The sequence below is a fragment of the Aegilops tauschii genome, chromosome 5 (genome assembly GCF_002575655.3).
Source record: "Aegilops tauschii subsp. strangulata cultivar AL8/78 chromosome 5, Aet v6.0, whole genome shotgun sequence".
Taxonomy (NCBI): Eukaryota; Viridiplantae; Streptophyta; class Magnoliopsida; order Poales; family Poaceae; genus Aegilops; species Aegilops tauschii.
In genome coordinates, this window is record NC_053039.3 from 516,154,039 (window position 1) to 516,225,128 (window position 71,090).

At 45.0% G+C, this 71,090-nt stretch overlaps 4 protein-coding genes and 1 pseudogene across 7 annotated transcripts; 1 reads left to right on the forward strand and 4 right to left on the reverse strand.

Moving 5' to 3' along the window:
- Positions 1 to 695: 695 nt before the first annotated feature.
- LOC109781299 (uncharacterized) lies at positions 696 to 3,579 on the reverse strand. Its single transcript, XM_020339902.4, has 6 exons — positions 3,383 to 3,579; positions 2,634 to 2,674; positions 2,334 to 2,549; positions 2,179 to 2,250; positions 2,020 to 2,070; positions 696 to 1,909 (listed from the first exon to the last, which is right to left on the reverse strand). Exons 1-6 carry the CDS (start codon positions 3,489 to 3,491, stop codon positions 1,073 to 1,075), a joined length of 1,326 nt encoding a protein of 441 aa, XP_020195491.1. The 5' UTR covers positions 3,492 to 3,579; the 3' UTR covers positions 696 to 1,072.
- A 20,326-nt stretch (positions 3,580 to 23,905) lies between these two features.
- On the forward strand, positions 23,906 to 26,025 carry LOC109781293 (putative cyclin-dependent kinase F-2). The gene has a single exon (XM_020339895.2). It carries the CDS (start codon positions 24,055 to 24,057, stop codon positions 25,174 to 25,176), a length of 1,122 nt encoding a protein of 373 aa, XP_020195484.1. The 5' UTR covers positions 23,906 to 24,054; the 3' UTR covers positions 25,177 to 26,025.
- Positions 26,026 to 30,833: 4,808 nt separating this feature from the next.
- Positions 30,834 to 32,239, reverse strand: LOC109781292 (transcription termination factor MTERF8, chloroplastic-like; annotated as a pseudogene).
- A 2,770-nt stretch (positions 32,240 to 35,009) lies between these two features.
- Positions 35,010 to 38,252, reverse strand: LOC109781298 (probable myosin-binding protein 6). Of its 4 annotated transcripts, none has more exons than XM_073498334.1 (4): positions 37,787 to 38,154; positions 36,850 to 37,568; positions 35,481 to 36,756; positions 35,010 to 35,294 (listed from the first exon to the last, which is right to left on the reverse strand). In XM_073498334.1, exons 2-3 carry the CDS (start codon positions 37,556 to 37,558, stop codon positions 35,528 to 35,530), a joined length of 1,938 nt encoding a protein of 645 aa, XP_073354435.1. In that variant the 5' UTR covers positions 37,559 to 37,568; positions 37,787 to 38,154; the 3' UTR covers positions 35,010 to 35,294; positions 35,481 to 35,527. The 4 variants fall into 4 exon arrangements, with proteins under 4 accessions (XP_073354435.1, XP_020195489.1, XP_020195488.1 ...); XM_020339900.4 differs by having other exon boundaries at positions 36,850 to 37,623; positions 37,787 to 38,065; XM_020339899.4 differs by having other exon boundaries at positions 35,010 to 36,756; positions 36,850 to 37,623; positions 37,787 to 38,252.
- A 476-nt stretch (positions 38,253 to 38,728) lies between these two features.
- Positions 38,729 to 43,589, reverse strand: LOC109781296 (protein WVD2-like 3). The gene is made up of 7 exons (XM_020339898.4): positions 43,194 to 43,589; positions 41,463 to 41,889; positions 40,771 to 40,856; positions 40,406 to 40,499; positions 40,223 to 40,294; positions 39,637 to 39,747; positions 38,729 to 39,166 (listed from the first exon to the last, which is right to left on the reverse strand). The coding sequence occupies exons 1-7, from the start codon at positions 43,277 to 43,279 to the stop codon at positions 38,954 to 38,956; spliced, it is 1,089 nt and encodes a 362-aa protein (XP_020195487.1). The 5' UTR covers positions 43,280 to 43,589; the 3' UTR covers positions 38,729 to 38,953.
- Between the last annotated feature and the right edge of the window lie 27,501 nt (positions 43,590 to 71,090).

The following is a 71,090-nucleotide window of genomic DNA, read 5'->3' on the forward strand; positions in this document are numbered from 1 at the left end:
TAGTATGGCTCTGGGATTGCTTTCTTGTAGGGAGTCGAGAAAGGATCTCTGGCCGAGGTTGATAACACTTCTACTACTTTACTTTATGCTACTCTACTCCCTCCTGTTGCTGCAAGATGGTGGTTTCCAGAAGATGCTAGTCTTCGATAGGCTAGGCTTTCCCCTTCTCTTCTGGCATTCTGCAGTCCAGTCCACAGATACAACCCTTTTCATTGATACCGATGCATATGTAGTATAGATCCTTGCTTGCGAGTACTTTGGATGAGTACTCACGGTTGCTTTGCTTCCCATTTCCCCCTTTCTTCTTCTTTCTGGTTGATGCAACCAGATGTCGGAGCCCGGGAGCCAGATGCCACCACCGAGGGTGCCTACTACTACGTGGAGACCGCCGACGACCAGGAGTAGTTAGGAGGCTCCCAGGCAGGAGGCCTTGCCTTTTCAATCGATGTTGCTTTTGTGCTAGCCTTCTTAAGGCAATCTTGTCTAACTTATGTCTGTACTCAGATATTGTTGCTTCCGCCGACCCTTGTGTATTCAAGCTTATGTATTCGAGCCTCGAGGCCCCTGGCTTGTAATATAAAGCTTGTATTATTTTAATTTGTGTCTAGAGTTGTGTTGTGATATCTTCCCGTGATTCCCTGATCTTGATCGTACACATTTGCATGTATGATTAGTGTACGATTGAGTCGGGGGCGTCACAAAACTTAGGCTCTCTCCATACAGATCATACATTTTCCTTGAGTAGCCACCAACTCAGAGAATGCACAACACTTTGCTTGGTTTTTGCAGATGAACCTTAAACTTGTAGTAGTATCTTGGATCTTCTGCTTGCTTGGTCCTGAAGTAGTTGAGCAGCTGCATCATATCATTGCCATCATTCTCTTTCCTGATCGATGCCCTCACATTCGTCACATATTTTTCGTGTATGGAAGAGGGCCATGCCTTAAAAATGATAGTATGTCCATTATTTTTCTTGTTGGCAGTTTTGCTGAGTTCAGTGTTCTCACTAACAACTTTTCTTCATCTGTCATTTGCTTATGCGACCTCAGAAACTTTGATTCATCCGGTGGACTCAAGTCATGGTTGTGCTCGAGGTTGATGTCTGTGATAAACCATCTGTCATTTTTTTGGTGAAAACCAGTTTAGCCTGACACCCTGTGACATCAATGACATTCCTTTTTCTCTTCCTTGTCTCTGGTGCTAGCTTTCTAGTTCGTTGTTGCCACCTTTCCTTTCTTTGTTGCCTCTTAGCCTTCTTCTGTTCCTCATCAAGCACCTTTCTAGCCCTGTTGCATCTGAAAATACATCGGGACTCGCCACCCCCTGCGCTAGTTTGCCCACAATAGTTTGATGCTTTTCGCACAGCAAATCCACACAAGCAAGAATAGTTGTTGTAGAATGCTTGTGCTCCTTTCGATGTCTCGAAATCCATACCCATTTGCGGGACATGGCGGCTGCGAACCTCTTGGCTACAAGTCTGAGCAGCGAGAACCGAATCATTCTCGAGGAAATTGTCAATGTCATCTGGCGAGAATTGGTTAACGTCATCGTCCACAACTTCGTTATCACCATGTCCAGCAACTACCTGATTAGCATCTTCTTCACCAACAACTAGCACTTTGTTAAATGCACTTGGATCGGTGTCTGAATCTTCACTGCATGTATCGTCTTCATTTTGATTGTCTCCAGGACAAATCCCTAGAGCCTGCAAGAGCTCTGCACCATGAGCTGGGACGCCATCATCCCATGTGACAGTTTGCAATGCTAAATCAGCCTCCTGGAAATCTGTCTGGTTGTTGTTCCAATTGCTAGGATCATCTTGTTCAATGTACTTGCTTGATTTTGGATTGTCCATGTCAACTAGCTCGCTCAACCTTGTGTTTCGTCCAGTTATCATAAATGTCTCATTCTGCATTTTTCGTTGAGAAAAAACATGTATAAGACTTCTCCCTCTTATTCAACATATATGTGTCTGTGCATGTTTTTCATGTTTTTATAAAATTCAGTTTGGGATCGTACCTCAGCCCCAACAGGATAGTACTTTGTGTGTGGTGAACCAAATAGAGGATCCTGCAAAATAAAAAACAAAGTTCAAGCCAAATATTCTGAAACCAACCATGATACTCTTTTTTTTATGAACAACAGAGCAGTTTATTTTTTTCCCAGGACAGTTCAAACCTCTGATTCAGCCGCAAGCAACATTTGTGTGTATGACATGTTCATGCCAAAGCCTGGACTCAACACTAATGCCTGCATATTATTGTTTTGCCCAGTTAAATTTTTCATGCACATACAGTTTTTTGTATCAATTTGGATACTCACAAGATACTCACATTTTCTTTATGTTTGACAACTGGGGTAGCCTGTTGTCCAGTCACCGGAACGGAATTGTTACTCACAACAGCCAGAGGATGTGTCGATGTTCCAATCTGATGGACCGGATAGGCCAATGAGTAAGGCGGAATCATCTGTAGAAAATTAACCCCGTCGCATTGCTTTTGAGAAATCCTTGGGTCAAACCACATTCCCGGGTACTGGGAGCGCACAGGCTGCAATCAAAGTATACAAGTAAGCTTATAACTTCTTTTTTTGTTTTCTGTCCTGAATCAGATTTCTTAGAAGCACAATTGTACCTGAGTACCAATGTAGTCGCCTCCATAGAACACTTCATTTGCTGCAAAAATTCAATGTTAGAATGAATCAAAACTTCTTTTGTTCCAATAGATGATTCAAAACTTGATGCTTATGAATTTTTTGCATGTGTAGACTGAAAGTCTATAGGTGTCATGTCTTTCTGTATGATCAACACAATATACTTTGATTTTCTTCTCGATTTTTTCTGTAAACACGAAAACTACAACATGCTCTGCTCTTTTTTTGTCCTACATGAAACATGCAAATTTTTTGTCAATATGTATGATCTACATCAAACATGCTCCGCTCATTCTTTTTATGTATGATCTACTAAGAATGTGGCTGCTTCCTCCCTACATCAAACATTACACACACTACAAAGACACTGACTTGAACTTATTAATCAACACACACCAATTTTTTGTGTGAATGTCATACACATGCTCTGCTCCTTGTCACCCATGTTTCTTGATTCAGAGAACAACACAACACATTTTGAACTGTTTTTTACAGCCATTTTGATGATGTGATCTAATTTACTACAGACCAGCCTCTGTTTGTTTTCTCCAATCAACACACGGAAAAAGAGAGAGACTACAAGGTTATACAAGAACAACGTCTGCTTGTTTGTTTTCTGGAGCAGAATTTCAGATCTGGCATTCAGAGAAGTATCCACGAGGTTCAACAAGGACGCGGGGGGGGGGGGGGGGGGGGGGGGGGGGGGGGAGGTGGCAAACTACGAACTCACCCTGGTAAGAGCCTTCCATGCCCGTCATGTTTTCTTCTGTAATTGACTTCTCCCTCTGCTTTTTTCTCCAGTTGTGGCTTGGGTTTCTATTTTGTTCAGTCTTGTTCATCCATGGCGGCTGTGAGGGAAGGGGAAGAGGGGTGGGGAAATAGATTGGATGGATTAGGGTAGTGATCTGCGGGGTGGAGGACGAAGGGAAGAGGAGGGTGGGGTGGGGTGGCCAGCTGTAAAGTAGGCACAAAGCGTCTGGGTTTAGCTTCTTCTTCAAGCTAGCACCTTTTTCTGCCGTCAAACAAACCCAGTTCTTTTCTCTATCTAAGAGACAAACAGAAAAAAAAGACAAACAAACAAGGCCCAGGAGGTGGGGTAGATGGGCTGGGTGTGTTGGCAGAAAAAAAGACAGACAAACAAGGCCCAGAACAAACAAAGGCCACAAACAAGGCCCAGCAGACGTGTAGCTTGACTGGGTGGGTTGTTGGGTGGGAGGAACAAAACAAACAGGCCGAGAACAAAACAAACAGTCACATGGTTGGGGGGATCGGGAGCCTTTTGTTTTGTAGATGACGTCACACCTAGATGTGAGATACTATCTCACATCAAGATGACTAAACACGTCTATGGGGTGGGTTCAGAATTCAGATGTTACCCTCGGATCGGATGGGAAAATTTCTAGGGCCTCCGGCTGCGTGCATTGTACTGTATTAGACTTTTACTTTTGATGACCATGCTGCCTTGTTGCAAGGCAAGAAAGCTATGATGGCCTTGGTCTGATGGGGTTTCCAAATGCGTGCAAGGTGCAGTTTCGTGGGTGTTGCCTGCAAGCGAGATAATTAAGCCACTCACTTGAAGCTACCATGGATCGATCTGTTTTGACCTTTTCTTTTGCAGGAGTAACACACGTAGGACCTCTTCGTTCACGAATCCTTGCAGGATGGAGCAACCAAGGGAAGGAATGACGCGTATGATGAGCAGGTGTAGCTCATGTGGTGAATTGGTTCACGTACCCAGCTGCTTGTATATGGTGCGTGCGTGTGTGTCTCTCTCGTCTCGACTGATGTTCTAGCTAGCACATGGCACGAGTTCATGGCCCCAACGCTCCCCCGATGCTGCATATGCATGTGTGTGTGCGCGCTGTGCATTGCCAAATAAGGTATGCACCACGCTCTCCCCAGCCCAGCCCCAGCTGCAGCGCAACTTCTTCTTTGCCATCGCTCATCGGCGCGCGCCATCCATCATATACCCTATTCCAAGACCTCGCTCCCACCCTGCCTTGACCCGTGACCGTGAGAGCCTGAGAGAGTGAGAGCTAGCTAGCTCACTGTGGTTTTTCCAAGATCCATTGCCGCCCTTGCCGGTGCCGCTGCCGGGCGTCCGTCCGTCCGTCGACACGATGCTTCCCGGTGCAGTTGTTGTTGGAGCAGCAGGCGGTGGTGGTGGTGCGCCGGGGCACGTGCGCGCGGCGGCCAGGGCTACCCTCATCCTCGGCTTGGCGGTGGCCGCCATGGGCCTCTTCTTCGCCGCCACCGTCAACCCCGGCGACTTCCACGCCCAGGTACGTACCAACGCCTCAAAACTCCACTTCTCGCCCACCTCCCTCTGTCAGCACGTACGGCACGTACTAATCAATTTTCTCGCTACGCGGTCGCAGGTCGAGCACGCGGCGGCGCCGGCCGCGTACGGCGGGCAGCCCCAGCAGCGCTGCGAGGCCACGGAGGCGGAGGCCCTGGACCTGCGCGCGACGGCGCTGGTGCTGGTACTCACGGGCGCGGCGCAGGCGATGCTGGCCGCGGCGGCCGGCGTGGCCTTGGCGGCGGGGTCCCTGTCCCTCCAGTGTGTAGGCCGGTTCCTCGCCCTCATCGCGCACTTCTTCGCCCCCGCGAACGCCTGCTTCCTCTACTCTGTCCTCCAGGGGGTGGCGGTCGCCGTCGTCGGGCACTGCGCCGACGGATACAACCTCAACTTCACCATTGTCTGCGTCCTCGCCGGCGTGTCATACGGCGTGCTGTTCGTGGTGAGCTTCTTAGTCACCGTCTGCGGAGGGATCTGCCAGTCTGCCACAGTGCCACTGATCCCCTCTAGCTTAGTTTATCTTAGCTTAGCTTTGCTAGCTTGCAGCATCTATCTTCTTCTACCTAGCACTGCCGGCCACTACTACACTTAGCGAGCTCGCAGCATCTATACGTACTACTACCTCGCAGTACTAAACCATCCATGGATCTTAATTGGTGATTAATTTGTATGCTTACTACTATTAGTGCGATGATCGAGATGGGATCAATTATTAACGCGCGCGCGCGTGTGTGTGTGTGTGTGTGTCTGTATTCTGTAATGTAATGTAAGATGATGCTAGCTACCCACTTGTTCTGTATGAAATATATGTGTTAGACATTTTATTGTGTGTTCTTCTTGCCTCTCCCCAACTACCTCCTCACTATCATGTCGACTGAATCTGTGCTACTGCTGCGGTTTATTACTGCTTCCCCTTTTTAGTAATACTGCTGCATCAGTAGTGCTCCTACTGTTTTTCTTGTGTGCCTGCCTTGGTATTCTAATTCTTCCTCTCATAGTAATGATTCAGTCTCAAACTCAAAATTAGGTAATGCTCCAAACACAAGAGATACATCTAACTCATCGATCATGAGTAGTATTTACTTAAACGTGAAGGTTTATTCCACCAATCCACCATTTTTGACAAACTATTATTACTAATTACCTGGGTGCTGCATGCAAAAGAAAAGGTGGTGATCGGTTCATGAAGGGTAGCAAGACCCCTTCTCTGTCTCAGAAAAAAGGCAACCAAGCCAGACCCATATATCCTTTAGTAGTAGAGCATTCTGCAGCAAGGGCATCACGAGGACCTGTAACTGTCAGTGAAGTTACCCAAGGTACCGAACCCATCATAACTATTTTACACTGAAAAGGTAGAGTATACATCTCAAAAAATGACCCTCAAACTCAATGGCACCGGGATCAATTGGTTGCCACGCTGTTTGAAATCGGGAAAAGTCTAAAATAAACCTTGAACTTGTACACGAAAGTTAAATCAAACCTTGAACTTTGAATCCCTGAAATCAACACACCAAACTATTTAATCTCGGTCTATTTTGAACCTTGAGCATGTTTTGAAGGGGATTGCCGAAGTGGCAGCTAAGACTATGGCCAGACACGACTGGGCCGGTCCACCAGACACGAAGCATGTTTTTTTTATTGTAACGCACAACTAAAAATACCCAAAAGAAAATTAAACCTCACAAGTATTCGAACTTGAGACATGAGCTGCTGAGATCATACCACCAGCCACTCCATCAAATGATTTTGGGTGATTAAAGTCGAGCGCGAAACTATTCAACAACACACGGCACCGTTGAGATTTGATTTTTAAAAAAAAATTGAAACATTTTCTTGAAAATTGTCAACAATTCTGAGATGCAAATATTATTAAAAGGAAAAAACAATCTGAAAATTCCAAACCTTCTTTTGGAGAAAAGTGAACAAATTTTGGAATAACAAACATTTTGCGAAAAACACAAAGAAATTTTGAAAACATGAACATTTTTAAAGTGCGAACACTTTTTGAAAATACCAACAAATATTTTGAAACACTAACAATTTTTTAAACCTGAACAAAACTTTAATGTGCGGAAAATTCTAATTTTTAAAAATGGGAACAAATTTTCAATATTTGTTCGCACTTTAAAATTTTGTTCAAGTTTCAAAATTGTTTGTTTTTATTAAAGTGTCTGCACTTAAAAAAAATCTTTGGAGATTTAAAAAATGGTTCACGTTTTCATATTTGTTGGTATTTTTCAAAAAGGTTCATAGTTCCAAAATATCCATAAAATGTACGGAGTTCAAAGTTGTTGATAATTTTCAAGAAAATGTATCAAAAAATTCGGAAAATAACCCTCAAATATCATCATTTATGAAGGGGAAAATCGATCGTTCCAATTACTCCCTATAATACGTGTGCACAAGACACTTATATAAGCAACCAGGACGAGCAGTTTATTGCTGCAAGTTTGCAAATAACCCTCAAATCAAAAAATAGTACTCCCTCCGTCTCAAATTTCTTGTCTTAGATTTGTCTAGATACGGATGTATCTAATACTACATATGCTCTCAACAATTATTTCCCTTAAATTGACGGTGTCGGGTAAAGCCTACACGACCGACAATGATGATGAGACTTCCAACGTGAGGCTCTGTGGCGCTCCCGCGGAGATGAGGTGCCCAACAACAGCTTGACAGTGGGTGGTTGTCCGGTCTTGGGTTGGGGCCTCCCTTTAGATCCGGTGTACCATTTGCGTGGATGGTTGCTAAGTGACTGTGAGCGCAAGGAAGAAAATGACGGGAAAGGGTGAAAGCGCATATCGTCCCTCCGAGGCTTCACTTCAATTTATAGGCCAAACCTAATCGAAACGGCACCCGTAAATCATGTTACGCATGGCCACGGCTCCTATTTCAGTATCCACGACACACACATCCATCACGAAAAGCGAGCCAATATGACGAAGCCCCCCTCCCTCCCGCGTTGTTGCTTATCTGTCTGCTTGCATTTACGGCGGCAGGTGATTGGACATGACCTAGCTGAGGCACACATCAGTACATCACCTTGTGCTCCCATTTGACCGGATCCGACTCGTTGGATTCGCCGGACCTCCCTAGGAAACGGGTCAGTCTAGCACTCACCCTTGTCAACCGTGACGTCTCGGATGTCATCAAAGATCCGGGGGGGCTTATCGATCTTTCGATCCAGCTTAGACTAAGCTTGAACGGAACATATTCGGGTCGCGTAGTATAGAGAAATATTGTCATGTTGAAGTTTCAAAAGTCGTATGCACGTTGTATCCGTTGCTACATTCTGTGTTTTTTAGACTTATTAAAGGTGTATTATCATTTCTGACTAAAAACACGTCTATAGGATGAGAAAGTTGAAGTCCGGCTCTGGCTACCTGCATCGTATGTGAATATGGTGGGTTCAACTTGTACTCTTGAGTTTTGACCGTGCCGTGCATGTTGCAAGGCAAGAAAGTTACTACGTGCTCACGCAGAGTCACGGAGATGGAAATATTCTGCGTACGTCTATGGCACATGGCGACACGAGTCCATGGCCTCACGCTGGGCGGAGATGCATGTGTGTATGCGTTGTGCCTCAGCTCCACTCTGCATTTCTGAGCATCCGATTGCAATTGCAAACAAGTCGAGCATTGCCAAAGATGGCATGCGCGCAACTTCGCCGTGCCTTCCTTTTTGACCATCGCCGATCGTCATCCCTACGCGTCTCGCCATCCATCCATCCATCCTGTTCCGCACTTCATGTGCTTGTATAGCCGGCCAGCCAAATCTTCACTCCCTCCCTCCCTGCCTTCACCTCAGTAGCTCACCGTGTTTCTTTTGCCTCCATCCATTGCCGGCTGCCAGTGCCATCTGCCATCCTACCCACCGTGAGAGCATCTCCAACCGTTGGCCCCCGAGGAGGCATAAAAATCGCCGTTTGGGGGCGAGCCGGCGGTAGAATTGGCGCTTGGGGCGGTTGGGCATTCAGCCGTCGCCCCTAGGCGCCGATATCGGCCCATTTGCGGCCTGTTTTCGGCCTAGATAAATTGAAAAATGGCCTGATATCGGCGAGAAACGGCCCATATTCGACGTGGTTCGGCGTGTTTCGGCGTTGATTTCTCAACATAAATATTTTTTTCGCATAATTCATCATTGAAAATCAAATAATTCAAAAAAAATAGTGCAACAACAAATAGTTCAATACAAATTATATAGTTCAACAAATAAAAACTCATATTTCATCACACGTCGAGCCCGGCGTCGCCCTTGAGCCTCCATAGGTGCTCCACCAGATCCTGCTGCAGTTGATGATGCACCTGTGTGAAAGAACATGTGGTGCCCCCATGTTTGGTTTTGGTAATTGACGACAATCTCTATGGACTAATGGTTGTCTTGAGTTATATTTGAAGGTTTTGTCCATAGGCTTTTCTTGGAGTACATGTGTTGGTTTCAAGGAGAGTTTGTGTTGACCAAGGTGCTATTAAGGAATTATCCAAAGATTGGTCATGTGAGAGTTGAGCTTATTGCAAGCATGTCTTGAAGCAGAAGATTGTGTGATCATTCATGTTTACCTTCAAGACATCATCCAAATAAAGAGAGTTGGAAAGATTCTAGGTTGATCAAGACTAAGTCAAGAGTGAATCAAGTTGATCAACTCACAAAGCGTAGAAGATGTACCGAGAGGGATCAAGTGATCCCATGGTATGGTAAGCATTGTCCATTGTGCTTTGTGTACTAACCCATGGTCTATGTGAGAGTTCTATGTGGGGTTAGGTACGTGTTCATGGGCTTGCGTCAAGAGGAAGATATCACTCAACCCATGGAGAGGATGACATCAAGTGGTGATCGTCATCAAGATTGCCGTGTGCAAGTTCAAGTGGAGCATCACGAAGAGATCAAGTGCTTGAAGCTTGCCGTCCATTGTGGTGACAATGGACTTTTGAAGATGTGCCGAAGAGTGGCTCACCCATAGTGGACTATGGGGGAGTAATCATCTAGTCTTCATCGAGCCAATGCAATCAAGAAAGGTGGTCCAACTTGAGGGAGTCAAGATCGTCATCATCTAGCTCAAGTGGACCATGTGCAAGGCAAAGGTTTGCCCTTGATAGGTTTTCTATTTTACCGGTCTCATGGTGGTAGTTGGGAGACCGGGTTATAGGATCGATAGCCGTACTATCAAGGGGGGCTCTCAAGTGAGTAGCTTGATCGTATCGTTCGTCGAGGGCTCAAACCATTGCATCCTTGCATCATGTTTCTTGGTTCTTGTTTGGTTCTCTTTATGAGTCTTAGAGCTTATGGTCATCTTGATGACAAGCTTGAGTTCATCGAAAACGGAGTTTGCATGCGTCTTCTATGATGTTTTCGATGTTGGAGATTTTACCGGTCTTATCCGAGGAAGGGTTCTCACCATTTTTTTGAGCCTTTTCTCATTTGCTTCTTATTGGTATTTCTATCAAGATTGTGTTAGCCCTTGTCGCTAGCTTTCCAACAAACTTGGTTTCGTCGAATTCGGAGTCCGTTTGCAGAAGTTGTGTCAATTTTGGTGTTCTGAAAAGGCTACAGCGGTACTACCGCGGACAGGAGCGGATGTAATTTTTTACTACCGCTCTCGGGAGCGGTACTACCGCTTGGAGCAGTACTACCGCGGCTACTTCCATGGCTACTTCCGCTCGGGACCAAAAACTCGTCACAAGTCCAGCGGTGGTAGGCACGGATGTAATTTTTTAGTACCGCTTGCAAGCAGTAGTGCCGCTACCCTTAGCAGTAGTACCGCTACCCCTAGCGGTAGTACCATGAGGTCAAGCGGTACTACCGCTCTGACGGTTCTTCTGGCTTTTTTGCCTCCTCGCTGTTGTGTTTCAAAGGGCTACTACCGCCCTAGCGGTAGTACCGCTCCTTGGAACGGTAGTACCGCTCGGTGCGGGCTGTGACCATAACGGTTGGATTTTTCCCCACCTATAAAAGGGGGTCTTCTTCCCCAATGAACCTTATCCTTTGAGCTCGTGTTCTTCCCCCATTGTTGACCTTCTTCGAGCTTGCTAACTCTCAATCCCTCCATGGATTCTTACTAGTTTTGGAGGGAAAAGAGAGGAGATCTAGATCCACATTTCCACCAATCATTTTCTCCTCTATGTGAGGGGAACCCCTTGGATCTAGATCTTGTAGTTCTTGGTGTTCTCCTTCTTGTTCTTCCTCTCATTTTCCTCCCTAGCATTAGTTGCTTCGGTGGGATTTGAGAGAGAAGGACTTGGGCACTCCGTGTGCCCTTGCCATTGCATTTGGTGCATCGGTTTGAGTTCTCCACGATGATACGTGAAAGTTACAAGTTGAGAAGCTTATTACTCTTGGGTGCTTGGTACCCTTGAGCTTGTTCCTCTTGGGTGCTTGGGCGCCCTAGACGGTTGGTGGTGTTCGGAGCTCAATCATTGTGGTGTAAAGCTCCGGGCAAGCGTCGGGGTCTCCAATTAGGTTGTGGAGATCGCCCCGAGCAATTTGACGGGTTCCGGTGACCGCCCCCAAGGGTTGCCATTTGTACGGGTTCGGTGACCGCCCTCAAGGGTCCCTTAGTGGAATCATGGCATCTTGCATTGTGCGAGGGCGTGAGGAGATTATACGGTGGCCCTAGTGGCTTCTTGGTGAGCATTGTGCCTCCACAGCGCTCCAAACGGAGATTAGCATCCGCAAGGGTGTGAACTTCGGGATACATCGTCGTCTCCGCGTGCCTCGGTTATCTCTTACCCAAGCCCTTTACTTATGCACTTTACTTTGTGATAGCCATATTGTTTCTTGTCATATATCTTGCTATCACCTAAGTAGTTTTTCTTGCTTAGCATAAGTTGTTGGTGCACATAGGTGAGCCTAGTTGTTGTAGGTTTTGTGCTTGACAAATTAACCGCTAGGTTTATTTCGCATTTGTTCAAGCCTCAACCGTAATTATTTTAAAGCGCCTATTCACCCCCCCCCCCCCTCTAGGCGACATCCACGATCTTTCAATTGGTATCAGAGCCTCGTCTCTCTTTGTTAGGCTTAACCGCCTAGAGAGTAAAGATGTCGACTAGGGGATTAGGATTCTATGACACACTTAGTTTCGATGGCACAAATTTTGATGTTTGGGTAATTCGCATGCTTAATCTCTTTAGGGTCATGGACCCAAATTTAGAGCGAATTGTAGATATGGGTTTTTCTCCTCCAAAAGATCCCCAAAGATTATCTTTAGAGGATGAGAAAAACTCTTATCTCAATGCTCAAGCTTCTAATGTGCTTTTCGATGCTTTGAGCAATGTAGTTATATTTCAACTCATGCCTTTCCGGGATGCTCATGAGTTGTGGACAAAGCTTCAAGATAAATATGGCGTGTCCAAGTTTTGTGGGGATGATTGTTCTCCCTCCACCTCCGGTCGTGTTGTGTTCTCAACTTCTTCTACTTCACCTACATGTGGTTTGCCACAAGGTAATGGCATGGTGAGTAGTGGTGTTCATTGCAATGATGATAGTGGGCTTAGTTTTGATAATCCTTCATCACTTTCTTGTTGTGATGCTTCGTCTTTGGACTCTAGCACTTTGAGCACTCCAAATGTTTCACATGCTTGTGTTGATAGTCCTTGCATATCATGTACAAATTGCTTGACTAAATCTCATGATGATATGCTTGCTATGTCTTGTTGGCATGATAAAAATGCATGTATTTCCTCGAGTTGTTGTGCTAACAATGTAGAGGAAACCCAACACTCCATGGAACAAGATGTGGTCTTGAATGGTGCTTCAAGGGATCCCACATCATCATCTATTGCTTTTTGCCTTATGGCCAAGGCTTCAAAGGTATCTCCCACTTTGAATCCCAATATATCTTGTGATAATATTGATGATGGCAAGAGTGATGATGATGTCGATTATGATGAAGATAATGATGATGTTGCCTCCTTAAAAGTTAAGGGGGAAATAATTTTTAAAGCTCTTCTTAAGAATAAAATTGCTCGTTCCAACTTCATGGAAATCATGTCTATTGCTATTGAGGGCAAGAAATATATTGATGAGTTGGAATCTCGTCTTGAGGAGCATGAGGTCACCATTGATAAAATGGAAGGTCATGAGCGTGATTACGCTAATGAGATTGCGGACCTCTCTCAAGCTCTTGAACTTGAACAAACCACCAAGGAATCTCTTGAGGAGACTTTTGCTCTAGAGTTATCTAGAGTGAAGGAATCTCATGATAGAGCTCTTGAGGTGGCCAATGTTTTTGAAACTAAAAATGCTAAGCTTGAAGTTGCTCATGCTAGACTCCTTGAGGATTTTGAGCACCTCGAAAATGGCTCAAGGGTCATCAAGGGTGAGCTCATCAAACTCACCTAGTCTCATGCTCAACTTGAAGCTTCTTATTTAAAAGAGCTTGCCAAGTTGCCTTCTCCTCTTGTTGTTAATGATGATGCTTGTGCTACTAACTCTATTTCTTGTGAAGCATCCATTTTAAAGGACAACGTTAGCTACGAGCTCAACTTGAGTTGCTATCTAGCAATTATGGGAAATTGGAAGAAAGCCATGAAAAGCTCTCAAGCTCTCACGATGATCTTCTAGTATCCCATAATGTGCTAAAGATAGCTCATGAGGCCATGATTGCTAAGGTAACATCTAGTGAGCCTCATGTGGACACTAGCACTACTTTTAGTCAAAATGCTATATTGTCTTGTGCTAGTCCTCGCGATTCATCCATGCATAACGTTGGTACATCTTGTGATGAATTGCTTTCCTTGCCTTGTTGCTCTAACGATGAAGCTTATACTTCCTCTAGTGCTTGTGTTGAGACTAACCATGTAGAGGAAATCAAAGAGCTCAAGGCCCAAGTCACTTCTTTGAAGAAAGACTTGGAAAAGAGTCATGAAGGGAAATTTACACTCAACAACATCTTGAGAGTGCAAAAATCCCCCAATGACAAAGGTGGACTTGGATTCAACTCCAACAAGAAGAAGAAGTCCAAGATGAACAAAAAGAAGGGCCAAGAACAAGTCAAGAATTCGACCAAGATTGTTTGCTTCAAGTGCAAAGTAGAAGGGCATCATGTTAGATCTTGCCCATTGAAGAAGAAGGCCATTAGTGATAAGCAACAAGGGAAGCGGCCACAAGTTCGATCTCATGCTCAACCACAAGTTGAAGAAAGTCCTCTTCCCAAGAATCCTCAAGCTAATGCTTCTCAAGTTGAGAAATCAAGTGAGAAGAAAGTGAAGAGTAGACGTTGCTACTTATGTAGTGAGAAAGGTCACCTCGCCTCTTCATGCACTAGTGGTAACTTATACAAGCCAATTATTATTGATGATATCTATTCTCTTGGGAAGGATAATGTTGGCCATGTGTTTGCCAAATTTGTTGGTGCTCAAAGTGGTGTCAAGAAAAGAACCATTTGGGTAGCCAAGCCTATTGTGACTAACCTCTTAGGACCCAACTTGGTTGGGGACCAACTAGCTCAAACTTGATCAATAGGTGTTGTTGGAGGGCATTGGAGACTTGGCTACATTATGAAGATTTAAGGGGACTTCATCATTCTTATTGTCTCAAGCCAAGTCAATTGGGTTATCAAGTTTCTATTCTAGATCCAATGTGCCTCCTTCCGGTAACTTGTACTTAAATTGTTTACATCGAAAGTTACTTGCCCCTTTGCATGTTTTGGTTTTGTTCCTTGCATGTGGTTGTATATGTTGTGCCTCCAATTTGCTTATCTTGAGTAATCAAGTATGTGTGTGTTGGTTTGCACATCATGTACGTATGTGTAGTGCGTTGAGCCTTTGCGCATCTTGTTTGTATGTTAGTTGGCTCTTGTGAGAGATTAATGGAACATCCCATTTTGGGGGAGTGATGTGCTTTGTGCACCTCACGGTCCCATAAATGTGTTTACATGAGGAATACCACCTAGTATTGATATTGCAAGCTTATCTAGTCACTATGTGGTATGCCTTCTCATGAGAAATTCAAATTCTAGATAGTCCATTAATTATCTCTTGTTGGATCCTCTTTTTGCCTCTTGTTAAGTTTTCTTTAATTGGTATCACATTATGGGGGAGTAATATGCTATGTATATTACTAGCCTAGAAAATGTGTACATTTGAGATATTGTCACCTAGAATTGATATTGTAAATTATCTTGTTCCTACGTGGCATGTTAGCTCTACAAGTTGCAATTTGCTTGTGTTTGGTGTGAAGATGATGTCGGATATCCTTGCTATCTACCACCGGGAATTATTTCCAAATACTTCTTGTCTTTTGACAATTGGTACTCACTTATGTGTGGTAGAAATTATTGATCATCTTCACGTTGGCGTTTGCTTTTTATTTGCATTATCTCTTGCCAAGTTTGTGTCAACTCCCATTGCCTTCCGTGCCACTTGAGGATCTTGTTGTTTTCTTGATCTTGTCTAGTGTTTTCCTTGATATAGTGAACGTGGTGATCCTACCTTGTGCATTTTGTATTCAAATGCAAATTCTCTATAATGCACAACTCGTGGGGGAGCTATCCTATTTTCTATAAAACACTGAACTTGTGATCCATTTTAAGTGTGTGTTGGTGGACGGCAAGCCGTTTCTTTTTGGTACTTGTGCCATCATGAAACTTTGTAGAGAGCTTGGTTTGTTTGGAACCATCCTCTCTTTTGGGAGTTTGATATCATTTTGTGGGTTCCAATGGATATCTCATTCCTTGATGTATCTTTTAATGATATCTTCCAAGTGATGATTTCTCCATTTGGTATTCTTTTCACTTGGTATTTCCTTGTATTTTGGTATCGGTTCTTGAAAGTCTTGAGCATGCATATTAACTTCATGTAGTTTCCGTGGCATGCTTTCTCTCTTTGACCCAATATATAGGGGAAACTCCACCAAGTCTCAAATTGGATGAGATGTGCATGAATTTCATTTCCATATCTATATGCACATATTTATGTGGAGTTTGTCCTATGTATTGTTGGTGTTTCTAACTCTTTGGTCCCAATGAGTTTGGGTACCATTTTGTTTGTGTTGTTGTTCTAGGAACAAATGGAGATGCATTGGATGCTCGGCTCACTCACAAGGAAGGTGTTGTCACCATGTGCTTTTTGGAGTCAAGCTAGGATGATCAATGAACTACTTTGTACCTTCAATTGGTATCTACTACATCCTTCCAATGTTAACTCGGTAACAAGTATCTTCATATACTTCATGCACACATTTCTTGCATCAACCTTGTGTAGGTTGTATCATGGCATGTTATTCATTCTCTCTTGTGATACTTGTTTCCTTTCTCAAAGCATCCCAACAATGATCTCTTGTTGCTAGTTGTGATGTCTTTGATGGTTGTGTGGTAGGAATTCATTTATGTACAATAAGACCATATCTAGCCATGTGCTATGCTTCCAAGCAAATATCTTATTGGTATATCTATGACTTTCTTTTGGATATCTTGTTCCTTCGTGTTGTAACTATTTCGGGTGTACATCCTTCTTTGTAGATATATATCATCATGATCTCGTCTACCTAGAACCTTATACACTTGAGAGAAATTACATCTCTAGATGATATCCTTTCTTTCACGTCCACCTTGTCTTTCTTGTTATTTCTTTGGTGGCTCCGTGAAAGCTTTTGCCTTGAGTGCATGTCTTATCTCGTTGCATCTTGATGCACTCCTATGTGGTGAAGATTATTTTCCTCATGCTTATCTCTACGAGGCTTTTGCCATCTTAATTGGTATCCCTCGTCTTGATGAGGCTTTCATCTTCTATCTTGATGTAATTTTTTACTACCGCTCTTGGGAGCGGTACTACCGCTTGGAGCAGTACTAGCGCGGCTACTTCTGTGGCTACTTCCGCTCGGGACCAAAAACTCGTCACAAGTCCAGCGGTGGTAGGCACGGATGTAATTTTTTAGTACCGCTCGCAAGCAGTAGTGCCGCTACCCCTAGCGGTAGTACCGTGAGGTCAAGCGGTACTACCGCTCCGACGGTTCTTCTGGCTTTTTTGCCTCCTCGCTGTTGTGTTTCAAAGGGCTACTACCGCCCTAGCGGTAGTACCGCTCGGTGCGGGCTGTGACCATAACGGTTGGATTTTTCCCCACCTATAAAAGGGGGTCTTCTTCCCCAATGAACCTTATCCTTTGAGCTTGTGTTCTTCCCCCATTGTTGACCTTCTTCGAGCTTGCTAACTCTCAATCCCTCCATGGATTCTTGCTAGTTTTTGAGGGAAAAGAGAGAGGAGATCTAGATCCACATTTCCACCAATCACTTTCTCCTCTATGTGAGGGGAACCCCTTGGATCTAGATCTTGGAGTTCTTGGTGTTCTCCTTCTTGTTCTTCCTCTCATTTTCCTCCCTAGCATTAGTTGCTTCGGTGGGATTTGAGAGAGAAGGACTTGGGCACTCCGTGTGCCCTTGCCATTGCATTTGGTGCATCGGTTTGAGTTCTCCACGGTGATACGTGGAAGTTACAAGTTGAGAAGCTTATTACTCTTGGGTGCTTGGTACCCTTGAGCTTGTTCCTCTTGGGTGCTTGGGCGCCCTAGACGGTTGGTGGTGTTCGGAGCTCAATCATTGTGGTGTAAAGCTCCGGCAAGCGACGGGGTCTCCAAGTAGGTTGTGGAGATCGCCCCGAGCAATTTGACGGGTTACGGTGACCGCCCCCAAGGGTTGCCAAAGTGTACGGGTTCGGTGACCGCCCCCAAGGGTTACCATTTGTACGGGTTCGGTGACCGCCCTCAAGGGTCCCTTAGTGGAATCACGGCATCTTGCATTGTGCGAGGGCGTGAGGAGATTACGGTGGCCCTAGTGGCTTCTTGGGGAGCATTGTGCCTCCACACCGCTCCAAACGGAGATTAGCATCCGCAAGGGTGTGAACTTCGAGATACATCGTCGTCTCCGCGTGCCTCGGTTATCTCTTACCCGAGCCCTTTACTTATGCACTTTACTTTGTGATAGCCATATTGTTTCTTGTCATATATCTTGCTATCACCTAAGTAGTTTTTCTTGCTTAGCATAAGTTGTTGGTGCACATAGGTGAGCCTAGTTGTTGTAGGTTTTGTGCTTGACAAATTAACCGCTAGGTTTATTCCGCATTTGTTCAAGCCTCGACCGTAATTATTTTAAAGCGCCTATTCACCCCCCCCCCCCTCTAGGCTACATCCACGATCTTTCACTGTGGGTCTCGGATCTCCTGACGCATACTGAGGTAGGCAGTCCAGGTTGCCGGTAGCTGGTGATCAACTTCGGCTAGAGGACCCTGCCTGTAGTATGGTTCAGTATCAAACACTGGCTCTTCTTGCTCGCTCTCGATGATCATGTTGTGCAAGATGACACAGCAAGTCATGATCTCCCACATGATCTTTCGACCAGGTCTGAGCAGGGTACCGGACAACAGCAAATCGAGATTGGAGCACACCAAATGCCCACTCGACATCCTTCCTGCAAGCCTCCTACACCTTGGCAAAGTGGGACTTCTTGCCTCGTGGCACAGCGTTTGAGATAGTCTTCACAAATGTAGACCATCTCGGATAGATGCCATCAGCTAGGTAGTACCCCTTGTTGTAGTGCCGTCCATTGACCTCGAAGTTCACCGGAGGAGAATGACCTTCAACAAGCTTGGCAAAGACAGGGGAGCACTGCAGCACGTTGATGTCATTGTGAGTTCCTGGCATATCAAAGAAGGAGTACCAAATCCAGAGGTCCTGTGTTGCCACCGCCTCAAGTACCACACTGCAACCGCCTTTGGCGCCTTTGTACATCCCCTGCCAAGCAAATAGGCAGTTCTTTCATTTCCAATGCATGCAGTCGATGCTTCCAAGCATCCCAGGAAATCCTATTGCTGCGTTCTGTGCTAGGATCTGAGCAGTGTCTTCCGCATTGGGTGCTCGCAAGTATTGCAGTCCAAACACTACCACCACGGGCCCGCCAGAACTTGTAGAAACACTCAATGGTGGTGGACTCGGCCATGCACCCATAGTCGTCGAGTGAATCATCGGGAGCTCCATATGCAAGCATCCTCATCGCTGTCGTGCACTTCTGGATTGAGGTGAATCCAAGTTTGCCTGTGCAATCCATCTTGCACTTGAATTAGCTGTCGAACTCCCGGATGGAATTCACAATCCTGAGGAAAAGCTTTCGGCTCATCCGATAACGGCACCGAAATGTTTTCTTGCCGTGCAGTGGAGCGTCGGTGAAGTAGTCGCAGTAGATCATGCAGTAGCCTTCGAGACGATGCCGGTTCTTTGCTTTGATCCGCCCCGGCGCCGAGCCACCTCGCCGCGGCTTTTCACTGCTCGCCAACAGGGCGGCGAGGACCATGAGATGTTCCTCTTCCTGGACGTCGGCCTCGGCTTCCTCCTCCAGCAGTGCGGCGAGTGCTTCCTCATCGTCCGAGTCCATTGTCGAGGCAGGCAAATCGCCGAACACCTTGCGGGCGCGGTGGGCACGTACCCGCCGCTACAACGCCCCTCCGCGGCCGAAGACGCCGGAAAAATCGCCTAGCCGGTGGTGGAGAGGCTGCCTCGGTGAAACCTCTGCTCTTTTTCCGGCGAGGACGGGCTATCTAGCGGTGGCGGGCGGCGGACGGCGCCGGGATCAGTCGGTTGGCGGCCGAGCGCGCGGGGGGTGGGAGGCGAATCTGGGAGAAAGACTTGACTTTTCGCCTGATGGTGTGGGCCAGACGTGCTTTTCCCTTGCGTCGGAGCCCCCGAGCGCCCCCCAGCGCGTCGGGTTCGGCCTGCGATAGCCGGGCCCAAAAACGGGCCGAGACGGCGGATTTCGGCGTCCTGGGGGCGCGACTGGGGCGTTTTTTTGGCGCCGGCGCCGAAAAAGTCGCCTGGGGGGCCTGTTGGGGACGCGGCTGGATATGCTCTGAGCCTCTCGTCTTTTGTCTATTCAGTGGTAGTTAAGAGTAACTCCAACGGACCGACCCAAATGGACGGTGATTTTGTCCGCTTTTTGTCCGTTTGGGTCGGCAGGCGGGCACGAACGTCCGCTTCCGCGTTTCGGTCGGCGCGTGCGCCCAACGCTGGCGCGACCCATTTTGACGGCGCTAGAAAAAAAGGAATGCATGCATATTTAAAATAAAAAATTAATTAAACATTAAAGCCCGCCACGAAGGCCGCCGGGAGTCCACGCGTCCACATTTGCATTTAAGAAAAATAAAAATAAACTAAACTACGAGGCGGTACGCTGCCCTAGGCGTCGTCGTCGTTGTCCTCGGGGTCCGTGAGGTCGATGAGCGTCGGCGCCAGGCCGGCCCAGGAGAACGCCGTGTTCCAGAGCGCGTTCATGTCGGGCGCAGGCTGTGCCGCCGCCTGGGCCGCCGCGGCCTGGCGCGCCTCCTCCTCGGCCTCACGCTACTCGTCCTCGGCGTCGTGCTCGAGCATCTCGAGGTACTCGCCGTCGCGGCGCTCCTCGGCCAACCGGATCTAGCGCCAGTGCTCGAGGTACGCCGCCTCCTGCACCGGCGTCGCCCCCATCCAGACCGGCGGCGCACTAACCCACTCGGGCACTACTCCCGTCCAGGAGTAGCGCTCGATGGGGGACGGCTCCGGCTCCGGCTCGGCTTTCCCAGGGGACAGCGCGGTCACCGGCGGCAGGACGCAGTCGCCCGCCGCGAAGAGGGCCATGGCCGCCTCGTACGCCGCCTCCTCTTCCTCGGCCGCCACCGCCCTGTGCCGCTCGTCCTCCTCGCTCTCCCGGCAGACCGCCGCAAGGGCATCCTGGTAGGCGGCCTCCGCCGCCAGGTCCTCCTCGTGGACGACGAGCGGGGGCGATGGCACGGTGCGGTCAACTTCGCGGACGCCGCGTCGCCTCGCCTCCTCATGCTCGAAGGCGAACCAACGCGCCCAGTCGGGCGAGTCGGAGGCGTAGGCGCGTCGCGACACTGCTCCGGCATCAGGAGCGCCCGCCGGCGCCGCACCTCCTCCGCGTGCGCCCTGGCCGACCGCGGGGCCGCCGGCACCGGGATCCTCTCCGGATCCAAGTGCCAGTCGTGCGGCAGGGTGGCATCGGGGTACGGGAGAGGCACGCGGTGCTGCCAGTGCCACTCCGCATGGTGCACCTGCACGTTGACGCAATGCCTCGGCCGGTGAGCTGGCGCCAGCGGAGGCGGGAAAAACTCTGGGGGGAAAGGGGATGGCGGGCGACTTGCCCTTAGCCTTGCTGCTGCTGCCAGAGCTGGAGAAGAGCCCCATTTGGCACGGCTGGGGTGGCTAGGGTTTGCCGGCGACGGGGGAGCGAGTGTGGCTAGATGGGGACGGGGGCTGGCTGGATGAGGACGGCCCCGCCGCACGGTCGGCTTAAAAAAGGACGACCGCCGACGCTGACGCATGGGCCCGAGGTCATAAATTAAGCTGACCAGGTGGGTGGCGGGCAGTTGGATGACCGCCAGGTGGGGCCATGGCGGACACCGAGAAGGCGCGCGTGGCGTCCGTTCCGCGTCCGCGCCGACGCATTTGGAGTGCAAATTTGGGCCGCAAATGCGTCGGCGCGGACGCGAAGCGGACTCGATTTGGGTTTGGGTCGGCGTGTTGGCCTCCTTTTTTGTCCGCGTCGACACAAACAGACGGCGGCGGACGAAATGGGTCGCCCCGTTGGAGTTGCTCTAAGTATTTATCAAATCTCTCCTACTTAAAAAGGAATAGGCAATCGGCGGTGAATCGCTGAAAATTGTAAATGTATATATAGACATGATTGACGTCGAACCACTGTCGCAGCTGGACCCGGCAAATCCCTCGGTAGGATATCGTAACTAGCCGATTGGACTGGATTGTAACAGAAGCAGGGATTACCCAGGTTCGGGCTCTCATGGTGAAGATAATATGCTATTCTTGCTCGTGTATATTGTGTTGGTGTGTGTACTAAGTACGAAAGTATCAAGGGATTGTTAGCTATCTATCGACGAGCCCGACCCCCCGCCCATATAGTGTATATATACCGGGGTCCTACGATACAGATCCTAGTCGACTACGTCGGTGGAGATAGAGTTCTCCACAGCTTCGGTATCTCCAGCTTGTACGTCAAGTCTTCCAGAGTCTTTGTATAATCTGCCATGGGCCACCCAATGTGGCCTACGACGAAACCAACATAGGGGTCCTCAGCCCAGCCCATCAGGTTGGGAACCGACGTGGTGAGAGACCCCACAGCCGGTGTCAGTGTCAAAACCGGTAGACCTCGGGGTAGGGGGTCCCGAGCTGTGGATCTCAGGCAGATGGTAACAAGAAAAGTGAGACGATGTTTTAACCAGTTTCGGGCCCTCTTGATGGAGGTAAAACCCTACGTCCTGCTCTTGTTTATATTGATATATAGATGTATCGAGTAAGAGTTGATCTACCTCGAGATCGTAAGATGTGGTCTAACTCTAGGGCTAGGTGAATGATATTGCGTTGATGTCCCCTCTGCGGGCTAAACCCTACGGCTTATATACACGCCAGGTAGGGTATCTAGATATAAGGCGGCAGGAGAAGTTTTGGCGTATACAACAAGTCTTTGGTGGATGTAGTCTTGATCATGCCTCCTGCGTACAGCCTCCGGAGTCCATCTTGATAAGAGTAAGGGTCGACTAGCCCAATCCGAGAAGCATGGGCTGACTACGTTGGTACCCCCTAGTCCAGGACACCGTCAGCCGGGACACCATACATAGACCCTAAACCGGTCTTCGAGCTTGGCTACACCTTGTCAACTCCGAGCTACAAGCAATCTTCTTTTGTTGGTTTTAAACGGGTTCAAAGAAACGTCCCCCAACAATGTCTTTACGTAGCTGGCCTCCAGATATCGAGCTGCCTCCGAAGTGTCTCAAACCACCTCGGCTTTGAATTTGTTGAAGAAGATAATCGACCAACACAGAAGAAATGTTTCCCACACAGCTGGCCATTGACGGGTCGAATTCCCGCGATGCGTCTCCAAAAGTCATTATGTCCGGTCATGTTAGACCACACCGCTCTTATCGAGTAGCGATGGGACATGTCAACACTGAAGTGACAATCAACCTAACATGAGGGAGTGGGCAAGGGGCCCACCCAGGCCACGTCCCGTGCTAGTGGGTGTGCGCCTTGATCCCCGCATGGGCGTTAACGGGGCCCTTGATCCCCACGCGTAATTTAACGTCGTAAGGAGGGATTCAAGGGGATTTGGTGCCACGCGGCAGAATTACACTGCCAGCATTTCACATTTTCCCCCCTATGTACGGGAGGCGGCAGGTAAGAAAGAACTTTACACTCATTTTCCTCTTACCCTTCCTTCTTCCTCGCGCCCTGCTCTGCTGCTCTTGCGCTCCATCGTTGCTTCGCTGCTCTCCACGTGTGCCATCATAACCAAGCTCCACCGTTGTGCCTCCGCATTGTCATGGAAAGACGCCGCCGCTTGGCGAAGAACGGTCAGCCGATCAACGCCGGCAAGGGGCCCGCCGCCCAAGGAGAAGGTGGCCTCGCCAACGAAGGGCAAGTGGATGTCCTCCACGACCTCCCACGGCCTGCTGGACCGACTTGCCGACTTCGGCTACCTACCTCCGCCACCCACGCTCTTCTTCCCCTTGATAGAAAGGCTCTTCAACGTGACCTACACAAAAATACACCAAAATTTCATAAGTTTTACACAAAGGACAAATGCTTTTGTTCAACGACACACTCTTGGTATATCAACAATCAATTAGAATGTGCTAATATATTTTTCCAAGTAAATCATGTAAAGTACTCCATCTGTAAAGAAATATAAGAGCGTTTAGATCACTACTTATATTCCGATACGGATGGAGTACTAATTTACAGAAACATGTACTTCATTTGGCCGAAATTTTTGAAAGTTTTCTCCGAAATTTCGCCAATTCCACAAAATTTGCGATTCGGGGAGAGGAGCGGAAGACGCGTGCGTATGGGCGTGCGATTGAACCTACAACTGCCCAATCGAAAACTCGAGCAGCAAGGAAACGAAACCGATAGCATTACAAACCTGGTGAGGCAAACAGCGAGATCTGTTTGTGTGTAACCTAGCCGTGCTCTCGCACTCGGCGTCGATATACCTAGGGATGGCGCCGATCCACGCGGAAGTGCGCGCCCCCATCGATCGGCCGCTCCCGCCGTCCCCTCCGCCTGCGCCACGCGCTCCCGCAGCCCACCAGAAGCACCAGTAGCAGCCAAGCGCCGCCATGGCCGTCCGCAAGCGACCTGCCGCCGTCCACGCCCGCGCGACGACCACCAAAGGCTGCAAGAGGAGGCGCATCCGGATCGGTAGCACCGAGGACTACGAGTTCGACGACACGCCCTGCCTCGGCAAGGGCAGCTTCGGCACCGTCATCAGGGCGCGCCACCGCGCCACCGGCAGGACCGTCGCGATCAAGTTCCCCTGCGGCTCCCAGGACCCCGCCGACGCCGCAGCCGAGCTCCGGCAAGAGGCCGGCTTCCTCGCGGCCTGCGCCGGGAACCCTTACGTCGTCGGCTCCCACGGCCTCGTCTGCGACCCGGCCACCCCAAGGCTCGGGCTCGCCATGGAGTACGTCGCCGGGCCGAGCCTCCACGCTTTCTTGCGGGAGAGGGCGCCGCTCCCGGAGCCCATCGTGTGCGCCTACATGTGGCGGCTGCTCACCGGCGCCGAGAAGATGCACAGGCTCGGCATCGTCCACCGCGACCTCAAGCCATCCAACGTCCTCGTCGGGAAAGGGGGAAAGATCCTCAAGATTTGCGACCTGGGACTCGCCATGTCCCTGCGCACGGCCGACCGGACGCGGTGCAGCGACGCTGGCACGCTGCCGTACATGGCGCCCGAGGTGCTCCTGGGGAAGCCGGACTACGACGCGGGGGCGGACACGTGGTCGCTCGGGTGCGTCATGGCCGAGATGCTCACCGGCAGGCCGCTGTTCAAGGGCGACGTGAGAAGGGACGATGCGGTACGTCAGCTCCGCACTATCTTCCGCGTCCTCGGCTCGCCGGACGACAGGACGTGGCCAGAGTTCACGTCGCTGCCGCTCGCCGGCGCGGTGCATAGATCGGTCCAGTTCCGGGAGCAGCAGCGCAGCACGCTGGGAGACCTCTTCCCCGCGGAGATGCTGTCCGAGGACGGCTACCAGGTCCTCAAAGGGCTTCTTGAGTGCAACCCCGGCAAGCGGCTGACGGCGGCCGCCGCGCTCCAGCTCCCGTGGTTCATGCCTGAGATCGACGTCGGCACCAACACGGACGACGCGTTCATCCCGCCGGCAACGCCCAAGGAGGAGAATCTGCTAAGGATCCCACTTGAGATGTGGAAGAATGCGCAACGGCCTGAGTGTGCTTGAAGCAATGGAGCCATGTAGATGCTCAAAGAATACGCACTTGTTTTTGTAACTTCGATCGTATGTATATGTGTATGTCACCATGTCTGGGAGTAGAAGTTGTATCTCTATCTCCCAATGAAACATTCTCTGGTATCCTCTATTAGCATATGCACTCAAATTCCTTTCTTAATTTAGATCATAGGAGGGTTCAAGCCCAACCCACTATATAGCTGAGGATGAACTGAAGAAACCTTGTAGAATTGTAAAAACTTTGAAAAGTGCAAAGAAGATACCGAATCATTTTGAATTTATGTCAAGTTACAGATTACAACACGTCACTGAGAAATAAACTTCCTTTAAAGAGCATAGCCTGAAGTTCATCCCTCCCCTGTTGCTCCAGGAATTTCTTAAAAAGAATTCTGAATTTCTGATGCATAAGAAGCCACATTTTTCAAAGTGAGGCATCCTTAGAATACTATGTAGTTCTGACGCTTGATAAAATAGTGTAATTCTAATCGGGGCAGCAGGGAAGTATGCACATTTTGGAAAGAATGAACAGAGCCAACTAAAATCTGTGAGCATTAAACCTTCTGAAAAATTGGGTCAAGCGCATGAACAGGGCCTGCATGCACATTTAGCTATACCACTACCAGTAGAAAAGAGTGTTGAGGATAATTTTAATGTCAGAAACTTGAATAAACTTTCAACTGATTCGTCAGTATTGGCTAAGGTTCAGCAGGCCCACTTCTACAAAGGGCTCGGCAACCTATCCTAGCCAATAGTTCGGAAAAAAAAAATCTAGCAAGAAAGTAAATTAGTCGCAACCCGCAAGACCATACAGTATGCTAACATGGTGGTTCCAGGTGTAAACTTTTGAATGCATTTTGACAGGTAATGGGAGATCTAACCTGGTGCGAGGCTATGTTCATATCTCTGAAACAAAATATTGCATGTAGCTGAATTATAAGACTACCTAATCTGGTTATCGGTAGGAGGATCCGCACATGAAAATGCATGCATCCAGCCTCGGAGACAACATGCTTATGTCGCTTAACCAAAAATACAAAAAGAGGACTAAGAAGCAGACCCAAGAAAACATGCATAGCACTTTTAGAGGGCCCCATCTGTTTTAGTGATTAAGCCGCTGTCTATTTACATCAAGAGCAATGTGGCTTGGAGATAGAAATAACTAAGCTACTGTGCCCAGATTAGGTAGCTCATACAGTTCAGCTACAGGCACATAAATCATGAGAAATGACACAAGCTACCAAATATTAAGAAATCATGTGAGGTGAGGTGCATCAACGGGCAGATACCAGGTGCACGTCTTTCAACCAACATGAGGTTATTCCCTGACTAATATTCATAGAGCTTGTTGAAGACATGACAAATAAGTAGCACTGTTTTCCCATCGTTACCAGGATACCAGTTCAGACTGCAGAGTTGAGCCTATTAGCCTAGCAAAAGGAGTCATCAGTCATTACCCTTCCATGTAAAGTTTAGCAGAAGGCCTGGAGAGGCAACAGCAAGATACATAACCACAGCAAAATCTAGTAGCAAGAAGCATATAACCAGGCACAGTAACACTGCTATATACCTTGCCAAGTGCTTGGTCTTCTTTGCGCGCAGTCTTCTTGTTTGGTTTTGGCTTGAATGCTTTAGGTTTAGTATTCTAAGCGGGCCTGGAAGTGTTGATGAACTCAATTTCAAACAAAAGAAAATGCATCTTGTCAGCAACCATATCAAGTATCCTCTTTTCTGGTCGTTCTTGTGCCTCGACTTCTTTGCAGTACCTTTCCTTCCATCTAGGTCCTGCAGTTTTACCGAAGTAAGGAAAAAAGAAGGAAGGATAGGTCGGAGTTCTTCACATAATACTAGAAGGTTTACTTAACTTGCAAAATTAAAAAAAAAGTTGGAGCTTCCCTGAATAAAACTTACGCCAGCGTCAGGCCGTACATGTCACTGAATCTTCAGGGCATCATCCACTAACAGGGCCTTCAGAATCATGAATAGTACAGCAAAGTCATTGCCACCATTTTTTGTCTCGTTTCCTGGAAGAAGAAACAAGCACCATCAACATCCAGTTTCAACACATCTTCACCTGGAAGAAAAAAAGCACCATCCACATTCAGTAAATCAGTATGCTCCTATTGCCCAGCCCAATTTTCGCTCGAGGAAGAACTCCACATCTTCTGACCTGGTGGTAAATCACTCCATCGATCGATCCATTCACCTCGTCTACATATAACAAGTACCATAGAAGGGACACACAACTGATCTATAAATCACATCTCTTCGCCGGTAATAGCATGGACCATCACCGTCGTCTTACTGCGAGCACACACCTGAGATCTCATTCCTTCCAACTTCTACAGCCTCACATCAGGAACAAACAAATGTGCACCATCAGTAATTCCTATGTTTGAAATTCTGCAAGATTCCATACTACATGGCATCCAATCCAGCTTTTTTCCTTTTCCAATTCCGACTTTCCAGATAGAAATTTGCAAAAAAAGATGGTACATAAGACCCCACTATACTACACAAATATGCTAAGGGATAAAGATGCCCTCACTATCTATATAGATAGTGCTATTATGGAATAAAATTAGCTAAAAGATATAGCAGAACATGGTAATGCCATAATCCTTTTTAAGGTTACCATAACATAACTTCCCCTATTGTATGAAATGCCCTCTGTTTTTCAGCACCATACCATACAAGCGTCAATTTGCTTCTCCACCAAAAATACCAGGGTATTAGAAATATCTGTTTACGTGGTAGTAATATACAAGTAGGCAGTCAACAGAAATGCCACTAGCCTACTACTCAACTATTCAATTTCGAGATCAGATGCCCTAGAAAAGTATCACCCAGAAGGTCATCCAAAACTACAGGAGACAAATAAACGAAAAAACTGATATATAAACTACTAGTCAACACTCAACAATGGCCTCCCTTCACAACAGTTAATATCTTACAAACAAAGCTACTGCAGGAAGAAGAAACATTTCAGCTTATATAGAACTAAAGGAAGCAACCAACAAACCAGATTAACTGCATCCTCAGCAATGGTCAGCACATTGTGGTTAACTGGCCATCAGCAATTCCAGAAGTATTTCCCACAGAAGAAGAGGTCCAAAATTTTCATCCATGCCAAAGTTTGAGACTTCATATCATCTTCATGGCCAAAATGAGAACATTCTTTCATGGAAAGATAGATTGAGGATTGCACTGAAAACTGCAATGGCCATTTCAGAACATAAAGATACAGAGTGTGCAGAAATACTACTCGTTGATACCTCAAAGCATCTGTGGGATGCCCTGATCTCACACTCTCTTAATTCCAATATATGTGTCAATATGACACAAGGAAGGACAAGTTCATAGTAGTGTGACGCTTTCTTTTCGACTGAATGACATAATGACCATACCAATTTTCATACCGGTCTTGGTTCATGTAAAACTGAATCTAGCAGGCACTTGTCCTCTGCAAGCGGCTGCATAATCTTCAGCGAGGTAAGGTGCAACTTCCTTGTGGGGGCATATTATTTCAGCATGAAATCATCCTCGTTCATCTTGACAAGTGTAACTGTAAAGTAGCTCAGGTCACGCTTGAGCAATCCATTTTCCTTGGGAAACTTTACAGCCTAGTATCAGGGCCTGAGCCAGCCCTCTAGGCTGTGACCGATATTGCTGGTCGATGAGCAATGTACGCTGGTTCCATGCCCACCTTGGAGATGAGGAACTCAGACCTGAGCTGCAGCGATTCCTTGGACCTCATCAGCATCAATGGAGCTTTAGAAACAGCAATGCCCACCTGAGCATCCTACCATCTGAACGTACTCTTCAAGTACTCAACTTTGGCTGTGATCTTCTCCTCACTGAGGAATGCGACAGCATGCAGAGCGTGCCTGAACATCCGAGAGCAGCTGGGCACACCTATGTTTTTGGCGCATGTCACCATAGCCTGGACTCATTCCGGGTTGGCGGGGAGCAGCCATGGCTGATTAATGCATAGCTTGGCAATAACACAAGCACCTAGCCCACACCCCCGCAGCAACGTGACATTTGGTTTGATCACACCCTCGAGGTCAGACATGAGAAGGTTGAAGCTCTTCTTGAGGGCCCAGAGGAGGTTGTTGGAGGACCCAAATGCATAAGTGGATGTATGAAAGGTTTAAGTACAGTCAGCTTGAAATGCTTACTTGTTCAGAAAAAACAGACCATGACAACTACTACCTCTGTACCCAAATATAAAACGTTTTTGCAGTTCAATTTGAACTGCAAAAACGGCTTATATTTTGGTATGGAAGGGGTACAACCCATCTTCTTGAAAAATAGAAGTTAAAAAAATTCTAGCATGCTTTGGTAGTTACTTCGGGAGTTAAAGAAAGTACTGGAGTTATTTGCCTTTCCAGATCAAACATTGTTCGAGTCCTTAATTTTACCTTGGCAAAAATCATGCAGACACAGGTATCAAATTTTACTCTGCGTCCCTGAATTTCAATGATATCTTCATCCAGATGAACACCCAAGATGGCGGAAACTAATTCAAGTACAGATTATGTGGCCAGTTGGAAGAAATGTGCCCCAAAAGGTTAGCAGATTATGTGCAGCATTTCAAACAAACAAGAATACTAGGGGCGAGTAATTAAGAACCTGCAGTCTCTGCAGATATTCAGACCATGTATTCAGAGTATGGATGTACATGATACCAACTGTTTGCTGACACTAATCACAATCACACTGACAAAAGCAACAAGTTAAGCACTCAGTTTTAGCCAAACTAAAGAAGAGGTACCTCGGATATAGAAAGCAAGAAAAAAATTTGCTAGTGAACCACCTGGTGGTGCTTGGCACCAAGAATTACCCACAGGACCAGAACACAATAATGAACTAAAAATCTTAAGCTGCCATCCACAGTAAACACATGATTTATGGCCATGGTGCAGAGCATAAAAATCCACAACACACAAAAAAAAATAGTGCTTCTTTGTCTCAATTACATCACTAGCAGCAAGTGCTTCTCCATTGTCTCAATAACAATACTAGCATAAAAATGAACAGAGGCACGTAAGTTTACTTACTTAAACTTAAATGATGCCAACCCTCCTCCATGAGAGTTCGATGTTTAGTCAAGTGGGCATCTCTCTTTAGCAGATAACATGTATGTGTGAGCCCTGCACATTTCATCCTGCAGCCCAGTAGGTATTTCCAATATGACCAATGGTTCCAAATCGTTGCTTCTGATCTAACTAAAGGAGAACTCATCTGTGTACACTTCCCACGGTTGAATTTTTTCACTAAAGTTTCCACGGTTGAATGAACGCCTCCATCTTTACTTACTTAGTTAAAGCAAAAAAAATGGCCCAAAATAGGAAACGCCAACACCAGGAGGCAACATGCTCTCCAGCTGCTTCCAAAAAGACTACAGTATTTACCTAAATTTGGGATGGGCATCAGATTGATCCTCCAATTATCCACTATGAATTGCAAAAACATTTATAGAACATTAGGAGTGCATTACTGACATGAAGGAGACCTTGCCTTGGCTAATTATCTCAATACACCAGCAACGAACTTGAAAACTGAAATTTTAATGCATGGCAGAATGGCCTCACCTCACACTTAGTCCCAATACGTGTGTTTAAAAACATGAATGGGGACGAAAAAGTTCATAATTGATCCATGGTTTCTTCTCTGCTGAGTGATGACATTACATATCAGTATTCAGGGATCAAATTATCAGTTTCATAACAATTAACAACAACCGACCCAGCATCTAGCAGACATACAGCAGCAGACAACCAGCAAACAGTTACATCAGAGCCCGTTCTCGGCTTATGTGAATCTGAAATTAGTGGGCTCTTCCCCCTTGCAAGCAGCATCATAGTCTTTTTCCAGGTACGGTGCAGCTTCCTTATGAGGGTGTATGAACTTCTTCTTGAATGTCTTCTCGGACTCCTTGAAAACAGTATAGTAGCTTGGGTCACACTTGAGCAATCCATTTTCCTTGAGAAACTTTACAACGTAGTGTAGTGTCGGGGTCTGATCCGGCCCTCCAAGCTGTACATGAGCATTGCCGGACGATAGGCAATGTATGCCGGTTCCAACCCCAGCTCGGAGATGAGGAACTCGGATCTGCGCTGCAGAGATTCCTTAGCCCTCGTCAGCACCGCTGGAGCCTTAGAAACAGCAATGGCCACCTCAGCATCCGTCCACCTGAACGTGTTCCTCAAGTACTCCACTCTGGCTGAACATCCCAGCAAGATCTCCTCCTTGCCGACAGATGAAACAGCAAGCAGCGCGTGCCTGAACATCACAGAGCCACGGGGCACACCTATGTCTTGAGCGCATGTCACCATCGCCTGGACAAGCTCCGGGTTGGTGGTGATCATCCTGGGCCTTGAGATGCACAGCTTGGCAATGTCGCAATCACCTAACCCGCACTCGCGCAGCAACGCGACATTGGGCTTGACCACCCTCTCGAGGCTGTGCGAGATGAGATCGCAGAACTTGATGGCCCGGAGGAGGTTCTCGAAGGAGCGGAAGAGGCGCAGGTGGTACTCGAGCTTGGAGACGGTGTCTTTTCTGCGGAATCTGTGGGCGGCGAGCGAGGCGAGGTGTGCGATTTCGGAACGCGATAGGCCGAGGCCAGAGAGCCCGGCGACGATGGGCGCCAGGGTTCTGTCCCACGCTGGCGCGGAGGAGCTGCGGGTCCCTGGCGACGACCGCGGCGACATCGGCGCCGGAGAGGAAGGCGAGTACGGCGTCGGGATTGGCGGGGGACTTGAGGCGGGAGAGCTTGGGGGAGGCCTTGGCGGCCTGTGCCCGCGTGAGGCCGCAGGTGGAGAAGAGGTAGTTCTCCACAGCGGATCCGGTGCTTGGGGAAATGGCGACCGAGAGGAGGCGGTGGAGAGGGGATGCGGGAGAGGTGGCTGGAGAAGAAGAGAGGAGATGGGTGAGGATGGAGCTTCGCAGCCGGAGCATGGCGCCGCGGCGGTACGGTGGTGGTGCCAGCGGCGAGGGGATGGGGAACCACGGACGGCTGGTGCGAGGGCCAGAGGATTTGCGTGGTATGGTCTGGTCTTGTTCGACCTTGATGCTCACAAGGTGACCCTACACGCCAGTATCTCTGATAATGGGCTGGGCTGGTCTGGACTGACACAGTGCAATGATTTTATTTTTTTGGTTCTCCTATAAAATATATGCCCACAATAATAAGAACATACACTATCTTTGTACCAAAATATACGACGTTTTTACACTGCAAAAAGAATTGCCCATGCCCGCAATAATAACATTCTATCTCTGTATCAAAATATAAGACATTTCTGCAGTGCCAAAAAAGTCTTATATTTTGATACGAAGGGAGTACAAAACTAATTTGAGTATGGCAATTTAAAATATTACTTCTTTGATTTTGAACTTAAAAATATTACTATCATGATTTCTTATGGATCCACATGCATGCTATGTTAAAGCTGATGGTATTTGGTTACCCTGCACATTATTTAGATAAACATGTATTATATTTTTATATACTGATTCATTCATAAAATGGAAGGAACATGATTTGTCTTCCTTAGGCCCTGTACAATGCAAGGTGCTTGGGATAGGTGCTTAGAGAAATAAACCAGTTTTTTTCTAAGCACCGGTGCTTATTTGTGGAGGGTAGACGCTTAATTAAGCGTCTGTCCTATAGAAATAAGCACCGGTGCTTAAGAAGAACTCGATTTATTTTACTAAGCATCTCCCTAAGCACCATCCATTATACAAGGCCTTAGTGTCGACACTGATATATATCAAGGCACATGTACTGATTCATTTTCTTTTATGTTCTTTTTTCTTTCCCTGCAGGAAGGTGTCAGAGAGGTAAAAACAAATCAAGAAGATTTATTGTGGGACAAAAACATCAGAACAAAAACGGAAACAAAACTGGTGGGGATCTCGTGATTGTAGTTGAGTTTGGTGGGTTTTTGACCCGCAAAAAAAAAGAGTGATGGATTTTTTTCTAGTTTTCTTTTGTGTTTTTTATTCTTTTCACACGGGGAGGTGCGAGGGAGGTACAAACAAGGACCCCGATAACCACCAACTGTTCGGTCTGGGGGCATCCCATACCGAACCTTTTGTTCGGTAAATCAACTCCCTCCCGACGAACGTTCTCTGTTCGGTCGAAAGAGCCCTCCCTCCCGAACGATCTCCTCCCTCCCCTCCAGCGGACCAGCCCAAAAGGACTAGCCCAGCCCGTAAACACAATTGCCTTCAAGAATATAAAAAATATAATATTATAGGCCCAAAAACAGCTTTTTTCCAATAAATAGAGAAAACACAAAAGACCTAAAAATGCACTGGATCAAGAAAAAGACTCACTGGAAAAAATCTAGGGACAAAGTTGCCATGGTCTAATAAACAAAACTACCATATAATCATGAAAAAAGGTATAATACAGAAATTTACGTGATATGCCAGTATAGATAATTTTGCCATGGTAATAAAACAAAATTTGCCATGGCATTAAGACTAAATTTGCCATTGCAATAAAAAAACGTTAAAATTGACATGGTGTACAGAGGGTGATTACAATCTGTGAACCAAGCCTCAACCAAGCCTGAAACAACTTTCAAAATTTGACATACAATCGAGAAACTGTTGAACCAAGCCTGACCAACTTTATTTTATTATACAAATTTCCTGTGATTTTCTTAAATTTGTCGTCTCACTGTAAATTTTTTTCTTAAATTTTCCTGGAAGATGGCAAATATAGTTATCAAATCATGGCAAATTTAGTTCTTGGTTTATGGAAAATTCATTGCTTTCTTGCCCTGGCAACTTTCGATTTTGGATCATGGCGCAAATTTACCGTTTTCTACCATGGAAACTAATCTTATACTTTTTGCCATGTAAACATCAAAATTTTAGTTGATTGATCATGGCAAAATTTAGTTTATGCATCATAGCAAACTTGTTTCCTAGAAGATGGCAAACATAGTTATCGAATCATGGCAAATTTAGTTCTCGGAACATGGAAAATTCATTGCTTTCTTGCCATGGCAACTTTTGATTTTTAAAATTGTTGCGGTAATTCTTTAAATTCTCCAAAACAACACAAAATGATTTGGCTAATTTTCGTACATCCCCATGGCAATTTTTAACATTTTATTGCCATGGCAAGTTTTACTATTTATTTGCTATGGGAAATTTACCTTTTATTAACATGGCAAATTTACCTAAATCCCCATGGTAATATTTAACTTTTATTACCATGGCAATTTTTTCTTTTTATTTGACTTTTATTAACAATGGCAAATTTACTTAAATCCCTATGGCAAATTGAACTTTTATTACCATGGCAAGTTTTAATATTTATTTGCCATGGCTAATTGACCCTTATTACAAGGCAAATTTACCTAAATCCCCATGGCAATATTCAACTTTTATTACCATGGCAAGTTTTAATATTTATTTGCCATGGCTAATTGACCCTTATTAACAAGGCGAATTTAACTAAATCCCCATGGCAATATTTAACTTTTATTGCCATGGCAATTTTTACTTTTTATTTGCCATGGCTAATTTACCCTTATTAACATTGTAAATTTACCTAAATTCCCATGGCAATTTTTAACTTTTATTGCCATGGTTAATTGGAGTGTGAATAAAACTCCAAACTTGCCATGGCAAAACATTTTAAATTTGCCATGGTAAAACGTCTTAATTTGCCATGGCAAAACAAGAATTAGTTTCACAGGTGCATTGTCTTATTGGGAGAGCCCTAACCTATACTATGGAAAATTGGTTGAATTAAAGGCCCGGTTCACAATAGCTACTATTCACACCGTCACCTGTGATTTTTGTTTCTAGATATGCACTTCGAATTTTGATCTGAAATTTTACACCATGGTAGTTATGCATCATACTTACATCCTCACAATATTTCAAACCCGTCAAGATAAAAATTTGTACTACATGAAACGGGTGCAAATTCCATGACACTCTACTTCTGTAATGCATTGCACAACAAACACTCGACGCAAAAAATCCTGGTCCACTTGCAAACCAACCAGCACCAGTCCACCACCATATATGCACACATGCTTATTGTACGGTCAACGAGCCTCATCACTATTTACAACCTACATCATGCACAACCTTCGATCAGCTCCAACTCCAGCCGATCAAATCACAAGGATCAAAGTGAGATTAGCAGCGGTGATGATCACTGGATCGATCGGAGGTGTAGTTCATATAAAAAGTTCAGATGAACTTCCAGCAGATTGATCACGAAGCATTTTCAGTGCGAAGGTTGAAGAATTGGTCACCTCTGTGTGTGTATGCTGCATGAGCATGACCCCGGCCGCTGAAACTTTCAGCTAGCCATGGTATCTTCTCCAAGCGTCTTCCGGAGCTCTCTGAGGCTGCGAGCGATGTCGTGGATCACCGCCTCGCCGTCCCTCCCGTTCCTCAGCGAGTTCACGCTGTGCTCCAGGAAGCTCCGGTCCGCTTCCAGCGCCTGCAGCCGCCGGCTGAGCTCACCGATCTCCTCCTCCAACGCGGCCGTGTCGTCGCCCTCGCCGCCGCCGTCGTCTCCTCGGTGGCCGTGGCCGTGAGTGGAGCCCTTGCTCGTCGTCTCGATGGACTGAAGATGCTGCCATTTCGTGAAGTTGTCGCCGTTCCTCACGCGCTTGCCGACCACCGAAGCTTCCGTCGTGTCCTCCTCCTTGCCGCCGCCGCCCTCTTCTTCTTGTTCGACGTCGGTGGGCTCCGGTTCTTGGACGCTCCCGCTGCTGTTGTTCGAGAGCCGGTGGAGCCTGTCCGTCAGCCCCCTCAGCTGCTTCCAGGCGCGCGCGTTCTCGTCGTCCTCGGAGCCGCCGCCGGAGAATTCCTCTCCGGCCGCTCCGGGCACGCCGCCGGTTTCGCCTTCTCTCTGGCACGGAAGGAGCCGCATATGGTCGCGGATCTCGCCGACGATCTCGTGGTCCCTGAGCCTGGCCTTGTATCCCTCGACCTCGGCCTCGAGCTCCCGCACGACGCCGGCCAGCCGCTCGGCGTCATCCCGGTCGTACGCGCTCTGCTCCTCCATGACCCTGCGGTACTGCGCGGCCTCCGTCCGCATGGCCGCCTTCTCCTCCTGCAGCCTGGTGATCATGGCCATGGCCTGGCTGGTCGCCACCGCCGACGCGCTCCGCTCCTCCTCCAGCTCCTTCCAGAGGAGCGCCATGGACCTGCGGTCCAGCTCCACCCGCCGCTTCAGCTCATCAACCGTGCCGCACTCTTCAGCCTCACCTTCAGCGCCGGCCACGCTGCCGTCGGAGACGCCCGAGTAGTTCCGCTGCAGGGAGAGCGCCCTGGTGATGTTGCGCAGCACGGCCTGCTCGTGCTGCTGCTCCTGCACGCTCGGGCTGTCGGGCGCCCGGAAAGAAGACGAAGTGGAGAGCTGCGAGAGCAGCAGCTTCAGGTGCTGGTGGACTCTCAAGGAATCCTGCCGTGTGGTGGCTCTGTCGGAAAATTCAGGGTCCGGCTCATCCGCTGCAGCTTCGGTTTCAGATGGTTCGCCATCATCAGCGTCGTGCCACACATCTTCTTCTGGGTTATGATCTACAGGAAAAAAAGATAGCATTGTCAGAAATTCAGATTGGCAGGACAAAATTTAACAGATGGTATGGTTGTCAATGGTAATGCTGCACACACCTCCTGTATCTGTATGGGGTTCTTCATCTTTTGTTGAAACATCACTTGTCTGAATGTTGTCTGGATCTTCAGAGTGTAATTTGCCACTCTGAACTTGCATCAGCTCGGATTGAAGAACGCCATTTGCAACCTTCGTATGAGGTTCTTCATCTTTTGTGGGAAGATCAGTTGACTGAATGTCGGCCTCGATGCTGCCCGGCTCCCTTGAATCTTCAGCAGCGTGTGTTCTGTCCGGGACGCCACTCTGAACTTGCGTCAAAGTAAGCTGCTTCTTTAACCGATCGATGGCGGCGGCGTCCTCCGGCGATCTTCTTCTCAGCTCGGACTCGGAGTCGGAGGCCCTCAGCTCACTGTACCCGGCGCGATCGATCTCGTCGTCGACGGCAAGCCGATCTCGCAAAACGTCCCCAATGCCCATGCCACCGTCATGGCAGAACGCCCGGGAAGACGACGCTTCGGCCCTGTGGGAGCTGCAGAGGAGGTCGCGGTAGGAGGATCCCGGGCGCGCCCCGCCGAGGACGGCGTCGAGCCGCGCGCACGCCGGGCAGGGCGGCGGGAGGTTGCAGAGGCGCGCGAACGCCGTGGCCAGGCGGGACAGCAGGCCCTCCAGCAGCATCAGCAGGATCAGCACCCATTCCAGGACCGCCGAGGATAGCAGGGCCGAGAACTGCCGGTGAGATCCCCAGGCCGTACTACTAGTAGTAGCCATTGATCTTCACCTGGGAATGGGATGGAAGGACCGAGCTGTCACTGAGCGTAGAAGCTGCTTCTTGCCTGGGGAAATGGCGAGTTGCAGATCATGGTGATTGACTGAATCTCAGATTCTCAGTAGAGAATTTGAGCAAATTTCTTCACGGAGAAGGGCTAAGATGGACCAGGAGATGTGCAAATTGGGCCGATGATCGAAGAAGGCGAGAGGAGATGCATACATACATACCTTCATCTCATGTGTCGAAGTGATCGTCGATGAAATCTTAGGTGGACTTGAGCAAATTTCCTTCCTCACGGAGGAGGCTCAGATCTCCTCCAGACCCACGTTCGTGGCCCCTGGATGGAGCTGGAGCACTGCTCGCCAACTACCAAGAAACCGTCCAATAAACAAAGAAAGAAAATTGAAGGCTGAGAGAGATTTCTACGCGTATCAATAATTCCAGTCAGTCAAAGGGACAGCGAGAGGGATATGAACTCTGTCATGGCAAGGTTGGAAATGTACACCAGATTAGACGAAATAAACAACAAGATAAAGAAGAAGAGGCGACAGGTGAATGCTCATGATCTTTTCTTTTGGAAATAAAGATAACAGGGTGGTGGCTTTCTCAATTACTAGTTGCCAATTTAAATATGTCATTGTGTCCCATCTAAACCTTTTCCTCTCTCATTTTCTTATCATTTCTGACACCGGGGTCAGGAAATGGAGCTTGGAAAAGTCAGTTTTATCTGCTAATAATTGAGATCCTTCACGTTGGAGTAATAATGCTCCATTCTGTTCTAATGAATGAATGAGAAAGTAAATGTGAATGCTCCTTCTCTGACTTTTAATATGGCGTTCAAATTTACTACTCCCTCCGTCCCATAATATAAGAGCATTGACAGTCAATGCTCTTATATTATGGGACGGAGGGAGTACTAAATTTAGTGTAAAAAATGCTCTTATATTATTATTATGGGATGGAGGGGGTATTATTTCCCAGGGGTGGCCATGTCATGGAGATGCTTATGCTTTCATGTTTATAGATGTAAAGCTGGGCCATCCATTATCATGGTGGCCACGTCTGGAACCCACAGATACTCCGAGCAAATTTGCAAACTTCAAACCATGACAATAATACAAACATGAGCACAACACCAGACAAGATGGGGTCATGGAACATGGGACAAATCAGCAAACCACCCAGGCAAGCAAACATCCAGCGGGGCAATGCAATAAGTTCAGCTCTCAAATTGTTCGTCGAGGGCATCAAACGACCGAGTGACTGACATCCACCTTACATGAATCAACTTAACCGCGAAACACAACGACAGCGGAGACAACGTTGAGTTAGGGTTTGTACAGCGACATTCGAGCTTGTCTGGCTGCTCCATGGTCCTCCTTCTCAGAGGGCCTTCAGCTCACGGGTTTCACAGCTCTGGCTTTGGCGCCTACGCCGCTCTTCGGCGAGCACTGCGCTTTCTTGGCGTCTTTAGGGTTCCCCATGCTGTGACGATGCGCCCTGTGAGATGCAGCGCTGGTGTTTGCCGCCTCCGGGGTCGCCGGTGAGCCGTCGCCGGTGCTCTTTCTCCTTGTAAACTTTGGTGACTTGGCACGGGTTGGAGGCACCTTCACAGAACAAAACCACAAATGTAAATCCGTGACTGAGCATAGTATAAAGTTAGTCCATCGGGTGTGTTATATTTCTTGCCAGTAGTCAGTAAACTAAAAAAATTATGGGAAATTAGTTAAATGTTCTGCTTGTCATAAAACTATGCATCAACATCTACTCTCTATAACACAAATGGAAAGCCTTATAGATGTAACTTTATGAAGCAAATTACACCTATGATATCTATCAATGCCTTATAGATACACCTATGATATCACTCCATGGGTTGCTTTTGTATTAGGGGCAACATGTGTTGTTCAGTGAAAAAACAGCACATTAACTAATTAAGGTTTATGCCTCATTTCGGTGACATATACAGAATTATCCTGGAAAGCACCATCCATTAAATGTAGATAGTGATTTATGAAACATGTATAAGCAACTGCAAGTATAATTTTTATGAGGAAATACAAGATATCCGAACTACCTTCTTAAGCTCAACCTTTGGAGGGGGCCCTTCTTGGTAGAAGTTTGGCATGGGTTTTGCTCTGATGACCAAGGACTTCCTTAGTTGTTTTAAAGCCGCTTCTTGCTCATCCTACAGGAAGCATGAACATCAGAAATGTTAGTAACAATATTAACAACAAAAGGTTCAAGGATATCTTAGTCAAAAAATTGGCAGTAGCAAGCTGTTATGAATCTAGGGCTCGAATTCAGAAGAGTCTAACCTAGGCTTGAACACTATGTTATTCAATAAGCTTGATAGACATACACTGCTATGGCCAAATGGGAATGTACAAATAAACCTCCAATGTATAGGAGATGCAAATCCTCACACAACTACATTTTCATCATAGGGATTATAGTTCTATATCAATTCCAATTCTATTTCTGACATAAACATATGCAATCAAGCATCTAATCGCCTAGTAATGCTGGAAAATCCATTTGTTTAAGTGTCGTACAGAACAAAGGATACCCGTGTTAAATCAAGACATTTTTCCTTTACCAGGGTGAAACAGAGCACAAATAACTCAAATGTTCCATCATACGAAATAAAAGTACATTCTTACCTTTTTCCTTGTTTCAGCCTCATTCTTCTCAGCTTCCAAAGCTTTGTGCTTCTCTTCTAATTTCGTGTAGAACTGAAGAATTAGTAATACTGTGAGTATCAGATTTTAAAAAAAAATCGCTACTGGCTGTTAATGGTTATGATCATCTTGTCTTGGCACAATGCAATCAGATTGCATACACACCTCTTTCCTCTTGTCAGCACGGTCGTCACATACAAATGTAGGAGCAAAGGCAACGGTTGTCTTAGTTCTGCCAGCTCGTGCTGAAGCTGTGGTTCTTTGTGCAACTCAGGAAATACATAATCAATTGTTTCAAACTGCTACGAGGAGAGAAACGTCATGTTGGCAATGTTTTCAGTTCACAAAACAATCTCGACTGAGAAGATACAGCTTGTGAGTTCATAGCACAAATTGTAAGATCTTCCAGAAAACGTACAGCCTTGAGCCTTGGTATGCAAAAGTTGAAAGAACATCTTCCAAAAAATAAAATTACAGGCACATAATGATAGAACAGTGTAGAGTGTAGACCGTAAATTAGAAAAGGATACGAAGAAGTCACTGAACAGGAGTCGTCATCTTGAGGTTGAAATGTAAGGCCAGATTGCGACATCTTCTTCGGTGTCACCAGAGTACTCTGCGGTAATACCCAGATTAGTTCTGTCAATAGAACAAACTCTCTACAAAAAGCTTACAGGATGACATTTTCAGCCAAACATCAGTCAGGAACAAAGAAAAGACACATGTCATCGATTAATATGCGTGCATATGTTCAGGTTCATAAAAGAAATTTAAGATGTTCCACGACAAAAGAAAGACAAATAAACTTCAACAAACAAAGGAGCTCTTCAATCAGAAGATATTACATTCTTCCAAGCATCACCAACTCATATGATCTGGGGTATGTTTGGATTGTGACCAAAGTGTACAATACAAATTTTTTTTGTTATGTCCAAAATATTGGTCTTTGTTTGGGTGAGGGCCAACTTTTTGGCAACTCTAGTTCATTTTTCTAGCCAATGATGGCCAATGCATGCGCAAGCAAAACCTCAACCGATAAGTTGGCTAGCCAATCTTGCTTCTGTATGATCTAGTTAGCTAACGTTCCATAGCAATGAATGCATGAACGTTAGGGCCAAAAATCAAATTAAAAACTGTGTCTAATAAAATCAAGACTAGAGGCACATGATATTAGGGGCATCATGATACAGTGTAATAGAGCATAAAGAAATCTCCTACATACCTTCTTTATCATGCTTGCTGGAGAGGCACTGCTTCCTTGCCCAGATTTTTCTCCATTACTGGATGGATGAGCCACAGCACCATTTCCTCCACCAGAAGCCCTTCTTTGAGTTGAAAGTGCGAATGGTTGAGGAACAGTACGCTTGGACTTCTCTGATCCAGACATACTAGCCTTTGTTGGTGACTTAGGCAGAGCAGACATTTCTTGATCGATCAACTTCAGTGAATCTTGGTTTATGAGCTTGTCTTCCCCTGTTTCTCCGTCTATGGCCGGTTCTACAGAAGTTACTTGGCCCTCTGGAGAACTATCATGATCACTACCGCTAACAACTTCCTCGCAATCACGAGTATTGCCATCTGGTGGGCATATAACAACACCATCTGATTCTTCATCTGTAGAGATTTCCGCAGCCTCTTTCACCATTGGACTGCAGAAAATAAAGAATATAAGTACAGCTCTGCAGCTGGAGCTTTCTAGGAATTGTAATGAGAGAGAATAAATGGATAAACATTGGGGGATTCAACTACCTTCTATAAATAAAAAAAGTGCAACCTCATAAACTATTCGGTGCAAATATCGTGCAAGCAACTCAACACATATAGAAATACTCTAATACTCTCCAATTAATGAACTAATAGTAAGGTGCATTTAGTGCATTCAGGCAAATGATAGGCTTCTAACCTGAGCATTATGATAGCCAATCCCCCATAATGACTCATAATGCCGACATATATATGTGACAACTGACAATGAAGTATAAAGTATAAACATAAGAGCACTTCTGTAAATTTGGACACATCTTAGGTATGTAACTACATAAAGATACTCAATGCCACTTCTCATAACTCTTCGAATTGAACATCTGAATCGAATTGCTCTAGAAAAAAAAAGCATGCCAGTTTATGTCTTAATGTTCTCAAAAAAAGGAAAAGACCTGTGACAACAAAAATATGTGGCCAAGCATCTAATAAGAAACAAGATACATATCCATTTTTCCCTTGACAACGCACGGAAGTTCTAGCTGATGACCAAGAACTGTTGACAAAGATCTCCAGATCTCAACTGCATATCGACCGGCCACACAATATGTAAAAAAGGATCCTAAAAAGTCAACTTGCACGATCCTAACAGCCAAGGCCACCTAAGACACTATCTCAAAATCTTCACATGGAAAAGCTGGTGACCAAAAATAGTTGCAATTAAAAAAATTCCTGTAAGATGCGCCAAGACATACAACTAAAATTTGCCGGTGGAAGTTGAGGAGCGCACATCCACCAGAAATTTCTCATGCACCCTAGAATGATTCAAGCTTGCTAGAGCAAGATGGAATATCCATCTCGTCCAAACTTATGCCTCTGGAAGGGAAAAAAAGGAAACAAGAAGTTCTCAAAGCTAAAAAAGGATGAGCTGGACTCCTAAAAAAACTTGAGTTTGGCACCCTAAGTTCAGTGTAAGACATTTGAGTGAAGGCTGTGTTGAATCTATCTCCTCCAATACGAAACCCTAGGTCGCCCAATCTAGAGTTCCCAGACCAAGAAAAAGAATCCCCTAAAAATCACCAAAAACACGCATGAATCGCGCACAGCTAAAACAGATCTAGCAGCACGCCGAACGACGAGCTCCAGCTCCGACATTGCTCGGGAACGGCGCCCATATAATCCCCTCCTGAAAAACAAAAACGCAGCAAACAGAATGCAAACGGTACTGGTACTACTGTAAGAATGGCATTACATGTTCTCCGCCCCTTTGGTGCTGAGATCCCACCGGCGCCGGGCCGCCGCGGACGCGTCGCCGCCCCCCTCGCCGCTCGCCGCCATGGGCACAGGGGTGGCCGGGACGAGGTCGGCCCGCTCCGCTCCGCTGCTGCTGGACTCCGGCCCGACCGGCCTGGTGGTCTCCCCTGCCTCCGCCACCGTGGGTCGCCTTCCCCCTCTTGAGCGGAGCGGCTCCACCAACCCCGCTAGCTAGCTAGCTCGCCGCGGTGCCGAGAGGGAGCGGGGGAGTGTGGGATCGAGTGTGTGCGCCTGGCTGTGTGGCTCCCCCCGTGCTCGAGGGGTTGGGTCTTGGGTGGGTGGGTGGGTGCTTCGTTCGAGCTCGGTGCGCGGGGGCGGTGCTGCTGTGGGCTGTGGGGTGGAGTGCTCACGTGTAAGTGGAGGTGACTTGGCTTGGACTTTTGGACCTTTCCGTAGAGAACCGTGCAGTACTGGCTGCCTGGCTGGCGATGGTGTCGCAGGGATCATCATACGGTTCACGCCAACTGGACGGTACAGCTGTGCAGATACATGAACATTTTTTTTTGAAATATGATACATGAACATTGAGATGTGTGTCAAGAGGAGGGGGGAGGGGGCTTGGCTCGAGTGATCGTTAATCATCGGACGGTTGGTACCATGACCTATACTTCGGGGGTTAACCTGTGGCTACACGAGTAACGTTGACGCCTCTTTAGCTTAGGTCGACGGCTGCCCCGCCATGACGCAGTGGTGATCGATGGCCAAATAAATTTGGTGGTTGGGGAGTGGGAAGATGCAGAGTGGAAGGTGACATGACGATAACGGTGGAGATGGTCAGATGCATAAGAGCCGAAGGTATGTAGAGCGGCGAAGAAGGTGAAAAGGCGGGGTATCAACAAGTATCTAAGCAACCGTTCATGGCTTTTCGACCAATATGGAACCGTTGTATTTGAATTTTGGAGCCGAGAAACAAGCGTAAGTTGGTGGCCGCCACGGATTCGATCCTTGCGGGCGGCAATTAACCATATCGGTCAATTTCGCGAGATCAAACGTGTGTCTCACACCGTGCTTCCTCTCAAATTAAAAAGCAGCAGGGGATCCTTCCTTCCTCTGCTGGTCTAGTTAGTGGCTGGAGCCCATAGGATAACAGGTCGCACTCTCAACATAGTACGAGATGTATGTGCGTGTATGTAAACATCTATGGATGTATTGTGTCTTTTTTTTTATAAAGAGAGCTCCGTCTCCAATTTCCATATAAAAGAAACCACAATGTCTTGCGAGACTGCAAAGTAGGAACTAGTAAACATGGCTAAAGCTACTATGAGAGAAGGAGCCATCCCTCCCTCCCTCCCAACAGCTCACGCGGACAGGCTTTGCCCCGGCACAGGCGGCAGGGGATGCTAACCTTTTTGGAGACAAACGAGATTGAAACATACAGCCAAGTATCAAAAACGCACAAGGAAGGATCCAATACCATGTACCAAACAAAAAGCACACAACAGGAAAGAGCAAGCTATCTTAGAGAGAAGCAACTTCATCTTCATATTCAGCTTCATCAGGGAGGAAATCAAGGAGCAACAAGTCTTGACACTCTCGTTCTCCAACCATGCACTGCTATGAAGATCTCCCTCGCAACCTACTCAACATGCCTTATGCCCGGCGTCATTTGCCTTATTTTTTCTTGGTTTTTCTGCAACAGATTCCAATCATGTAACCACTTAATAATCAAATTAACTGGAACGCAAGGATCAGTGACCCTGCTATTATCAAAACAGCCTTCTTTCTAAGTTTCCACAAAGTCCAGGAAATAGCAGAAATTCCTACTGTCATGAGATCCCTATCATTTTTCTCAAATTTTCTGATCCAAACCCCAAATAGATTTTGTTATTGTCAGAATGTCATGCATAGCAAATGAGCATTTCATGACCATCCACAACATCCTGGCAACAGAACAGTGGAAAAAGAGATGATTAATATCTTCATCCCTCCCACAGAAGGAGCACTTACTATCACCACGCCATCCCCTCTTGATTAGGTTGTCCTTAGTGAGGATGCATCCTCTTAGTGCAAGCCATAAGAACCTTTACCCGAGGAGGCATTTTGACATTCCACAGAAGTTATGTGGGTACTTAACCCCATTTTGTATCATGTATCTATAGGATAATTTAACAACATATTCCCCATTACCCATCAAAGTCCAACTAACTATATATTTTTGGTCATTTAAAGTCACACTCTCACAAGGCTCTCTGATATGATTGCAGAGCTCCAAAGACTCCCCAAACAGAGACCTCCTTAATATTACTCAAACCCCCTTTCAAAACTACAGCAGCTGATTTTTTTGTCAAAGCAAATATTATACAACCTGTGATAACTATCTTTTAGAGATTTAGGTCCTATCCAACAGTCTTCCTAGAATCTGGTATTCTCACCATTTCCCACATTAAATCTACACAGGGAGAAGAAAATATATGTGTGTTCCAAGAGCTCACTCGAAAATTGTGAGTCTCCCACCCCGTGTTTGACACTTGTGATGCAGATATTCTAAATGTATTTCCCTTTCAGCACCTCCTGCCATAACCCTTCTGTATTCTAATTTTCCGCCACCACTTGCATAATAAAGCTTTATTCATCAAAGCTAAATTTTGTATTCTCAGCCCACAATATCCTTTGGTTTACAAACTTCAGACCATTTAACTAAATGGTATTTTTTTCTATCAATACTCTCTTTCCATAGCAATCTAGCCCTAAAGAAATCCATTTTCCTATTCACCCCAACAGGCAACCCATAAAAGGACATCGTGAAGTAAGGCATACCAGTCAAAGAAGATTTGATCAAAGGTAATTCTACCAGCACTAGCCAGCAATGTACCTTGCCAAGTATCACATTTGTTTCTCCATTTTCTCTTCTGGAGGTTTCCAATGTTTATTTCTGATACTTTCTTATCAATAGGAAGACCCAGATATTTCAGAGGAAGATCACCTACTGGACAAGTAATTTTTTTAGAATATTCCTGTTTTTTATTAGCAGCTTCACCAAACAAAAACAATTCACTTTTTTGAAAAAAATTAGACCAAACATCCGTTCAAAAAGGCTCGGTATGTATTTCAAATTATGAGCACTATCAAAATCATCTTGCGTAAGGAAGATGTGTTGGGAAACGTAGCATGCAATTTCAAAAAAATTCCTACGCTCACGCAAGATCTATCTAGGAGATGCATAGCAACGAGAGGGGGAGAGTGTGTCCACGTACCCTCGCAGACCGAAAGCGGAAGCGTTTGTAGTCGAACTTCTTCTCGTTCCGACCGATCAAGCACCGAACGTACGACACCTCCGAGTTTTGCACACGTTCAGCTCGATGACGTCCCTCGAACTCTTGATCCAGCAAAGTGTTGAGGGAGAGTTCCGTCAGCACAACGGCATGGTGAAGTGATTCGCGCAGGGCTTCACCTAAGCACTACGTGAATGTGACCGGAGGCATAAACTATGGAGGGGGCGCCGCACACGGCTAGGAATCAATGTTGTGTGTTCTAGCGGTGCCCCCCTCATATATAGGTTGGAGGGGAGGAGAGGCAGTCAAGGGGCCGCCCCAAGTAGGAGGAATCCTACTTGGGCGCCTCCCAATTCGGCCTTCCCCCTTTCCATATTCATCCGGAGGGGGAAGGAAGGAGGAGGGAGGAGAGAAGGAAGGGGGAGGCCGAATCCCTCCCCTTCCTTTCCCTCTTCTCCTCTTTCCTTCCCTCCTATTTCGGCCTACATGGGGCGCACCAGCCCCCTAGGGGTTGGTCTGTCCCCTACTTGGCCCATTAGGCCCATGTAGTTGCCGGGGGGATGCCCAGAACCCCTTCCGGTGACCCGATACGTACCCGGTACCCCCAAAACACTTCCGGTGTCCGAATACTATCGTCCTATATATGAATCTTTACATCTCGACCATTTCTAGACTCCTCCTCATGTCCGTGATCTCATCCGGGCTCTGAACAACATTCGGTCACCAAATCACATAACTCATATAATACAAAATCGTCATCGAACGTTAAGCGTGCGGACCCTACGGGTTCGAGAACTATGTAGACATGACCGAGACACCTCTCCGGTCAATAACCAACAGCGGAACCTGGATGCTCATATTGGTTCCCACATATTCTACGAAGATCTTTATCGGTCGTACCGCAATGACAACATACGTTATTCCCTTTGTCATCGGTATGTTACTTGCCCGAGATTCGATCGTCGATATCTTCATACCTAGTTCAATCTCGTTACCGGCAAGTCTCTTTACTCGTTCCGTAATGCATCATCCCGTAACTAACTCATTAGTCACATTTCTTGCAAGGCTTATTATGATGTGCATTACCGAGAGGGCCCAGAGATACCTCTCCGATACTCGGAGTGACAAATCCTAATCTCAATCTATGCCAACCCAACAAACACCTTCAGAGATACCTATAGAGAATCTTTATAATCACCCAGTTATGTTGTGACACTTGATAGCACACAAGGTATTCCTCCGGTATCCGGGAGTTGCATAATCTCATAGTCAAAGAAATATGTATATGCCATGAAGAAAGCAATAGCAATAAAACTTAACGATCAATATGCTATGCTAACGGATGGGTCTTGTCCATCACATCATTCTCCTAATGATGTGACCCCGTTCATCAAATGACAACACATGTGTATGGTTAGGAAACTTAACCATCTTTAATTAACGAGCTAGTATAGTAGAGGCTTACTAGGGACACGGTGTTTTGTCTATGTATCCACACATGTATCAAGTTTCCGGTTAATACAATTCTAGCATGAATAATAAACATTTATCATGATATAAGGAAATATAAAATAACAACTTTATTATTGCCTCTAGGGCATATTTCCTTCAGTCTCCCACTTGCACTAGAGTCAATAATCTAGTTCACATCGCCATGTGATTTAACACCAATAGTTCACATCTTTATGTGACTAACACCCATAGTTCACATCTTTATGTGACTAACACCCATAGTTCACATCGCCATGTGACCAACACCCAAAGGGTTTATGAGTCAATAATCTAGTTCACATCGCTATGTGATAAACACCCAAAGAGTACTAAGGTGTGATCATGTTTTGCTTGTGAGAGAAGTTTAGTCAACGAGTCTGCCACATTCAGATCCGTATGTATTTTGCAAATTTCTATGTCAACAATGCTCTGCACGGAGCTACTCTAGCTAATTGCTCCCACTTTCAATATGTATCCAGATTGAGACTCAGAGTCATCTGGATCAGTGGCAAAGCTTGCATCGACGTAACCCTTTACGACGAACTCTTTGTCACCTCCATAACCGAGAAACATTTCCTTAGTCCTCTTTAGGTATCTAAGGATAATTTTGACCGTTGTCCAGTGATCTACTCCTAGATCACTATTGTACCCCCTTGCCAAACTCATGGCAAGGTACACAATAGGTCTGGTATACAGCATAGCATACTTTATAGAACCTATGGCTGAGGCATAGGGAATGACTTTCATTTTCTCTCTATCTTCTGTCGTGGTGGGTTTTGAGTCTTACTCAACTTCATACCTTACAACTCAGCCAATAACTCCATCTTTGACTGATCCATTTTGAATTCCTTCAAAATCTTATCATGGTATGTACTCATCGAAAGTCTTATCAAGCGTTTTGATCTGTCTCTATAGATCTTGATGCCCAATATGTAAGCAGCTTCACCGAGGTCTTTCTTTGAAAAACTGATACGTCTCCAACGTATCTACTTTTCCAAACACTTTTGCCCTTGTTTTGGACTCTAACTTGCATGATTTGAATGGAACTAACCCGGTCTGACGCTGTTTTCAGCAGAATTGCCATGGTGTTATTTTTGTGCAGAACATTTTTGGAATTTATAAAAAATACTGGCGAAAGAATCAACACCAGGGGGGCCACACCCTCTCCACGAGGGTGGGGGCGCGCCTCCCCCCTGGGCTCCCCTGTCTCGTGGCCCCCCTGAGGCTCCACCGACCTCAACTCCAAATCCATATATTCACGTTCGGGGAGAAAAAAATCAGAGAGAAGGATTCATCGCGTTTTACGATACGGAGCCGCCGCCAAGCCCTAATCTCTCTCGGGAGGGCTGATCTGGAGTCCGTTCGGGGCTCCGGAGAGGGGAATCCATCGCCATCGTCATCATCAACCATCCTCCATCACCAATTTCATGATGCTCACCGCCGTGCGTGAGTAATCCCATCGTAGGCTTGCCGGACGTGATGGGTTGGATGAGATTTACCATGTAATCGAGTTAGTTTTGTTAGGGTTTGATCCCTAGTATCCATTATGTTCTGAGATTGATGTTGCTATGACTTTGCCATGCTTAATGCTTGTCACTAGGGCCCGAGTGCCATGATTTCAGATCTGAACCTATTATGTTTTCATGAATATATGTGAGTTCTTGATCCTATCTTGCAAGTCAATAGTCACCTACTATGTGTTATGATCCGGCAACCCCGAAGTGACAATAATCGGGACCACTCCCGATGATGACCGTAGTTTGAGGAGTTCATGTATTCACTAAGTGTTAATGCTTTGGTCCGATACTCTATTAAAAGGAGGCCTTAATATCCCTTAGTTTCCAATAGGACCCCGCTGCTACGGGAGGGTAGGACAAAAGATGTCATGCAAGTTCTTTTCCATAAGCACGTATGACTATATTCAGAATACATGCCTACATTACATTGATGAACTGGAGCTAGTTCTGTGTCACCCTATGTTATAACTGTTGCATGAAGAATCGCATCCGACATAATTATCCATCATTGATCCATTGCCTACGAGCTTTTCACATATTGATCTTTGCTTAGTTACTTTTCCGTTGCCACTGTTACGATTACTATAAAACTGCTACTGTTACTTTTCCCACCGTTACTGTTACTTCCATACTACTTTGCTACTAAATACTTTGCTGCAGATAATAAGTCTTTCAAGTGTGGTTGAATTGACAACTCAACTACTAATACTTGAGAATATTCTTTGGCTCCCCTTGTGTCGAATCAATAAATTTGGGTTGAATACTCTACCCTCGAAAACCGTTGCGATCCCCTATACTTGTGGGTTATCAAGACTATTTTCTGGCGCCGTTGCCGGGGAGCATAGCTCTATTCTTTGAGTCACTTGGGATTTATATCTGCTGGTCACTATGAAGAACTTGAAAGACGCGAAAACAAAAATTTATCCCTCAACTACGAGGGGAGGTAAGGAACTGCCATCTAGCTCTGCACTTGATTCACCTTCTGTTTTGAGTAAGCTTGCGACACCTACTCCTGCTATTAATTCTGATATGTCGCATGTTATTGATGATGCCACTTCTGCTTTGCATGATACTTATGATGAAACTACTTCTATGCTCGATAATACTGTACCATTTGGTGAATTTCTTAATGAACAACTTGCTAGGGTTAGAGAGAACGAAATTATTGAAACTGATAATATTGATGAAAGTGATGATGAAGATTCCCCCCTAGATATGAATTACCTAATGTACCTGAGGGTTATGTTATGGATGAAGAAACTACTAGAGATCTTTGTGCTTGCAAAGATAGATATGATCTTAAGAAACTGTTAGCTAAGCTGAAAGAAAAGTCTTTGAATGCTAGAATGAAATATGACCCTGCTTTTGCTACTTCACCTATCTGTATTTCTGATAAGGATTATGATTTCTCTATTGATCCTGAGTTAATTACTTTGGTTGAATCTGATCCTTTTTATGGTTATGAATCTGAAACTGTTGTGGCACATCTTACTAAATTGAATGATATAGCCACCCTATTCACCCATGAAGAAAAAATTCGTTACTACTATATCGTTAAGTTATTTCCATTCTCATTAAAGGGTGATGCTAAAATATGGTATAATTCTCTTGCTCCTGGTTGTGTGCGTACTCCCCAGGATATGATTTATTACTTCTCTGCTAAATATTTTCCAGCTCATAAGAAACAAGCTGCCTTAAGGGAAATATATAATTTTGTGCAAATTGAAGAAGAGAGTCTCCCACAAGCTTGGGGGAGGCTTCTCCGATTACTTAATAATTTGCCTGATCATCCTCTCAAGAAAAATGAAATACTTGATATCTTTTATAATGGACTAACCGATGCTTCCATAGACCACCTGGATAGTTGTGCTGGTTGTGTTTTCAGGGAAAGAACTGTTGAGCAAGCTGAATTGCTATTGAATAATATATTGAGTAATGATAATGATTGGGCACTTCCTGAACCAACTCCTAAGCCAACTCCAAAGAAAAGGGGTATTCTATTTCTCAGTCCTAAAGATATGCAAGAGGCAAAGAAATCTATGAAAGAAAGGGTATTAAAGCTGAAGATGTTAAGAATTTACCACCTATTGAAGAAATACATGGTCTTGATAACCCGACACAGGTAGTAAAGGTAAATTCTCTCTATAGATTTGATGAAGGCGATATTCCTCTTAATAAGTCTGCTAGCCAAAGCTTAGATGAGTTTGATAATTTTATTGTTAAACAAGAAAACTTCAATGCTTATGTTGGTAGACAATTGAAACGTAATGCTTATATGATTGAACACTTGAGTGATTATATGTCTAGAGTTAAAGGTGAACTTAAACTCGTTAGTAAACATGCTTCTATGATTACCACTCAAGTAGAACAAGTGCTTAAAGCACAAGATGATTTGCTCAATGAATTAAACAATAAGAAAAATGATAATGCTGTTAGAGTTGTGACTAGAGGGGGTAGAATGACGCAGGAACCTTTGTATCCTGTGGGCCACCCTAAGAGAGTTGAGCAAGATTCTCAGAGAACTAATGTTGATGCACCTAGTCCTTCTAAGAAGAAGAAAAAGAAAAATGGTAGGACTTTGCATGCTTCTAGTGAACCTGTTGTTGACACACCCGAGAATCCTAATGATATTTCTATTTCTGATGCTGAAACACAATCTGGTAATGAACATGAACCTAGTGAAAATGTTAATGATGATGTTCATGATGATGCTCAACCTAGCAACAACAATGATGTAGAGATTGAACCTGCTATTGATCTTGATAACCCACAATCAAAGAATCAACGTTATGATAAGAGAGACTTCGTTGCTAGGAAGCACGGTAAAGAAAGAGAACCATGGGTTTCAGAAACCCATGCCTTTTCCTCCTAAACCATCCAAGAAAAAGGATGATGAGGACTTTGAGCGCTTTGCTGAAATGATTAGACCTATCTTTTTGCGTATGCGTTTGACTAGTATGCTTAAAATGAATCCTTATGCTAAGTATATGAAAGATATTGTTACAAATAAAAGAAAGATTCCGGAAGCTGAAATTTCCACCATGCTTGCCAATTATACTTTTAAAGGTGGAATACCAAAGAAACTAGGAGATCCAGGAGTACCAACTATACCATGCTCCATTAAGAGAAACTATGTTAAAACTGCTTTATGTGATCTTGGAGCCGGTGTTAGTGTTATGCATCTCTCTCTCTATATCGTAGACTTGATTTGAATAAGTTGACACCTACTAAAATATCTTTGCAAATGGCTGATAAATCAACTACTATACCTATCGGTATTTGTGAGGATGTGCCTGTTGTGGTTGCAAATGTTATTATTTTAACAGACTTTGTTATTCTTGATATTCCCGAGGATGATAGTATGTCTATTATTCTTGGTAGACCCTTTTTTAATACTGTAGGGGCTGTTATTGATTGCAACAAAGGCAATGTCATTTTTCATGTTAATGGTAATGAGCATATGGTACACTTTCCGAGGAAACAACCTCAAGTCCACAGTATCAATTCTATTGGAAAAATTTCAACTATTATTATTGGAGGTTTTGAATTCCCTCTTCCTACTGTCAAGAAGAAATATGATATTCTTATTGTTGGGGACATGCATATCCCCATTGAGGTAACCTAGTGCTATTCGAAAATTCTCCGGTTTCATGTTATTCGGAAAGAGTTTGTTAACAAGACTTGATCAACCTTGTTAGTGGATTCCTTTTGATGAGCATGAGATGGATGAAGTTAGAAAGCACAACTCTCTGTACCCTCCTTTTACTTTCTGTTATTTAGATTAAATAAAGTTAAAATAGTATTTTCTATCTGTTTTCTGAATTATCCTTGCAATAAAAATACCCTGAAAATAAAAGTTCTCCAAATGTCCCGAAAATGATATATGATTTTTTTTCTAGAATATTTAAGAATATTTGGCACTGAGAACACATCAGGGGGCCACACCACCTGGCCACGAGGGTCCAGGGTGCGCCCACCCCCCTGGGCGCGCCCCCTGCCTCGTGGGCCCCATGTGGCCCCCTCCACTTATTCCAGCACCCACTCACTTCATCTTCCTCCAGAAAAAATCCTCTCATAGCTCAAACCCGTGTTCTAGCTCATCTTGCTGCCATTTTCGATCTCCTTGCTCAAATCTTCATTCACGAAACTGTTTTGGGGGATTGTTCTTCGGTATGTGACTCCTCCAATGGTCCAATTAGTTTTTGTTCTAGTGTTTTATTCATTGCAAATTTTTGCTGCTAAGGTGACCCTGTTCTTGAGCTTGCATGTCAAATTTATATGGTCCAAAGTAGTTTTAATGCATGATATAGCCTCTAGGCACTTGTGGGAGTAGTTGCTATCAATCTTGTTGAGTTTGGTTCACTTTTATTATGAGTCACTAAAAATTTCAGAAATTTTCAGTGGAAGAAAATGTTGAGGAGATTGTTGAGAGGCTCTTCGAGCCGAAGCTCGAAGGATAAACAAAATGTGGAGAATAAAAAGCCCAAATACAATCTTCCTCGTGCCGTGGAGGTTCGGCCGTGCGAATGGCCTTGTGATGCATTTTTGAAGGCCGCTGGAATTTATGAAGACTTTTATTACTTGGCTGAGAATGCAGGCCTCACCGACTTCCTCCGCGACCAGCGCGAACAGTATCTCCTACTCACTAATATTTTCATGCTAAGAAATCACCGCCCTCAGTGGAGTTTCACTTATATGATGAGGTTAAGGAGATGTCACTATATGATTTTTGTCGGGTCTGTAAGATACCCTTTGCGGGCAGCATAGAGGAACCACATCATAATGATGTGAAGGGGTTTATCGATACAATTGCTGTAGGGGAAACGAGGAAGGTTTCCGATGCAAAAATTACTAGCATACATTTTCATGTTCTATTTTACTTTGCAATATTTGCTAGTAGATGCTTAATTGGTCGCGGGAACAGCGGAAATCTTAGTGCCCCTGATTTTGTCATTTTGTGCCATGCTTTGTTTCAAGATACCACTCTCAGTTTAGGCGCTATTGTTGCTAAGCGGTTAAATCTGAACCGAACAATCCCATATTCGGAGGCATCTTTGCTTCACGCCTTGCTGAACACTTTGAGATACCTATTAGGCATTATGAGAAAGAGGAAAAGTTGTTGCCCCTATTTTTCTAGATTATAAGAGTATGGTAGCACATGACTTTGTTGTTAAAGATAAGAAGATGCTTAAGTACAAAGTGATATTTGATAAAAATTACTATGAGGTTATTACCTTGCATGCGCCCTCTTTGTTTAACGTACTTTCAGGCACGTACCTCATCTTGCCGGAGGCCGTTTATACACACCGGAGCCTGACTCCAGCTCCAGAGCCTGAGCCGGAATTACCACTTGACCCTTACCGGTAGTCTGTTTATCAGTGGGATCCAGAGGAGATCGCAAACCAGTGGCACCCTGAGGACCCTCCTCAGTACACCGGAGAGAGTAGCTTCGATCCTTGGGAATAGACCAACTTAGGCCAAAAGCCTAAGCTTGGGGGAGTGCGTATTTCTCACCGACATTACATTCATGTTCACACACTCATTCTAGTTGTCGGTGCTCATACTTTTTCATTGTACTATCCATGCTAGTTTATTTTCTTTTCTAAGCTTTCTTCTTGTGTGTTTGAAAAACCTTAAGAAAAACAAAAAAATAGTTGTAGCTTTTAGCTAGTTTACTTTCCATGCTTGTAGTAGTAGTAATTAAAAGAAAACCCAAAAAGATTTCTCGTTCTTCTTTTGCTTGTTGGGAGCTTTCCCGTGTAAATAGTTTTATTTCTTTTCTTTTCTTTGGGGGTCGAGAGGAGAAGACCATGATGAAAATGTTGAGTGGCTCTCATATGCATTATTGTTGATTTAACCAAGAGCCCATATTACCTTGTCTTCTCCCTTGTATTAAATGCTTGCAGATTCCAGCTTAGTCCAATGCACGTGCACTATTATTATTATCCACACCGTTCGGTCGTGCGAGTGAAAGGCAATAATGACGATATATGATGGACTGATTGAGATGAGAGAAGCTCGTATGAACTCGACCTATCTTGTGTTTTGTAAATATGATTAGTTCATCGTTCCTGATTCAGCCTATTATGAATGAAACATGTTTGCAATGACAATTAGAGATTATAGTTGCTCATGCCATGCTTAATTTGCTAGGAGTTTATAATGGTTTACCTTGCGTGCCAACATGCTATTAAAATGGTTGTGATGTGGTATCATAGGGTGGTATCCTCCTTTGAACGATTCGAGTGGCTTGACTTGGCACATGTTCACGCATGTAGTTGAAACAAAATCAACATAGCCTCCACGATATTTATGTTCATGGTGAATTATATCCTACTCATGCTTGCACTCAGTGTTGATAAATTTTAATGCATGTTCATGACTATTGTCGCTCTCTACTTGGTTGCTTCCCAGTCTCTTTCTAGCCTTGACTAAGCGGGAATACTGCTTGTGCATCCACTTCCATAAACCCCAAAGTTATTCCATATGAGTCCACCATACCTTCCTATATGCAGTATTTACCTGCCGTTCCAAGTAAATTTGTATGTGCCAAACTCTAAACCTTCAAATGAAATTCTGTTTTGTATGCTCGGATAGCTCATGTATCGACTAGGGTTGTCTATATCTTCCATGCTAGGTGGGTTATTCTCAAGATGAGTGGACTCCGCTCATCATTCACGAGAAAATGGCTGGTAACCGAGATGCCCAGTCTCATGCTCAAATCAAATCAAAATAATTGCAAACAAAACTCCCCCATGACTGTAGTTAGCTGGAGGCACCCGTCGTTTCGGACAAGCCATGGATTGATGTTTGTTGGTGGAGGGGGAGTATAAACTTTACCATTTTGTTTGGGAACCGCCTATAATATGTGTAGCATGGAAGATATTGAGATCTCTTGGTTGTTATGTTAACAATGAAAGTATACCACACAAAATATTATTTATCTCTGTTTCAAAACTCGAGCTCTGGCACCTCTGCAAATCCCTGCTTCGCTCTGCGAAGGGCCTATCTATTACCTTTATGTTGAGTCATCATCCTCTTATTAAAAAGCACCAGTTGGAGAGCACCGCTGTCATTTGCATGCATTGCTATTAATTTACATTGAGTATGACTGTGACTGGATCTCTTTTACCATGAATTACAATGTCTAGTCAGTCCTTGATCTTCAGAGGTGCTCTGCATTTATGTTTTGCGGTCTCAGAAAGGGCTAGCAAGATGCCATCTTTTCATATCATATTATGATTGTTTTGAGAAAGTGTTGTCATCCGAGATTTATTATTATTGCTCGCTAGTTGATTATGCCATAGATATGAGTACACATGAAACCTGAATGTTATTGTGAATGTGGTTAGTTCATAATCTTTGTTGAAAACTTGAATGCTGGCTTTACATATTTACAACAACAAGAGCAAACAGAGTTTGTAAAAGTTTTTCTTTATCACTTTCAGTTTATCAACTGAATTGCTTGAGGACAAGCAAAGGTTTAAGCTTGGGGGAGTTGATACGTCTCCAACGTATCTACTTTTCCAAACACTTTTGCCCTTGTTTTAGACTCTAACTTGCATGATTTGAATGGAACTAACCCGGACTGACGCTGTTTTCAGCAGAATTGCCATGGTGTTATTTTTGTGCAGAAATAAAAGTTCTCGGAATGACCTCAAAATCCACGGAGAATATTTTTGGAATTTAGAAAAAATACTGGTGAACCTATCCACGAGGGTGGGGGCGCGCCTGCCCCCCTGGGCGCGCCCCCCTGTCTCGGGGGCCCCCTGAGGCTCCACCGACCTCAACTCCAACTCCATATATTCACGTCCGGGGAGAAAAAAATCAGAGAGAAGGATTCATCGCGTTTTACGATACGGAGCCACCGCCAAGCCCTAATCTCTCTCGGGAGGGCTGATCTGGAGTCCGTTCGGGGCTCCGGAGAGGGGAATCCGTCGCCATCGTCATCATCAACCATCCTCCATCACCAATTTCATGATGCTCACCGCCGTGCGTGAGTAATCCCATCGTAGGCTTGCTGGACGTGAGGGGTTGGATGAGATTTACCATGTAATCGAGTTAGTTTTGTTAGGGTTTGATCCCTAGTATCCATTATGTTCTAAGATTGATGTTGCTATGACTTTGCCATGCTTAATGCTTGTCACTAGGGCCCGAGTGCCATGATTTCAGATCTGAACCTATTATGTTTTCATGAATATATGTGAGTTCTTGATCCTATCTTGCAAGTCAATAGTCACCTACTATGTGTTATGATCCGGCAACCCCGAAGTGACAATAATCGGGACCACTCCCGGTGATGACCGTAGTTTGAGGAGTTCATGTATTCACTAAGTGTTAATGCTTTGGTCCGGTACTCTATTAAAAGGAGGCCTTAATATCCCTTAGTTTCCAATAGGACCCCGCTGCCATGGGAGGGTAGGACAAAAGATGTCATGCAAGTTCTTTTCCATAAGCACGTATGACTATATTCGGAATACATGCCTACATTACATTGATGAACTGGAGCTAGTTCTGTGTCACCCTATGTTATAACTATTGCATGAAGAATCGCATAAGACATAATTATCCATCATTGATCCATTGCCTATGAGATTTTCACATATTGATCTTTGCTTAGTTACTTTTCCGTTGCCACTGTTACGATTACTATAAAACTGCTATTGTTACTTTTCCCACCGTTACTGTTACTTCCATACTACTTTGCTACTAAATACTTTGCTGCAGATATTAAGTCTTTCAGGTGTGGTTGAATTGACAACTCAACTACTAATACTTGAGAATATTCTTTGGCTTCCCTTGTGTCGAATCAAAAACTCCTTTCAAACACTCCGTTATGCTTTCCAGAAAATTCTACATCATTTCCGATCAACAATATGTCAATCACATATACTTATCAGAAAGGCTGTAGTGCTCCCACTCACTTTCTTGTAAATACAGGCTTCACCGCAAGTCTGTATAAAACTATATGCTTTGATAAACTCATCAAAGTGCATATTCCAACTCCGAGATGCATGCGCCAGTCCATAGATGGATCGCTGGAGCTTGCACATTTTGTTAGCACCTTTAGGATTGACAAAACCTTCTAGTTGCATCATATACAACTCTTCTTTAATAAATCCATTAAGGAATGTAGTTTTGATATCCATTTTGCCAGATTTCATAAAATGCGGCAATTGCTAACATGATTCGGACAGACTTAAGCATCGATACGAGTGAGAAAATCTCATCGTAGTCAACACCTTGAACTTGTCGAAAACCTTTTGCGACAATTCAAGCTTTGTAGATAGTAACACTACCATCAGCGTCCGTCTTCCTCTTGAAGATCCATTTATTCTCAATGGCTTGCCGATCAGCGGGCAAGTCCACCAAAGTCCACACTTTGTTCTTATATATGGATCCCATCTCAGATTTCATGGCCTCAAGCCATTTATCGGAATCTGGGCTCATCATCGCTTCTCTATATTTCATAGGTTCATCATGGTCTAGTAACATGACTGCCAGAACATGATTACCATATCACTCTGGTGCAGATCATGCTCTAGTTGACCTACGAGACTCAGTAGTAACTTGATCTAAAGTTGCATGATCATCATCATTAGCTTCCTCTCTAGTTGGTGTAGGCATCATGGGAACGGATTTCTCTAATAAGCTACTTTCCAAATTGAGAGAAGGTACAATTACCTCATCAAGTTCTACTTTCCTCCCACTCACTTCTTTTGAGAGAAACTCCTTATCTAGAAAGGATCCATTCTTAGCAACAAGGATCTTGCCTTCAAATCTGTGGTAGACGGTGTACCCAACAATTTCTTTTGGGTATCCTATGAAGACGCACTTCTCCGATTCGGGTTCGAGCTTATCAGGTTGAAGCTTTTTCACATAAGCATTGCAACCCCAAACTTTAAGAAACGCCAGCTTAGGTTTCTTGCCAAACCATAGTTCATACGGTGTCGTCTCAACGGATTTAGATGGTGCCCTATTTAACGTGAATGCAGCTGTCTCTAATGCATAACCCCAAAACGATAGTGTTAAATCGGTAAGAGACATCATAGATCACACCATATCTAATAAAGTACGGTTATGACGTTCGGACACACCATTACGTTGTGGTGTTCCAGGTGGCGTGAGTTTTGAAACTATTCCACATTGTTTTAAATGAAGGCCAAACTCGTAACTCAAATATTCGCCTCCGCGATGAGATCGTAGAAACTTTATTTTCTTGTTACGATGATTCTCCACTTCACTATGAAGTTTTTTGAACTTTTCAAATGTTTCAGACTTGCGTTTCATTAAGTAGATATACCCATATCTGCTCAAATCATCTATGAGGGTCAGAAAATAACGATACCCACCGCGTGCCTCAACACTCATCGGACTGCATACATCGGTATGTATTATCTCCAATAAGTAATTGGCTCGCTCCATTGTTCCGGAGAACGGAGTTTTAGTCATCCTGCCTATGAGGCATGGTTCGCTAGCATCAAATGATTCATAATCAATTGATTCCAAAAGCCCATCTGTATGGAGTTTCTCCATGCGCTTTACACCAATATGACCTAAACGGCAGTGCCACAAATATGTTGCACTATCATTATCAACTTTGCATCTTTTGGCATCAATATTATGAATATGTGTATTACCACGATCGAGATTCAATAAACCATTTACATGAATAACCGTATCGCAATAAACATGATCCAATCATATTCATGCTCAACGCAAACACCAAATAACATTTATTTAGGTCCAACACTAATCCCAAAGGTAGAGGGAGTGTGCGATGGTGATCTTATCAACCTTGGAATCACTTCCAACACACATTGTCACCTCGCCCTTAACTAGTCTCTGTTCATTTTGCAACTCCTGTTTCGAGTTACTAATCTTAGCAACTGAACCGGTATCAAATACCCCGGGGTTACTATGAACACTAGTAAAGTACACATCAATAACATGTATATCAAATATACCTTTGTTCACTTTGCCATCCTTCTTATCCGCCATGTATTTGGGGTAGTTCCGCTTCTTGTGACCATTTCCTTTGCAGTATAAGCACTCAGTTTCAGGCTTAGGTCTAGCTTTGGGATCTTCACGGGAGTGGCAACTTGCTTGTCATTCTTCTTGAAGTTCCCTTTCTTTTCCTTTGCCCTTTTTCTTGAAACTAGTGGTCTTGTTAACCATCAACACTTGATGTTCTTTCTTTTTTTCTACCTTCACCGATTTCAGTATCACGAAGAGCCTGGGAATCCTTTTTCGTGTAAGTGCATCTAGTGCCCCTTAGTGACTTTGGTGTATTGAAGACTTATAGGTTAAGGGACTAATGTCTTTATGAGTGTACACAGGTCTATAAGTCTATGAGGAGTTTGATATTTACAGTGAAAGTCGACCCCTAAAAATGAAGTTCTTCGACTGAAGACTTTGGATTTCTGAAGACTTTCTGAAGACTTTGAAAGTGAAGAAATTGGTGTGACATTGAAGACTTGGCATTCGTTTAAGGAACATGAAGCGTGAAGACTTTTGTTTTCGTAGTTTCATTTTCTCTTTCTTGAGTCATAGGAAACACCGTACTGTTAAAGGGGGTCGAGGAAATACTAAGGAAAAATTTCCATGTGATGCTCAACTCAAAATCCTACACCTACCAATCCCTTCGAGTGAAGCCATTGGAAATCTCATGCAGTTCAGTCATATTCTTCAGTGATAGAGACGAAGTTCTTCTGGTCTCTGAGGAATTTGTTCTGACTGAGGAGTTAGGAATTCGCCAATGCGGATTGCCTACACAGTGAGGAACATGATAGCCGTGAGGAATTTGATACTCAAATTTTCGACCATTGCTGTGCTATGCACCAGCTGTCCCAAAATATCTACCCACCTAACGGTCATATCATTGAAGGGCATTTATGTCTTATCATGACGGGCTGCTCCCTAGGCTATAAATAGCCGCCCCCTACAACCACTAGCTGGTTGGCTGCTCCGAGAGAAACTGACACTTGTCATTTGAGAGCATCCCATCCTCCGAGGACTTTGAGCGAAAATCATCAAGTGAGGAAAACCCAAACCCAAACACCTACAAACCCCAAGTGATTGAGCATCACTGAAGAGATTGATCCTATGTGGATCCGACGCTTGTTACCTTTGAAGACTGTGCTTCTTCCAGACGGTTAGGCGTCATGGTCTAGAGCATCCAAGAGGAAATTGTGGATCGCCGAGTGACCGAGTTTGTGAAGGTTTGGAAGTCACCTGAAGACTTACCACGAGTGATTGGGCGAGGTCTGTGTGACCTTAGCTCAAGGAGAATACGGTGAGGACTGTGTGTCCTCAGGTTTAAATACCTAGCCGCTCCAACCAGACGTACAACTGAGACAGCAGTTGGAACTGGTCTACCAAATCATTGTCTTCACCAAGCTTACCGGTTCTATTTCCTCAACTCTTTCATTTCCTCATTACTATGTTGTATGCTTGTTCATATCTGTGTTTGAAGACTTTGACTGAACACTTTCTCAATTTCCTCAGTTCAATTTCTTCAGTCTGTTTGTCTTCATCCTGTGTTATCCTGTGTTTACGCTTTCTGTACTGTGTGCTTGTCTTCATTTCATCATGATGACCATGCTTGTGTTCTACTGTGCATACTTTTGAGTACGTATTCCGCTGCAAGTAGTTCTTCACTAAGGAATTTCCTCACTAGCAAATTCCTCAGTGAAGAATTCATAAAAATCGCCTATTCACCCCCTCTAGTCGATATAACGCCATTTCAATTGGTATCAGAGCAAGGTACTCCCTTGTTCTGTGTGATTTTGGTTTAACCGCATGGAGTTTTAGTTATATCGACCGCAGGTATGATCAAGGTCTCTGCTGGGTGTCCTACCTTCGATGGGACGGACTACCCCTACTGGAAGAATAAGATGCGAATGCATGTTGAGGCAATTGATAACGATCTCTCGTATGTTGTGGAAAATGGTGTTCCCTCTGTCTCACCCTCACTGAACGCTACCGATGTGAAGGATTCAAGCAACTCGATTCTCAAGCGAAGAATATCATATGTGGCCATCTGAGCAAAGGACAGTATGGAAGAGTGAGTGCTTTGGAAACTGCTAAGCTTATCTGGGATAGGCTGTCCAAAGTGAATGAAGGAGTCTCAACTCAGCGTGACTCTCGAGTTGATGTTCTTCGCAATCTCTTCAACCGCTTCAAAAGACTCGACAATGAAAATGTTCAACAAAACTTCGATCGCCTCACTGACATCTCAAATGAGCTTCAAGCGCTTGGTGCCACTGACATCACCGACCATGAGGTGGTGAAGAAATTGTTGAGATCGCTTGATTCCTCATTTGATACTCTGGCATTGATGATACAAGAACGTGTTGATTACAAGTCACTTGATCCCGCTGATATCCTCGAAAGGCTAAACACTCATGAGTTCCAGCTTGCTGAAAACAGAGATCTATATGGTTCGAGCTATGCCAAATCACGTGCACTGAAGGCCAAGGCAGTTTCTGAGTCTGAAGATGAAGACTCTGACAGCAGCCTTGGTGACCCTGAAGAACTGAGCCATGATCTAGCACTGCTCGTGAAGAAATTCCAGAAGTTCTCAAGACGTGGTCGCTTCGGAAGACCCTCAAGGAGCAATGATTCCTCATCCAGTGACTACAGGAAGAGGCTTTGTCACAAATGCAAGAAACCAGGACACTACATTCAAGATTGTACTCAGTGGGAAAAGGAATCAAAGAAGAAGAAATACAAGGATTACAGTTCTGATGATGCGAAGAAAAAGAAGAAATCCTCAAAATCTTCATCATCAAAATCCTCAAAGTCTTCATCTCACAAGAAGAGAAGCTCCAAGAAGGCTCGGGCATTCATTGGCAAGGAAATGGACTCTGAGGCTGAATCTGAAGAAAATGAGGAAGAGGAGGCATCTGAGGATTCCGAATCCGGTGTGGCGAGCCTAGCCCTCGCTACTGCATTCGTCAGCAAGTCTATCTTCAACACTGAAGAAAACGACCTCACCAACAAGGCTGATGAAGGCAATAATGACTACGCTCCCACCTATTGCTTCATGGCAAAGGGTGCCAAGGTACTCAAATATACCTCCTCTGAATCAAGTGAGAATGAATCTGATGAAAACCTCAAGCCCAGCTACTCTAAACTTGCTAAGATTGCTGTGAAACAACAAAGGGCTTTTGAAAAGGTTCAAAACATGCTAGACAAAAGTGATGATATGTTGGGTGAAGAAATGGATCGCACTAAAACCTTGACTGAAAATCTTCAGAGACTTCAGACTAGGTTTGACAACCTTCAAGGTCATCATAACACTCTCTTATCTGATCATGAGAAGCTTTCTTATGAATTTCTTCAAAGAAAGCAAGATCTTGAGAAGCTAAGAGTGAGTTATGAAGATCTTCAAAAGGAGCGCGATTCATTACTTGCTCAACAAATCAGCGCTGCTCAGGAAGAATTTGTTCCTCCATGTTTGAAGTGCATTGAACGTGAATCTGCTAATTCTTCACCTGAATGTTCAAATGCTTCTAATGCTACAAATTCTTCAACTGTCTCTGCTATCACTAATTCCTCATCTAAGGACATTGATAGTATCACTGACGATGCAGGGCTGAAGGAATTGTACATGACATGCATGTACAAAAGCCTCAAAGGGCACCAGACTCTTTGTGATGTGCTTAAAAAGCAGATCCTCAACAGGAACCCTAGGAAAGAGGGTATTGCCTTTGAGAGGAAACTCAATGCTGATGGTACATATTGGAAGCCTGAGCAGTACCCCAAAACCTCATGGGTTGCTGCAAAGGGACCTCCAGTTGATCCATCTAATTTATCTGGCTTTACATGTGAATCTTCTCATTCTTCTGATGAGTCATTTGACTCCAACTATAAACTGTTCAAAAATCAGAATGGTGAAGTATTTGCTAGATATGTTGGCACTAACTGTAGGAACGGTTCTCCTATGAAGAAAATCTGGGTTCCCTAAAGGTGCCTTGAAAGTCTTCAGGTGAATGTCCTCATGACACCACCTGTGAAGAATAGGAACCCCAGATCAAATTCTTCATATGGACCAAATTCTTCATATGGATCCAAGTCCTCATACGGACCAAATTCCTCACATGGATCAAATTCCTCAAAAGGATCAAAGTCCTCATATGAACATCATCATGCTAACAACTCTGTTTCGCAGGGAAGAGCTAAGGGCTATGAATATGAGCATTATTCTTCTAATCATTATGTTCATAAGTCCTCGAAGAATTTCTCTGCTTATTCATATGCTTACCCTAACTCCTCTTATGTGAAAGGAAATGGATTGGCTTCTATGCCACCTTTCTCGTATGGAGCTCATAGAGTGATGAACTCTTTGCCACCCCTTCAAATGTGGGTGGTGAAGAAAAAGAACTAATCTTTTATGTAGGGTCAGGTCTCCAGACATGCATGAACGTCTGAAGAATTTGCTGGAGACTTGAAAACTGCCTGAAAGGACGCAGGCTAATCATGAAGAAATGAACTTTCATTTCTCACGTCCTCATATTGTTTTAACTGTTGCACTGCTTGATGAAATTGGTCTGATGAATTGTGATGTCATATTCTTCACTGATGAAGTATATGAAGTTCGTAAGCTGCACTAATTCATCTGCAGGATGATCAACCCAAAGCCACTGAGTGGGTCCTCGATAATGGATGTACAAATCATATGACTGGTGACAAGAATCTATTGATGGATGCACCCTTATCACCATCGCATCTGAAGCATATCATCTTCGCTGACAAAGACAAAAGTCAGGTATTGGGTCTAGGTAAGGTTGCGATCACAAAGGATCGACACATGGACAAAGTCATGCTTGTCGAGTCCTTAGGATACAACCTCATGTCTGTCTCAATGCTTTGTGATCTTGATATGGTTGTTGTCTTTGGCAAGTATCGTTGTGTTGTGGTTATGGAAGCTGACAATTCCAAAGTCTTCGAAGGCTTTAGGAGAGGAGACTTGTATATTGTTGATTTCTCTACAGGACCGCAACCAGCCGTGTGCCTACTTGCAAAAGCTTCAGAAGGTTGGCTATGGCATCGACGACTTGGTCATGCAGGCATGAGGAATTTGCACACGCTTGCGAAGAAGAAGCATGTCATTCGCATTGAGAATGTCAAAATCCTCAAGTATCACTTGTGTGGAGTCTGTGAAGCTGGAAAGATGACCAAGGCTAAGCATCCAGCGAAGACTATCATGACCACTACTCGACCATTCGAATTGCTTCACATGGACCTCTTTGGTCCTAATCATTACTCAGCTGTCAAAAATGACGCATCTCTCTATGGCTTTGTTATTGTTGATGATTACTCTCGTTACACATGGGTACACATTGTTACTTACAAACATGAAGTGCAGGAAGTCTTCAAACGATTTTCCTCGAGGGCTTCAACCAACTTTGGTGTGAAGATCAAGCACATCAGAAGTGACAATGGAACTGAGTTCAAGAATTCTGGTCTTGATGACTATCTTGATGAACTTGGTATTACTCATGAGTTATCTGCTCCTTACACTCCTCAGCGGAATGGCATCGTGGAGCGCAAGAACAGAACTCTTGTTGAGATGGCTCGCACTATGCTTGATGAGTACAAGACGCCTCGTCACTTCTGGATTGAGGCAATTTATACTGCGTGCCACATCATCAACAGGGTATATCTTCACAAATTCTTCAAGAAGACTGCCTATGAACTCCTCACTGACAAGAAACCCAATGTGAGTTATTTCAAAGTCTTCAGTGCTAAATGTTGGATTAGAGATCCTCATCACAATGCTAAATTTGCACCGAAAGCACATGAAGGTTTTATGCTTGGTTACGGAAAGGACTCACACACCTACAGAGTCTTCAACAACGTTCTTCACAAGGTTGTTGAAACTGTAGATGTGCGGTTCGATGAAACTAATGGCTCGCAAAGAGAGCACCTACCCTCTGTGATAGATGAACCAGCACCTGAGGAAACTATCAAGCTCAAGGCTACTGTGGATGTCATTCCTACCGAAGAATCTGCTGAAGAATTCATTCCAGAACGTGAAGAACGTCGAGCTAATGCACCTGAAGAAAATGCTGAAGAAAATGGTGCTGAAGAAAATGCTGATCAAATTCCTCGACGACAACCTACTCATCCTCGCGTTGCAAAAGAAGTGCAAGTTGAAAAGATCATCGATGACATTGAAGCACCAGGTCCTCTCACACGCTCAAAAGCTTCACCTTTATCTAACTTTTGTGGGCACTATGCTTTTGTCTCTATCACAGAGCCCACTAAGGTAGATGAAGCATTTCTGGAGCCTGAGTGGATTCAGGCCATGCAAGAAGAATTACATTAGTTCGAGCTCAACAACGTCTGGGAACTGGTCAATCATCCAGATCCTCGCAAACACAATATCATTGGCACAAAGTGGATCTACCGCAACAAGCAAGATGAAAATGGCCTTGTGGTGAGGAATAAGGCACGGCTTGTAGCTCAAGGCTACACATAGGTTGAAGGAATTGATTTCGATGAAACTTTTAATTGCACCTATTGCTAGACTTGAAGCTATTCGCATATTACTTGTTTATGCTAACCATCATGATATCACTTTATATCAAATGGATGTGAAAAGTGCATTCCTCAATGGTAAGCTTGAGGAAGAAGTATATGTTGCTCAACCCCCAGGTTTTGAAGATCCAAAGCATCCTGACAAAGTCTTCAGACTCAATAAAGCCCTCTATGGCCTCAAGCAGGCCCCTCGGGCGTGGTATGATACTTTGAAGGAATTCCTCATGAAGAAAGGCTTCAAACACGTGATGAATTTGCCTATATGGTGAGTGAAGAATATCAAATGTCTATGATGGGAGAGTTGAAATTCTTCTTAGGTCTTCAAATTCGTCAACGGCGCAATGGCATATTCATATCTCAGGAGAAATACCTCAAGGATGTACTGAGGAAATTCGGCATGCAAGATTGCAAAAGTGTCAAAATTCCAATGCCCACAAATGGCCATCTGTGCACTGATGAAAATGGTATTGACTTCGATCAAAAGGTATACCGCTCCATGATTGGTTCTTTATTGTATTTATGTCCATCTAGGCCAGATATTATGCTTAGTGTTTGCATGTGTGCCCGATTTCAAGCTACACCGAAGGAATCACACCATAAGGCTGTGAAGCATATTCTTCGATATCTAGCTCACACACCAACACTAGGATTATGGTACCCCAAGGGCTCGACTTTTGATCTCATTGGATATTCTGACTCTGACTATGCTGGTGATCGTGTGGACCGCAAGTCAACATCTGGTACATGTCATTTCCTCGGACGATCTTTGGTCTGTTGGTCCTCGAAGAAACAGAACTGCGTATCACTGTCTACTGCTGAAGCTGAGTACATTGCTGCTGGCTCTTGCTGTGCTCAATTGCTGTGGATGAAGCAAACTCTCAAGGACTACGGCATCAACGGGAAGAATGTGCCTCTCTTCTGTGACAATGAGAGTGCCATCAAGATTGCTCACAACCCAGTTCAGCACTCGAAGACAAAGCACATTCAGATTCGTCATCATTTTCTTCGCGATCATGTGTTGAAGGGCGACATTTCTATTGAGCATGTGAAAACTGAAGAACAACTAGCCGATATCTTCACAAAGCCCTTGGATGAGAAGAGATTTAGCAAGTTGCGGTGTGAGCTAAATATCCTAGAATCTTCGAATGTTCTTTGAAAAGGACACCCATCCTAACACTTATGCAAAATTGATGACTTAGATGTGCAACACAAGAAGAAACGTTTTTCTTCAATCAATGAAGAATAACACTCTAAGTGTGAAGAAATTAATGAAGAATTTGATTCTCAGAACCCTACGACAATTGTACGCGGTGTCTGAAATCATCATTCTTATACGGTGGGTCACGCCACCACAAAAGTTGAAAATCTTCAATTTGAGTTTTTCCTCAGTTTTTGAAATTCCTCAGTTGTTCATATTCTTCAACTTTGCATTGTCTTCACTTTCTCCGTCGTTTTTCTTCATTGGCTATATATATATATATATATATATATATATGAGTTTATGTCCTCTACAGCATTCACTCATGGCTAATTCTTCAAGTTGGTTTTTCTGCTAAGTGAATGTGATCGGACCCTTCCCCCTCTATACTATACTCAACCCAATCTATTCACAAATTCTTCATATGCGTTCTATTTGAAACTCATTCAAAATCTTCACTGTGTCCTTGTCAGCTGAGGAATTTGCGAACGGAACGTTAAAACTGATCTTATCCAAATTTTCGGCTTTGCCGCTCAAACCGTTCCACATCCCACGATATACTTATCTATTCACCCACGATCTAACACGATCTCCACTTCTCAGTACGTGGGTGACACATGTCAAGCGAATGAGAAGGGTCAGGGGCACGTTCGTCCAATTTCTTCGGGCGAACAATTTTTCATCGTGGCTATAAATACCCCCTCTCCCCTTCCTCACTTGCTTTACTCCGCTCGATCTCTCTCCAGCTCAAGCTTCTCAAACCCTAGCACCGCCGCTACTTCATCGTCGCCGGTGAGGAAGAGCTTCACTGCCTCGACCTCGTCGCCGCCGTACTCGCGCCGGCCGTGGAAATCTTCACTCCGCCGCTGCCGTAGCCATCTTCCTCCGCCGAGTTACGGCGTGGAAGATCTGCACAGACGAACTTCACTTCTCCACCTCACAGTTCGTCGTGTTCTTCGTTCAGGGTAAATAAAAGTTACTTTTACTGCCCTCTTTGATTCAAATGTTTTCTACAAAATCTTCAAAGGTGTTTATTCTTAAAAAAATTCACACACTAAACACCTCACATGTCATCTGTTCTTGATTCGTTTCTCTAAGCATCATTTTTCTTCAAGATTCCTCAATTGTGTGGATCTTCGATCTATACAACTCTGGAACCTAAGACAAAGAACGCTTAGTGAAATTCTTCAAGACTCAACTGGTCAAATTCCTCAAACTTGTTCTTTTGGAAAAACCTTCTGAGAACGCATATGACCTCTCCAAATTCCTCGCAACTATACTCTGTTCACAGGTACTCATGTCCGCTGCTGAATCACTAGGTTCTCATCAACTTAACTCATTTGCAGCGTTCCTCGAAGAAAAGTTGCATACTTCTTCAGAGAGTTCAATTGTTCAAATTCCTCAACTGAAGAAAATGGCTGATGGAAAGAAGCCACAGAAAGGAGGAAAAAGGCCTGAAATCAATACTGCCTTTGAAATCCCTGAGGACATTTATGCTGGGTACTGCACACCCCCCGAGGAAGATAAAAATCAGCGCAAGGTGCGCATTCAGAGGATAGAGAGGAGATGGGCAAAAGAGTGGAGGGAGTACAGGTATGTGACTCCAAAATACATGAAGAAATTCGCTGTTACTCCTTCATGCTCAAGACCACCATTGGCACCTGGCCAAGAAGCAGATCCCACTAGCATCAAGCGCGATGAGGATTTTCCTGAAGAATGGGCAAAGCGCCAGGCCAAGCTTGCCAAACAGGCAAAAGATGCAGTGAGGAAATTCAATGAAGACTCAACTGCTGCTGCTGCTGAGGCCTCTGTAAGGCCGAAGAAATCCATGGCAAAGAAGCCTGCGCACAAGCCAAGTGCCTCTTCTTCAATGCCCTCACGGCCAATTTCCTCAGCTAAGCCCTCACGGCCAATTCCTCACGCCGCTCCTGCTCCTCCAAAGTCCTCAGCTGCTCCGACAAAATCCTCAGCACCTGTGCATCTCGCCACGTGCCAAAGGACTACAGGCATCTCTATTGCCTCGGGAGCTTCAGCTAGTTCCTCAGCTGCACCTAATTCTTCAACAGGACCCTCTCTGCTGAAGACAAAGACCACTGCTGGACGAGGCTCCCGCCCAAGTCCTCACAAGAAGCAGGTTGCCTTCCAAGTACCGTTTGAAGAAGACGAAGCTGATGATGAAGAACTTGCTGAAATCATCAGAGATAGGCAAGTTAGGGCCGCTAGAGCCAAGGGCACAAATGTGCCTCTGCTTTTGGATCCAAAGTTGATCCTCGACTATATTGATCTCTGCCACAAGGACCCAAACACTCCTATGCCTGACTTCAAGCTGACTCATGGTCAAAGTCATATGCTGACTGCCTTCATCCAAGAAGAAAAATGGAAATTTGAGAAGGCCAGACAGCTCAAGAAAGCGCAGTACAGGAAGGAGAAATTCGTGAAGAACAACGTTGTCTCTATGACAACCGATGAACTTGTGAAGATCCAGTTTGAAATCAAAGTCCTGAATGATGATTTCAACGCTTACTATGCTGATTGGAAGGGAGCCAAGGTCAGGTTTGTTAAACTGACTAAGATGTTCACCTCAAATGTTGCAGCCCCATCGCAACAAGAAATTCCTCAGGCTGAAGCATCTGCTCAGCCAACTGAAGAACATGCCAGCATCGCTGATGACAATCAGGCTGCTGAAGAAAATGTAAGTTCCAGGGCCGATGACTGCATTCCAGCCGCTGATGAAATTGCCAGGGCACCCACTAGTGGTGCGCCTGAAGAAAATGAAGAGGTCAGGGCAACTGCATCAGTTGAGCCTGAAGAAAATCAACCACATTCCTCTGCTCCTCCTGCGCCTACTCCAACTCCAATCCTTCCATCTG

What these genes read in the sequence shown, in the direction of transcription:
- LOC109781299 (XM_020339902.4), bottom strand. Translation starts at nt 3,491, where the DNA reads ATGAACAAGACTGAACAAAATAGAAACCCAAGCCACAACTGGAGAAAA. An exon ending in TTGTCAAACATAAAGAAAAT is followed by an intron (nt 2,251 to 2,333) that starts GTGAGTATCTTG and finishes AATAATATGCAG; the next exon opens with GCATTAGTGTTGAGTCCAGG. An exon ending in TGCTTGCGGCTGAATCAGAG is followed by an intron (nt 2,071 to 2,178) that starts GTTTGAACTGTC and finishes TTTATTTTGCAG; the next exon opens with GATCCTCTATTTGGTTCACC.
- LOC109781298 (XM_020339899.4), bottom strand. Translation starts at nt 37,558, where the DNA reads ATGGCTACTACTAGTAGTACGGCCTGGGGATCTCACCGGCAGTTCTCG. An exon ending in ACCCCATACAGATACAGGAG is followed by an intron (nt 36,757 to 36,849) that starts GTGTGTGCAGCA and finishes TTTTTCCTGTAG; the next exon opens with ATCATAACCCAGAAGAAGAT.
- LOC109781293 (XM_020339895.2), top strand. Translation starts at nt 24,055, where the DNA reads ATGGCCGTCCGCAAGCGACCTGCCGCCGTCCACGCCCGCGCGACGACC.
- LOC109781296 (XM_020339898.4), bottom strand. Translation starts at nt 43,279, where the DNA reads ATGGCGGCGAGCGGCGAGGGGGGCGGCGACGCGTCCGCGGCGGCCCGG. An exon ending in CAGCAAGCATGATAAAGAAG is followed by an intron (nt 40,857 to 41,462) that starts GTATGTAGGAGA and finishes GTATTACCGCAG; the next exon opens with AGTACTCTGGTGACACCGAA. An exon ending in CAAAGGTTGAGCTTAAGAAG is followed by an intron (nt 39,167 to 39,636) that starts GTAGTTCGGATA and finishes TGTTCTGTGAAG; the next exon opens with GTGCCTCCAACCCGTGCCAA.